The sequence below is a fragment of the Xenopus laevis genome, chromosome 9_10S (genome assembly GCF_017654675.1).
Source record: "Xenopus laevis strain J_2021 chromosome 9_10S, Xenopus_laevis_v10.1, whole genome shotgun sequence".
In the NCBI taxonomy this organism is placed as follows: domain Eukaryota; kingdom Metazoa; phylum Chordata; class Amphibia; order Anura; family Pipidae; genus Xenopus; species Xenopus laevis.
The window spans coordinates 54,514,495-54,585,852 of NC_054388.1; the positions used below are offsets into that span (position 1 = coordinate 54,514,495).

At 41.1% G+C, this 71,358-nt stretch overlaps 1 protein-coding gene across 1 annotated transcript; it reads right to left on the bottom strand.

Annotated features, from left to right (window-relative positions):
- Positions 1 to 8,161: 8,161 nt before the first annotated feature.
- On the bottom strand, positions 8,162 to 40,869 carry wnt10a.S (Wnt family member 10A S homeolog). The gene is made up of 4 exons (XM_018238750.2): positions 39,868 to 40,869; positions 29,666 to 29,928; positions 20,956 to 21,329; positions 8,162 to 9,402 (listed from the first exon to the last, which is right to left on the bottom strand). Exons 1-4 carry the CDS (start codon positions 39,930 to 39,932, stop codon positions 8,935 to 8,937), a joined length of 1,170 nt encoding a protein of 389 aa, XP_018094239.1. The 5' UTR covers positions 39,933 to 40,869; the 3' UTR covers positions 8,162 to 8,934.
- Between the last annotated feature and the right edge of the window lie 30,489 nt (positions 40,870 to 71,358).

A 71,358-nucleotide genomic window follows, 5' to 3' on the forward strand; every position in this document is an offset into this window, starting at 1 on the left:
CCTAGTACTGTTAGTACAATGGTTATACAACACCCAGTTCTCCATGGTCAGAAGCAACATTTTCATAGTGGTAATCCTGTTTCCAGCTCATTGTCAGGCACATACCATGTATAACGTACTGTAACTATACACCCCAGTATTCTCTGGCTAACATAAATGCGTAATCAGATTTTTTAAATGATTTTCTGTCTAATCGCAGTGAGTTTGGAAATAGAACTGGGTCAATTCAGAGCACGTTTTTCAGGGGCCCAAAAAAGTTTTAAATGTAAAAGCAGGGAAATGCATTATAAATAGGTGGGACCACAAAAAAACTGTGTAAAAGGTTTCACTTTATTTGTTGGCACAAGTGCTCAACGGTTAACTGTTTAATGCTGAAGTGCATTAAATATGCTGATAGAGGTACAAATATATTTTTGCATTGGGTGCTGCAAGTTGCTCTATATAAATACTAGGGGCAAGAGTGATAAAGCTTTAATTTCTTCTTCTTGCCTTAGACACTTTCTTGCCCTAATATATTCATCTTGCCCTAGTATCTTCATTTTACCCTAGTATCTAAATCTTGCTCTTCCCTTACCATTTTCATCTATTATCTATTATACCACCCACAACAGCTGCTCTCCAGAACCCCACTCTGTATGTGCCCCCTGTAAAGACAACTCTGCCCCTAAGCCAGGACATTTATATTGCTTGTGCTGGTGCAAATGACATAAATGCCACACACGCAGCAGCAGCACACTGCACACAAGCCCTGCAATTAACCTCAGGGCCTTGACTCTTCTTGCCAGTTGAGCATTTCTTTGAACCACAATACCTGTCTAACAAGGGATTCTGGTGAGTGAATGTTAGAAACTACAAAGGTCTCTTCTTCAAAAGGATAAAATGTGCATTTATCTTTAGTGTCAGGGCTGAGGCATTTGTCCTGGGCCTCCATCCTCAGATAGGTCATTTTGGCTACAAAATGCCCTTGGCAAAAGCTTAAATTATTACTAGGTGCATTTTTTAATTTCTTTTTATTTCGTATTTTGAGAGTTATTTCGTATGCTGAGAGTTGTAATACAACAGCTGAAGGGGAACATGTTGGAACTTTATAAGGCCCAACTAATCTCTGAGAAGATGAGCTATTATCGAAAGTACAGTAAGGGAAGTGTGTAGAACGTCATGTTCATTGGTGGAGGAACCCAAAATAGTCTTTGAAGGTGGTTTTATATATATATATTTTGTATATATATATATATATATATATATATATATTATATATATATATATATATATATATATATATATATATATATATATATATATATATATATATACATATATACATTATATGTAGTAGGACTATTTCACCTGTGTCTTACAAAACCACCTAACAACCAAAGGGTCACAGGTTGGGTAATACCAATATAAAGTGTTACTTGACTTTATTCACCTGCTATCCCAAACAGGGGTGCTCTGCCAATGAGGTGAGCTGAGACACCTCAGACGACAGTGCCCCCCCCTGGTTGCCAGGGGTGGCAAAAATGCAGAAGCTGAAGTCAGAATCTGGGCTGACCTCTGTCTGTGTGTCAGATTCAAATCAATGGAGCTGGGGCACTGAGCAGATCAGCTTCTATCAGCCTGCAAAAATACACAGACTGACAACAGCTAGAGTCAACAACCTCTGTGCCCATAGCCAAAGGGCACAGGTCCTCCCCAATAAATACAGCAAAACCTGCATTCAACAGTACTGTATTCATGAGGGCAGGTTGGGGCGAGGCACATAGGTATCCCCTGTCTCCTTTTCTTAATTTTGCATGAGGAATGAAAAAATTGCAATAGATTTTCCCTGCCATTTATTTTGTGTTGCATTTTTTAGATACAATGTGATTTTCTTACCGCACACCCAATCTCACTGATCCTGCAGAGGTGGTGCGTTCTTCCGTCGACCCGGCAAGGTCCCCTAGCAACGTGAATGTTGATAAAAGGATCCGCACACACTTCTTTCTTTGTGTGCGGATCCTTTTATCAACATTCGCATTTTTTAGATACTCTGCCCCCTCATTTGCTAGATTTTATTCGCAAGTTAGCTTGGGATGGGTGTTGGAATTCGGGAAGAAGGGGTGGAAGATACCGATAATACCAGTAAGTGAGTCAGCATGGTGGCAAGCATGCCTGGGAGCTGCCTCTCTCTGAGGGGATACTGGAGTGTGTATGTTTGTGTCTATGCATGTGTGTGTGTCTGTGTATTAGCTGCTTAGCTCTGAGATACATTGCTGGCCTTGTCCAAACATGATTTCAGCCTTCAGTTAAATCCTATGATATCACATATTGCCAATTCCACAGTAAATCCTAGCGGGGCTGAGATCAAGTTTTATTTTTATAGTGATCTCATGAAAGCAGAAACAGTTGCAGATACAAGCGAAAGAGGAGAGAAAGTTATTAAATCTCCCCTGAGTAATAAAGGTAATCTGCCCATCTATCTGCCTGCCAAGCCCAAATCAGAAGGCTGGAAATGGTTCTATGTGTGATTAAATGTCCTATATATAATTTATCTATCATCTATGTATCATCAATCTATGTTTGTCTATGTTTTGGTTATTGGTCTGTTTGCTTCTTTTGTAAATACATATGCTATTAATCTATTAATTTCTCAGTCTATAGAGTAATTACATATAGAGACAGGGAATACACAGCGCATGTTTATATTATATTACCATGAATTTGGGGGCTAGAATGAAGACTTTATCATGACTGTGGGCTCTGCTGGGTAAATATCTCAATGAGATAATGAAGTTGTCAGGTTATCATTGCTTTTGCAGTCCTGTAATTTGTGTCTTCAGTAGGTACCCATTAACAGAAGTGCCCAGTCGAGAGCTGCTACCCAAGCACTCACAGTGCTTTGTGATTGATAAACCAAAACTGTGATCCATCAATTTGTGTAAATTATGCGCAATCCAACCAACCAGTCCCTAGGCCTGGGTGCAGTTAGCCATGGGCATAACAACGACCCAGGGTACTGTAGATCATTGGCAGTCATCTTTTTCCTCTTCTGTATTCTTTTCTCTGGGCCAGGGCAGACAGGAGAGAAAAAGCTGGCTTTTTTTAAGTTTGAGTTTTCACTTTACTGCGCATGTGCAGGCAGCTTTGGACTTTGACTGTGACATGAAGGAACCCCCCTCACAATCTCTAGGACGCCCTTTTTGATATACTCACCACTGTCCCCCCTCAACCCCAGGAGCATGCACTGCTCTACATAACTTCGGGCCTGGGTTGGCAGGGGACCTTGAGGGCCGGAGCCTACTGGCCCAGTCCAAACCCTGTGCGCCTGGTGACAGTGGACTTCTGCAGCAATACCCCTAGTCTGGTGCAAACAGGAGCACCGGCGTGGGGTATCAGGTAAGCAATTTTAATAATTGGGGGGGGCCTAAAATTATGAGTCCCCCCCACTGATTCTACCTTTAGTTAACCATTCATAACACATTTTGGGTAGTTTTAAACCGATATATATAGGATAGTTTTTTATTCATTTTTTCATTATGCAAAAAGCAGTTCCCTTTAAAACATCTCCACCTGCTTCACTAGATATACCTTAGTAAAGAGTAAGTGAACTACAGTATTGCCATATATTACTGCTCCCATCGGCTAGTGTTGTACTGCATCTGGGCATTTGGCATGGCTGACCAGTTTACAAATTTTGACCAATGGGTGGTGCTAATTCCTCATTCTCTTATCCTCATGCTCACTGGAATAAAACATGCGTTTTTTATAAATGTTGTGCTTGCTTTAAAAGGTAAATCCCGCATTTGTCTCCATGCGTTATACATCAACTTAATGTCAGTAACAACTAAACACATTTGTGCCAAAAGCAAGGTTTCATAATGTAAATTAGAACAGTTTTATTTTGTCTGTAAAAAAAGGTATGGTGGCTTTTCTATGAAATGTATTTCCTGTTCCTAATGTGACTGTCTGAACTTCCTTTCTGGCAAGAAATGGCAGTCCTGATTTGCTTTATGGTAGGAGTTCTACATTCTTATAGGACCATATTAATTGTCTTGTAAAAAAAATTACAGGATCAGTTACCCTTTATCTGTAAGATTCATTTACATTGACACTGCTACCCTGTGACTCTGCTATGAGAATGGAAAATATAAGCTCAGATGAGGCACAGCAAACATAACCATGTAACTTTACTGACACTAGGAAATCTCAATATCTAAAGTGACATGAAATTGCACAGTGCTATTAAATCCTGTTCATAGACTACATGGGATTAGAACAGTAGATAAGAGAAGTCAGCATTTATACAGTGCAGGAACAAAATAAGGTTCATATTTTTAAGGGCACATTGCAAAACCTAGGTGTCTATTTCCTTGCCTCTATGCCATTGTAATGTTATAGGGACAACTGCATCTGCTTGCCAGCACTGTAAATGGGATGGGAGTTAATTAATTAAGCATCCCCACCCTAGCTTTCTCATCATTTAAATGCATAAACCAGGAGAGTATAATCTAATGCTCTCTCTCCCACTCCCAGTGAAATAAAGATTCCTTTAAGGACAATGTATTAAATATACTTTTAATTACTATTCACAAAAGTAAATAACTTACATTAGAATTACACACAAAATCCAAATATACATTTTTCAAAGTCATGTTTTGTATTTGTTTTTTTTTTAAATTGCTTCTCCCTTTTTCAATGCACGCGAGGGAGATTAAATATACTAAACATGTCTGTTTAACAGTCGGCTTCTGCTGTATTGTCAATAGTCAAAACCACCAGAATAAAAAGGTATAGACAGATACTGCTTTCAGTATGCATTACACGTGTACAGTATATTGGATTATTGGATATTAATGTATATTGGAAAACCTTAACTGAATTAGAAATTCTTTTATTATGTAGCATTTCATTTTTGGGTTGACATCGGCCACTACAGGGTTGTTATACACCCAATTTCAAGCACTGCTAACAGCACACAAAATAGAAATAAGGTGTGCCTACTTGCTTCTGACACGCGTACTTGCATTCAAGATATGGTTAAGTGTGCTAACAAATTAGTGTACAGGAATGTGGCTTTTGTGAGTTCCCCAAACATTTAACAGTGTAGGAAACACCAGTCTGTTCATGTCCTTTACATGCTACAAAACTTGCAGTTGTATGTGGAGACAATGATTACTTTAACTCTCGATACATCCCATTTTGCAAAGACTTGTGTGGGACTGCAGGGCATTTTGTTTGGAAAGAAGGTGGTTACTTTCAGGTCCATTGTATTGTACGCACAACTGACAGAGAATGGATCATGCTAAAAATATGACTGTTTTTTCATGGGGGAAATGTTGTGTATTGGTCATCATGAAACAATTTGCTTCTGCTTTTTATAATTAACAGGCGTCTTAAGAATGCAGCCAGACTGAGTATGGTTTTAAAGGACAAATAAAGCATCATCCATTTGTGAGTGGCCATATATATTAGGCACCCCCATGAATATATTTGTGAAAACTCACTAGCCCAGTGTACTCTCCTTTTGAATGCTGCACCGGCATCATCCAGTGTAGTTGTTTGTAAAGCTTACATGCACAGGATAATATTTTTGCAAGTAGGGACGTGTATAGTATAATGAAAGTCTGCTGCAAGGGATCACAAATTAGTAAATTTGGTTGGTGTAATTAACAATGAACAGTAGCACTGGCCTTGTGTCCAGGATTAGACACTGTATACACTGGGGACATTTCGGAGTTTCCTTGTCTTTTAATTGATGAACCCTGGCTGAAAGGCTGGGGGGGGTGTTGGTAAATGCAGAGGTAGAGCATGAGAGCAGAAGTTGTAGGGATGAAAAGATATGGAGAGTAGGTATATAAGCAGACCATAAGGTCAACTGGAGACAGTAGGACAGTAAGGCCCAAAGAGCTGGAGGTTTACTTCAGCAGTAACACAAGGCTCATAGGGTTCACACTCCTACTTCATATAAAGTCAGTTTAGCCACGTTAAACAGTCCAGAGCCATAGCACCCCATCTCTCTGAATTTGTTTAAGCTCTGCTACTGGTGGGTGTTACAGTTTGCTACAGTTTGCAATTGTAATTATTTTTTATCTTTTGTGTGTGTATTATTTGTTAATTGGTTTACATTTTGAGTTGTGCCAAATTGCTAATCTTCCCTTACAATCAGGCAGCAGTTATGAAGAAAAAATAGAATATGTATAGAAGAGAGCCTGAAAGTAAAGACAGCAGGGTATGGTTGATTATTCAAAAACTATTTAAAAAATAAAAATAGAAAAAGCCAATTTAAAAATTGGCTCAATTTTGGAATGCTCTACATAATATTGAACAACCCTTAGCTGAAGCCTGGGACAATACTGTTGGAATTGCAGTTCAGTCTAACTATGTTCTATTAATATGGGCAATTCAGTCATGTAGTTTGGCACTCACTGATGAAATATAATTAAATATATAATTTACAAAACATATTCTTAAGTTTCTGTGATAGAAAATCATGGAGGTTCTTTGCTATCTGAATGATGCTAGGAAACACCTTGCCCCATGGATCTGTACAAATTATTCTTTAATTGTTTGGCTACACTGGGACTAAAACACAGACATCCAATAAGGTGGTGTGGAATCACAAGTGCAGTCATTTCAGTCTATCTCATTCTACTTTTTAGGGCAGAGACACACGGGTGACTAATCTCCCCAAACTGCATTCACCTCCGGCGACTTCGGAAAACTAAACGCTCAGAGTGGCATTCTGCTGACGATTTACATTCTAGCCAGCGGGAAGACAGTTCGGGAAGATTAGTCGGCCCGAAGAAGAGGAGATTTGTCGCCAGGCTACTAATCTGCCCATGTGTCTCTGGCCAGCGACAAATCTCCTCTTCTGCAGGCAACTAATCTCCCCGTACTGCCTTCCCGCCAGCTAGAATACGAATCGCCGACGGGATGGCTTCAGTTTCCAAAGTCGCCCAAAGTGGCCTCATGAGGCAGTACGGGGAGATTAGTCGCCCGCAGAAGAGGAGATTTGTCGCTGGGCTATACATTTATTGTTATTACTACTTTTTAATACTCCTCTTTCTATTCAGGCCCTCTCCTATTCATATTCCATTTTCTCATTAAAATAAATGCATGGTTGCTAGGGTACCTAGCAACCAGATTGCTGAAACTGCAAACTGGAGAGCTACTTTATAAAAAGATAACTTAAAGACCACAAATAATTAAAAAATGAAAACTAATTGCAAATTTTCTCAGAATATTACTCTCTACATTATACTGAAAGTTAATTTAAAGTGAACAACCTCTTTAAGATTGCCATAGATGCAATGATGCAGTCGGTTTGTATGATTTTCGAATCATGTGTGGAGTGTCCCAACATTTTACATGCCAGAGCGATTGGTCATTGATTGGACAGTTGAAAAGATTTATGTTGGCTACCAAGAAGATCTCTGTTTGTATTGTTTATCTGATTATGTCAGTGGGTGACTGTCACTATTATTTGTCGGCCATAACTTTTGTATGATTGCTGTATGTCATTGAATGGCCAGAACATCATCTGATTTGTTGTTTTTCCTATTTTATTTAATCTGAATGTTTAGTAGTAGATTGGCATTCTTAAACAACAGATTATTCTTTGTGTAAAGTTTAAAATCTGCATGTCTATTGCAAGCTTAACCCAAACCTCTTTTAAACACTTGTAAAGGAATCCTAATTCTGGGAAACTGCAGTTCAACAACAGATGGTAAACCTCAGGTTGAACATATCTAGCTGGCCAAACACTGAACCTGTCTAAGACTGAGTTGTTGGTTTATTGCCCCATGTAGGGGAGCAACCAAGGGCCTGCCTAACTGAATATCTGGCAAAGCATTGACAGGTTGGAAAAGCCTGTCAGTCGAAGACTGCCCATTAATGCAGTCCTCTACAAACAGGTCTGCAGAGTTGAAATCTGGCCAGTAAAAATTATGCTTGATAACAAATAGGGAAAATATCTAGGAAGACATATTTTCTGGTCAGAAAAGGTAGCAACCCTAGTCTTCATGATCTGTTTTTTGGCCCAAACAGGTTAAATGCTCCTGGGTAGGGATGGGCGAATTTTTTTGCCTTGCTTCACTGCGGAGATGACACCCATAGACTTGTATGGCGTCTTGTGTAAAAAAAAAAAGAGACGCGCGTCAAAATTTTTTTGACACCCATTGACTTTAATGGGCATCAGCATCATTTCGCTGGCGGCGAATTTTTGGAGAAACGAAACGGGTCAAATTCACCCAAGCCTATTCCTGGGTCAACTGTAGGCAGGGGAGATATAATAAATTTTCCGGGTTATAATAACTGGAAATGCGTCTCTTCAAGTTACCAGGAGTGCATGTGGGGTCAAATAAGTTATCAGGAGCTGCTGTGGGGTCAAATATTTTCTAGTTCCACTGTTTGGGTCACCCATATTTAAAACAGGACATGTGGTGGCCAATTAAGATAAAGATACCTCACTTAATACCTGGATCAGCCTAATATTGCCCACCTCAAGTTGAGCATATTAGTGAAAGATCTGCTTGTTTGGTGACCTTGCCAAATAAGCAGATTTTTACATGTATGGGCAGCTATAGACAGATGTAAGTGATCCTCTGACTGGTTGCTATGGGTAACAAAGCTATAATGTTCAGTTTTGCTGTCAGTAACAGGCCTTCTGTGGAGTTCCTTATACACATAAAGTATATGTCTTGATGCTTTCTTTCCTCATGTTTTATACAGTATGTAGTGTCTAATCCAACATTTGCTTTTTATTTCACACTTTTTCTAATAACCACAATTCAGGTTAGCAGCTAAAAGTTTGGACATCCGGTATGGGGAGATACCATTTTCCAGCAGTCCCTTTCATAGTTTGCCCAGTGCACTGCCACCGCAGAGTTATAGGCAGAGCCAAGGTGAGTGGCAGGAAAGTTGCAATGACGTAGCACAGGTTAAGCCTCTATATTTCTATTTGCAGACGCTAACCCACTCGGTGATGCGACACTCCTCACAAACCACATAGCAGCACCAGTGGAATTTACAGTTGCACCTCTCGCTGCGCGTCTGCCGTAGTATATTGTGCCCCCGCCCACAGCACAGACTCTCACAGTTGTCCAAGCCAGGGCTTGTTTTGTTGCATATCCTTCCCTGGGTCCCCTCTGAGTCCAAATTTAGTTGTTGCTCGCAGAAGTCCGGTGACTTCTCAAAGTATACCAAGTCGTTGATACTGGCTCTCCTGCGGAAAGGGACCGGAACCTGCTCCAGCTGCCCAGTGTTTCTGTTGTGAGGCTTTATTAGTGTAGCCCCATAAAACCTGTCCTTTAGCAGCGAGCCAATTACGTGGAACTCAGGGGTCACCTGCCAACAAGTCTTCAGCTGGCAGCTCCCAGATGTACCGTGGCACTTGCACTTTCTCTTCATATTGTCTGTGACAACCTGGCAAGGAGAGAATGGAATAAGTGGTCAGTTCATCTGTACAAATCCTCCTGGGAAATAAAACGTTGATCAGATCAAAGGGTGATGCAATGGCAGACTGGGTCACCCCTCCTCAGAATCTTAGACATAGGTCCCTCAGCTATTTTCCCAACATTCTCTCTTTATACTTGTTACAGTCATTCAAAACAGAAAAACCTTCCATTTCCTGCTTAGTTTCCCTCAGGGGCAGAACACCCTTTAAAGAGTTGACTTTTAGTATGTTATAGAATGTCCAATTCTAAGCAACTTTTCTATCTATAGTCTTTTCATTATTTGTCTTTTTCTACTGACTCCAGCTTTCAAAAAGAGGGGGGTGGGTCACTGATACCATCTAAAAACCAAATGATCTGTAAGGCTACAAATGTACTGTTATTGCTAGTTTTTATTGTTTACCTTTCGATTCAGGCCTCTCCTGTTCATATTGCAGTCTCTTATTCAAATCAGTGCATGGTTGCTAGGGTGGTTTGGACCTTAGCAACCAAATTGCTTAAATAGCAAACTGGAGAGCTGCTGAAAAAAAAGCTAAATAACTCAACCACAAATAATAAAAAATGAAAACCAATTGCAAATTGACTTAGGATATCACTCTCTACATCATGCTAAACATTAATTTAAAGGTGGACAACCCCTTTAAGATGTAATGGGCAATGTACTTCTGAGGGTTCATTGCACTGTTTCTGAAGCTGCAAAAATGAATATTTAGAACTGCATGGTCAAGGCCAGATTCAATAGCCGGGCGGTCACACACGCGCGTCCCACCGCTGCATGGTCCTAGCGCAGAATAGGTACTGCGCGCAAACTCTCCTTTGCGCACGTGTTAGCACACTGGAAAGCACCAGAGCACTGGGGAACTTTGAGTCTCCCCAGTGCTCCAAGGATGCGGCTGGGCACCATGCCGCCCCTAAAATGTTGCCGCCCTAGGCCCGGGCCTTTGTGGCCTCTCCATAAATCCAGGCCTGTGCATGGTTGGCCAGGGTTGGCCTCTGATGTCCCACTTATATTGGTTAAGGGTAAGAAAGTAGAACTATGGAAGTGATATGGTATTTAGGTCAAATGGGTGGATAGGCTATATGGTTGTTAACCTGTCTGTCTGTGTTTTGGCAGTGTGCACAGTTGGAAGCGTACACAGGTGTGCCATACATCAACTGGGGAAACAAAATCTCCCATTGTGATATTAATATGGTAGAAACAAAGACAAGTAGCACTGCACTTGTCTGGTATCTACTGTAGGAGCGACAGCTGAGGGAGCCAGTGTTCTTAAGATAAGGGGAGAAACTTTTATTCCCAGCCAGTCTGTGCATAGTAGGAGTTTTTCCAAACCAAGTATCTGTCATCTGACATTTGTGCATGAGAGAGGCTTTGGAATTTATGGGAAGAAGCTGCAAGCGAATTGAGATAAAAAGCCAAAACTTCTGTTACAGTGTGCAGCCTAACAAGACATATGTGCTCCCAAGGTGAGGGTGGAGGTCAGAGGTAGGTCGAACAGTCAGAGGGTCAGAGGTCACCAGGAGCTATGCATTAAACAGGTAGCTTTGGGGCTGGATTAATCAAGTGGCTGCCAAGTTTTCCATAACCATAAAATTTAATTGACAAGAAATATTCTGGCTGGGGAATGAAATACTTAACTGTAACCTCCTACATTCCTGGAGGGATTTCCTGCAATGGACCTTGACCATTTGATAATAAGTCACTATTATGGCCAATTTTACAAAGGAATGTTTTGGCTTGCAGAGAAAACACCCCAATGAAAAAATAAAATGATGTTTTGGATGTACCCAAACATGCTGACACCTTCAGCATGTGCATATTGGCTTTTACTTATAAAAGAGCATGTGGTTCCTAAACTGCGGGGCTGTCTCCCCCCATGGAGATTTGGAGATGTAGCAGGGTAGGCACAGCTTGATTGCCAATGAGGGTAAGATTTTAGAGAAGTGTCCCCTAGGCACAGTAGATACAAAGCCAGTCCCTGACATGATACTGGGTAGGCAAAATGTTTTACCCCCATACAATAATTCATAAGGCAACTGGAGTCCTCAGCCATCGCTAGTAGGTGTATGGCTAGTTTAAGTGTACATTTAAAGGAATTAGCAAGAAAAAAAATATTCTGTGATTACTACCAGTTTTGCAGCTTATCCAGAAAACTTCACTTCATCCCAATATATGTATGAAATTATTTTTGCTTCATACTGTACTTAATACTGTAATCAATCATCCGGAGTGACTACAGCTCCCAATATATTTTACCCCTATGTACAGTGTGGTTGTTCAAATGTGTTTAGACCACCTCCTGAGAATTCATAATTTTGCTATTAATTTGCAAATTGGCTAATTGCCTAAACAATACAGATTGGAGTCTGAAAAATGATGTTTCTCTCATTAATTCTGTTTAATGAAAAGCTATGATGATTAAAAGAAATTAAGGTCCATTCCTTATGTTTGTTTTCTAAAAGCTTCATATGTTAATTATGAATAAGTATTATTCATTATGTTGTATTTCCTAAATCTGTTTTAAAGTGGTACTGACACAAAAAACGACTTTTTAAAATATGAATGTACATTAAAAGTTACCTATAGGTCATGCTGGTTATTTTCTGCTGAGAGGTTTGTGTTTGTAATTGTTAGTTCCTAAACCTTCTTTAAGAAACACTTAAACATTCATCTGAGTGCTAATTGTTATTCTGTGTTGTATACAATCTATTTCTATTGTAAACATTTGCATTCATTTAAAATTTCATCGAATAAATGTTACCAATGAAAGAGAAACTGCAAGTGATGCAAATAAAGGAAACGTCTGGCAGTCCTGTGAATCTGTGCAAGTAATGGTGCTGTCAAGTATCAGTCATTCAAATGAATGGAAAGCAGTAGGGTGGCTTTCAGTGCTTTCCGAGTGGCTAAAATATACCAGCTGAGAATTAACCCTCATGTTCCATCAACCTTAGGCACGAAAATACAGTGACCGTGTTGGGTATTTTTAACTTGGTACAAAGAACCTATTTTAACAGAGATTGTCCATGTGTCATGCATTTTGAATGTTTCATATGGTACTATTATGGGATAATCTACTTTGTGGCCAGTAGCTGTTCAAACATTGAGGATGTTTTATGTCCCCTGATAAAAAGGCTAAGAACATCTGTCAAATAAGAAACTCACCAGTTAGTCTTGCAGTTGCAGTACAACTTCGGGTGCAGATTTTGGGGTACAACTTAGTTTGTTGCTTAAGGCGTTATTTTGTTACAGTTAAAAATGTTCTGCATGTTCTGCTTAGAACAGGTTAGGCACTCTATAGTCATCCATAAAATACTTAATATGTTTGCAAACACACATTTATAAAGCACCATCATATTTCGCAAGTCAATGTTGTTGTTCTTCACGTATCCCTTTAGGATTTAGTTTGCCCTCTTCTGGCTCACAATAAAGAAATGATAGCAAATAGAAATGTACAAATGTAAACATTTGTATGAGATCTGTTGTAATATTTGAATCTCATTGAAAGGGATAAAATCACAACATATATTCTCACAACTGAGAAGCTCCTGTATGCATAATTGCATCCAGAATTCATAAATCCATTGCTAAATCACAAATATCTCCACTGGCTGAAACATACCTCAAAACATTTTGGAAATAAAAAGAGGGACAAAAAAGTTGGCGTGCCAACATTTTAGACCATGCCCATTTTTTTGGCCACACCCCCTAATTACCATGTTCATTTTACATTTGGCAGGTTATGAAAGTTTGAACACATTTCTGTGTTTTTTTTCCAGTTATTACAGTTTTGCTAATTAAGGTGAATTGCCCTTTAAGCTGTGAGTCACCGTTTCCCCAAAAGACCTGTTATCTTATATTGTTACAATTACTTATTTGCTTATCTGAAATTGTTACAAAAGTTTCCAAATGCACCTGGAGGCTGTTCTGGGCTCTCTGCCAAAAGCCAATTAAGTTAGAAACATTGTTTCTTTTTCTGGCTGTTCAGTGCAGAGAAAAACTGGACTTTCCAGTACAAACAAGTGACTGCAGGTTGAGCTGTCAAAAGAGGGACTGTCCCTCTAAAAATGGGACAGTTGGGAGGTATGGCTGAAATAGCCTCTACATGTGTAACTTCAACAGGAATACATCTCCTGTTATATTGAGTCATTTATTCTGCTGTTTACAGCATCAAAGCAGATTGTTTACTTTTTTCCCAACCAGTTTGTGTAACATGGCAAAACCTTGTCATGGGCTGGTATTTGGGATAGACTTTAACAATCCCACTTTCCACTCTATCTCACTATTGTATGTTTAGCTAACAATATCTTGCCCATGTTAAATGCTAGCTCCTAGATTTCCCCTGGAATACAGCTGTATGGCTGGCCACAATAGGCAGAATGCCAAAAAAAAAAAATATTCATTGACCTGATCTAAACTGAATTTCTACATTTTTTAGAGGGGGGCATAGATTAAATTGGCCTTATCTGAAGCCAATATTTCTATCTCGTTTCTAGGGTCAGTTAATGAATAGTAGTTTGGATAAACACAGCCTGAAAATGAGCCCCTACACTTTAATCAGCATTTTTCTTGATGCCGACATAGTGGTTGGTGTCTCAATGGAAATGAGCAATAAAAAACATTACATAGTTACATAGTTAAATTGGGTTAAAGAAAGACAAAGTCCATCAAGTTCAAGCCCTCCAAATGAAAACCCAGCATCCATACACACACCCCTCCCTACTTTCACTTAAATTTTATATACCCATACCTATACTAACTATAGAGTTAAGTATCACAATAGCCTTTGATTTTCTGTCTGTCCAAAAAATCATCCAAGCCATTCTTAAAGGCATTAATAGAACCAGCCATCACAACATCACCCAGCAGTGCATTCCACAACCTCACTGTAAAGAACACCTACGTTGATTCAAATGAAAGTTATTTTCTTCTAGTCTGAATGGGTGGCCTCTGGTGCTGTGATTCTCTTTATTGGTAAAAAGGTTCCCTGCTATTTGTCTATAATGTCCTCTAATGTACTTGTAAAGTGTAATCATATCCCCTCGCAAGTGCCTTTTTTTCCAGAGAAAACAACTACAACCTTGACAGTCTACCCTCATAATTTAAGTCTTCCAACCCTCCAACCAATTTAGTTGCACGTCTCTGCACTCTCTCCATTTATATCCCTCTTAAGGACTGGAGTCCAAAACTGTATCTACATTGAACCTCATTTTCCAGTTTGCTGTCCAGTTTCCCAATTTAGACAAATCACTCTGCAAAGTGGCAGCATCCTGCATGGAACCTATAGTTCTGCACAATTTAGTATCATCTGCAAAAATAGAAACAGTACTTTCAATGCCCACCTCCAGGTCATTAATAAACAAGTTGAAAAGCAAGGGACCTAGTACAGGTACTCCACTAACAACACTGGTCCAATTTGGAAATGTTCCATTTACCACCACTCTTTGTAGTCTATCCTTTAGCCAGTTCTCTATCCAGGTACAAAGTCTAAGTAAATCACATCCACTGCCATCCCAGAATTGAGGTCCCTGCTTACCTTCTCATAAAAATAAATTAAGTTAGTCTGGCAAGATCTATTATGCATAAAACCATGCTGGCACAAACTCATAGTATTATGATTTGCTATGAAGTCCAGTATCTTATACTTTATAAACCCTTCGAAAAGCTTTCCTACTACTGACGTCAGACTAACTGGCCTATAGTTTTGAGGCTGAGAACGGAATCATTTTTTGAATAGAGGCACCACATTAGCAATTCGCCAGTCTCTCTGCACTATTCCAGACCTCCATGCATCTTGAAAAATGAAGTAAAGAGGTTTGGCAATCACAGAGCTAAGCTCGCTAAATACCCTGGGATGAATACCATCTGGCACCGGACCTTTGTTAATCTTAACATGTTCTAGTCTCTTTTGAATGTGTGAACCATCTATCATTAGTTGTATTACTAGAATTGGGACTATTAAGAAGGAACTGGTTCCTCATTTGTGTAGACAGGTGAAAAATATGAGTTCAGAATCTGACCCCCCTCTGATAGTAAAGGTCCCACCCCTTCCTGCTTCATTTTTTTACTATTAACATATTTAAAACATAATTTTTTAATTGCTTGCTGCTATATCCTTTTTCATATCAATTTTAGCTTGCCTTATAGCTTCTTTGCATGATTTACTGGCCTCTTTCCCCCATATGTAATAAAAGGAGCTAAGTTTGCCTTGTAGCAGTAACCCATACCAACCAATAAGATGCTTGCTTTTAAAAAGGTGACTACTTGATTCTACCTGCTGATTGGTTACTATGGTTTACTGCTCCTGGGCAAACTTAGTGCCTTTTATTACATTACCCCTTTTGTCCCTTATAAATGATTCGGCTGTCCCAGCTAACTTGAAAGCTTTAAAAGCACGTCTTTTCTTACCCACCTCAACACCAACGTTTCTATTGAACCAAAAAGGTTTTGCTTTGCAACGACGTTCCTTGCTTACAAGTGGAATATACTGACAAGTATATTTATTTAGCAGCATTTTAAAGACTTCCCATTTTTGTTCTATGTTTAACCCTGTGAAAAGCATTTCCCACTTAATATGATGCAGAGATGCCCTTATACTGTCAAAGTTTGCACGTCTGAAATTTTGTGTTTTAGTTACTCCCTTATAGGATTCCTTCTGCAACAGAATCTCAAAGGAGACCATGTTATGATCACTATTCCCTATATGCTCACCCACACAAATATTAGAAATTAGTTAAATATTAGAGATGAGTTAACGATACAATTTTCACAAACAATCTTCTATCCAGTAATAACTCCATAAAAGCTTCTATGTTGTTGTTTAGGATACTGAGCCTACCAACCATGTAGCAGTTTAATACATTGTCATGGTCTAAGATTTAAGATCATGTAAACATTAATGGTGGTAACACACCAAAAAAACAAATGGTTGGTGGTCACGCAAGGGATATCACTTAAATGTGAAAAAAAAGTCATACCCTTAAATATATCATAATCATACCCTTAAATACATATTCAGCCCCCTCCCCTGTGGATCACACAGCCCCCCCCAGCACATGATTAGACACCCTGGGCCCCTAACAACAATTTCCAAATGCTAACAAAGCCCCAGAACAAACCCTACACACAGGGAGTATAGGGCAGGCAGAGTATGGCATACACAGGGAGCATAGGGCAGACAGAGTAGCGTACGCAAATGGGAGCATAGGGTAGGCAGAGTTGGGCACACACATGGGGGTATAGGGAAGGCAAAAAAGAGTAGGAGACAAGGAAATCTATTCAGACTCTAAGATGAATATCTCTACTGTGCTAAGTACACTGACACAATTCTGGTGCCCCTTCAGAAGTTGGCTTTATGGATGTTAACAATAGAGGCATTACAGGTGTGAACAACGCAGGGGGAATTACAGGTGTGAACAATGCAGGAGTTACTGTCTGAATTTAAGGTGTAAACAATACAGGAGCCAGTTTATCTCCGTACTGATACTAATACCTATTAAAGCTGACACAAGGTAAATAGTCACAGCAGGCAGACTTTCATGCGGGGGCCACACAAGGGGGGGGGGCCTTGGACCAGATGTGGCCCGTGGGTAACCATTTGGACAGCCCTGGTCTAAGTCATTTATTTAGGTGACTTTTCACATTAAAAGGGCACTATCATCTGGAACATAATTGTATATATGATTTAATTCTATGATAGGGCGCCTATGATAGGAAATTATAGCTGCACTCCGATTTGAAGGAATCAATAGAATTTGCCTAAAAATTGCTTTTGTTGCCCACACTGGTATGTATGCACATAATAAATGGGAGCAAGTCTCCCAACGTTATATGCACCTTTTCACTGTTGGTGGTGTAGATATCAGGATTTTAGATTTAAGCCTTAAGTGGTTATTATCAAAGAACAAAGATTATAGAACACAACACTAGTTACAGAATTGCTGTGTTGTAGAAGAAGCACAAGGTTAAAGGCCATTCTGTTATTAGAATGTAGAATGTTTGCACAGAACAAGGAATACATCTGTTGTCTCATGTCACAAGTATAGTGCAAGGACAAGAAAGACACATCGTCTCAGAAACTACAGCATAGATACCATTCCGGACACTCTGCTGACACAGTAGTTACACCTTATTTGGCTATTGTACTGAGACTGTGAGTCTGTCCCTAAGATGGAAATAGTGACACAGTTATGCTAAAACAAGAATGATGATTGGATGCCACTGGATCAGCCCATGGAAGAAGAAATGGTTAAATAGTCACCTGTTGTATTGCTTATTGTTCCCCCAACGTCCTCACGAGCTTTCAGGGCATGTGAGCTATTATTTAATACTCTGTATTGTAATACTCTGTATTAATGTATACCTCAAATAAAGCTGTCTGGTTAATTTCCTGAGAGAATCTGTTTGGTTCAAGTCAGGCCCAGGGGGAACTTCGGGGCCAGGCTCGATTTGAGTAAGTATTTATTTAAATCCAAGAGGGACTTACTCATCGTGGCTGAGAATCTTATATCCCTGGAGGACTATAGGAGCATAAATCCGACAGGTGGCATAGCGCTAACTGCAATTGTTTGGGCAAAATTGTTTTGTTTGCCCCAACTGGAGCTCAAGCTTTATCAGCCTGCACCGCTGACCATAGAAACAGTTTTCCTATGATTAGCAAAAAAAAGCCTAGGCACTTTTTCGTTTGATCAGAGGAAATATCGTTCTTTTTCAATACAGACATTTGAAGCTGAATCATCATATATACAAGTAGAAACAACAGAATTCTACCTGTATCTGATGATTCAGCAGTAAACCCTCGGTGATCAAAATTTGCCAACTTGGCCGACTGACGAGCCAGTTAGCATGCATGCACCAAATATTGTGCAAATTTCAATTATGATTGCCACAAGTACTCTCAGGAATCCAGATTTAGTGCGGGAAAATTTGAAGGGAGACTATTTCTATGGTTAAGCTGGGTTGCTGCGAGTACTAAGCTTTACTTGTGCCAATTGTAATGTTATTTAATGAAAATACTTTTTCAGAAGTTTTGTTTGCCATGGTAGTGAAGAGTTTACTGCAATCGACAAAGCTTCCAGTGTGCCATCACCCTTGTTGCTTCAATAGAAGCTTTGATGTTGAGGTGGGTAAGAAAAGACGTGCTTTTAAGGCTTTCAAGTTAGCTGGGACAGCCGAATCATTTATAAGGTACAAGGAGGCCAATAAATCATGCAAAGAAGCTATAAGGCAAGCTAAAATTGATATAGAAAAGGATATTGCAGCAAGCAGTAAAAAAAAATCCAAAATAATTTTTTAAATATGTTAAAGGACCAGTAACATAAAAAAAATGTTTAAAAATTCGTTAGTGCACAACGAAAAATAAACACCAAGACAAATTAAACTTTTAAATAGCAAAGCCTTTATTAAGAAATAACTTACAGAAAATCCACTTCCTGTCTTGTTCAGAAATGGCGAAAAGGCAACCATCCATTCTGCAGTGATCGATTTCTACTCCCTGGCTATCCACAGACAGGCATCCTCCTCCTGGGATCCAGCAGCAGCAGTGTCACAGGCTCTCCTCTCCTTCACTCCTTCGCCCAGCAACCAATCTCCTCGAACTACCTTCCTACTGGCTAGAATGTAAATGGCAGGCGGGATAGCACTCGGATCGCTTCGGCTTTCCGAAGTTGCCAGATGTTTTTTTGTTTTTTTTGTTTCTGTTTAACCATTCAACCAGTCTCTGCAGCAAAGCAGTCAGAGCAATGGATGAAGAAACAGCAGTCCCTGAACATCCACCAGGGCTTGTGCAGTGACAAGGTCCTGGGCCAAAGTTATTTATATAAATAAGAACTATCCAGCCTACAGTCCTTAAATCTTTCATTTATGCATTTCAATGAAACAGGTACAGTACAGTCATCATGAAATTGCCTGTTTCTCCATATCCCCGAAAGCACAGAGGCAAGGAAGGATTTATTTTGTGCTTTCTTTCAGGAATTCGCCGTATTCGTACATTCTAGGCCAATTATTTTATGGCCATTTTGGGGGAGATCTTAGAAACGGAAATCCATATTGAGATCCATTCCTTTTGTGAGATCTCTTGTCCCACATCTCTTTCCTAGTTCATTATATATTTCCAGGAGTATCCGATTTTTGAGATAGCAGTAGTTTATATAAAAGTGAAAGAGTCCCCTTGAGTTTACCTGCTTGTTGGCAACTAGTTTCTAATAGGGAAGGGGGATCATTCCTGAATGAAGGGTTTATTGCTTTAGTAAAGTGATGCAATTGGGTGTATCTAAAGATTTCTCCTTCTGGCATGTCTTGTACAAAATGTCCATAATGTTTTGCATGGATTTGATACGGGTGGTGAGAAGGAGGTTCTTGAAACAGAGAATATGATTCTCTTTCCACCACTTAAAGGCTGAAGTGGCTAGTCCAGGAGGGAAGAGAGGGTTATTATGTATGACCCATCAGGTCTCTGTGTGGGCAGGGTTGGACTGGCTCGGCAGGACACCGGGAAAAAACACGGTGGGCCCCCAACCCCCATGGGCCCCCGCCGGGCCAGACCGCCTCTCCCGTTATTCGGGTGGAAAAAAATTTTTTTTTTCATTGCCGGGCAGCGCATCTGTTTGGGCATGTGCAATGAGCGTTTTCTTCATGCTCGGCACATCACACTAGGGGAGCCTGTGTGTGGGTTAAGTGCCACTGCATGGTTTGAGAAAGTCGTTTCGCCTTATAATAGGGGGCATTGCCTGATCAGATAAATGTCTTCACCTTGCTTTGGAGGCGTCTTTATTGTTAATTGCAATTGGTATGGTGTGGAATTTATATAATAACCTGGAAAGTAATGTCATTTTGGTTGCGTAGATTTTCCCAAACCATGAGATGGAGTACCTTGACCATTCTTCCAGGTCTTTATGTGTGGGTGTGATGTTAACCCCTAGGTTACACCTACGTTGCACAAAGGAACGCCTCCAATGGAGTGGGAAGTTGAGTTGGAGACATTTTACTGTGTGTTTGGGGATATTTATAGGCATGGCTTGGGATTTTGGGATGTTAACCTCTAGCCAGGATACTTGGAAGAATTTTTCTAGGAGTTCATATAGCTTGAGCAGTGATATTTGAGGTCTTGTGAAGGTAAGGCAGATAGAAAATCCAATTTTTAAAGGCCTATGCTCTTAAAGGACTAAAAGTGTTGTGGTTTGTTTATCAAGATCAACTCTTTCACAACTCTTTATAGTAGGGTAAAGGAAACCAAAACCAACAACAGGCCAGCAGCTCAATCAACCTCATTGGGAAATAAAAGTTCCTTTGTGACACCCTGAACAAATATCTAATGAAAATTTAGTTTTAGGTGTCCATTCTTGCTTGAACGGCTTCCAGTGAAATCGCATATCACACCAGTCATTCAGCTCAGTCATTAACCTGCCTGCCCTTAAGAGAAAGATACCCTTGTTATGCTGAGTGAAACCTCTTCTCCTCCAGTACAAGTTACAAAAGGCCATTGACTGAGAAAGAACAGTAAAAGCCAGTATATAGGCAAAGTGCACTTACCTGCCTTCCCACTCTGTTGTTATGAAGCCTCATGCGGGCATGAATGTCCCTGAACAACTCCCGAGAGTCCAAGAATTCTTTGGAAAAACGTTCTCCATATTCCACATCGGGACTGCACCCTCCCCATTCCCAGGAATCTTGGGGCCCTGGCGGATCGGCAGGCATGTGCTCCATTACGCCATGTACCATGCCCTTCCCACGGTTCATAGCTTCAAGCTGCAGCCTGTGCAGCTTCACTCTGAAGGCCTCCTCATCTCCTCGCCTCTTTTCATCACAGCCACATGACTTCAACTTGCCCATGGAACAGGCATTTGAAACAGCATGCACCACACCTGCTGCAGCTATAGCATAAGCGTAGGCGCTCTCCCGAAAACCTGGTAAAGAAGAGGAATTATTGAGTTGTATTCCATTTCATTCTTATACATATGAGTGGAAGATGCCATATTAATTACCTCAGCAGAACAGCATATCTCCCAACAATTGAAGAAACAAAAAGAGGACTAAAAACCTGTCTTGTGCACATTTTTTGGCCACACCCCCTAATTACCATGTCCATTTTACCAAATTTGGCAGGTAATGAGAGTTTGAACACTGGGCTTTTTAGTGCAATGTTTTATGTGTTAATGCAGTGCTGTCCAACTTCTATGGTACCGAGGGCCAAAATTTTTCTAATCTACATGGTGGAGGGCCGATAACGGAAGACAGTGTTAGCCACTCCCTGTTTTAGACCACACCCACTTTAAACCACACCCATGTTACTGCAAGACCATGTCCACATTAATAGCACACCAAAAAACCAAATGGTTGGTGCTCACTGCAGGGATCAGAGCCAGAACTAGGGGTAGGCAGAGTAGGCGGCTGTCTAGGGCGCCATCATTGAGGGGTGCATTTTAATAATTTGTTTCAGTAATCATGGTCACCCAGTTGGGTGGAATCCATCACCTTCCCACTCTTGCCGGCAAGTAATAGCTCCTTCTGTGCCGTGCAGCGTGACGTGCGTACATGCGTCAATGACGTCACTGATGTGATTGGGTGTCAGAGAGAGGCAGAGAGCTGGCGGGCCTGCTTGGCGTGGTTCGCTCTCGCTGCTCTCAGCCTTGCACAGTTGCACTGAACTGAAGATATTCTTTCTATTACTGTGAAAGTGTGAAGCTTCCTGCTGGCACAGCCAGGTACAGATTTGGGGGCCATGTGTTTGCTGTTGCTGCTGGGCTGGGCGCTGGCACAGGCACATAAAAACTTGGGGGTAATATGATGTGATCAGATTTATTTTTGGCTGCTGCTGACACAGGTAAAGATTGGGGGCAATATGATGGCTGCAGGAGGGCTGTATGATGGATGGCTGCTGAGCTTGCTGGTACAGGTATAGGGAGCAGTAATATAAATGAAAAAATGTTGTACATTTTCTTGCTCCTTTATTTAAAAACCATCCTGGTAAGGAGGGAAATGGTAATGCAGGACAGGGGGCACTGATTGAAGCTCTTGCCTAGGGTGCCAAACTACCTTGTGCCTGCCCTGGCAAGGATGTCACTCATATGTGAAAAAAGCTAAATCATATTAAGACATACCCATAAATCCATATACCTACTCCTTCCCTGTGTATAATACAATACCCCAGCATATGATTAGGGGCCCCTAACAATAATTTTCAAATGCTAACAAACCCCCAGAACAAATACCAAAGTATGACACAGGGAGGGAAGACAGAACAGAGCAGGAGACAGGAATCAGGACCAGTCTAATATGTACTACATACAGTGACACAGTGCTGGTGCCCCATTAGCATTATGAATAAGGTGTGAACAGGTGAACAATGTGGGCAGTTTCAGTCTGGGTCTCAGGTAGAACAGTACAGGGCTTTAGGATATAAACAATAGAGGAGTCACAAGTGTGAACAATACAGGGGGATCACAGGTGTGAACAATACACGGCATTACAGTGTGAATTTGAGGTTTAAACAATGCAGGGGCCAGTCAATCTCTGTAGTGATACATTTTAAAGTTTACATATGGTAAACAGACACAGCAGGCAGACTTTGATGTGGAGGGCCATATAAGGGGGCCGCCAGTTGGACAGCCCTGTGTTAATGTGTTTAACCATTTTGCTAATGAAAGTGAATTGCCCTTTAAAATGGTAGTCTCAGTCAAAAGAAATCTGTTTATCTTAAATTGTTACTAGTGTTTCTTTGCTTATCTTAAATTGTTACAAAAGTATCCCAATTGCAGCTGCTGGCTGTTCTAGTCTCTCTGCCAAAAAAGGCTTTTATGTTAATTAAGTTTCAGAAACTTTGTATCGTTTTCTCGAGCTAGTGCAGGTGATCAAAAAGTCTGGACATTTCAGGTGGAAACACGGGACTGTGGGCTAAACTGTAAAAATCTGGACTGTCCCGCAGAAAACGGGATAGTTGAAAAGTATGGATAGGCATAAGCAAACTCTTCTCTGGCAATTATGGAATTGGAATATTGTGAATGTCATTGCTATATATGGAGAGTGCCTTAGGATAATAGGAACTATTGCTTTGCTTGCTTAAGATGGGGGCCAGTCATCTAGTTGTCTCTAAGTATGCTTTTAGACAGGTCATCAGGTATATGGCAGCAGAGCTGGACTGGCAGTAAAATGCATCCCGAGCAAAAAAAATCAAAGCAGCCCAAATGTAAAAACTCAATGGTTACATATTGTGTTAAAACTTGTATATTAGTGTCCACTTAGTAGGTTTATTCACCCTATATGCATGAAGACAAAAATGATCCTCAAAATACTTAAAATAATAAAAATAGCAGTACTGATATATAGCAGGTGCCTATATAAATCAATCAACAACTTGAAAATTAATGTAAAGGTCCAAATAGCTGTTATGGGGGACCACTCTGGTGCAGTTTAGCATCTGTTAGTAAATAAGCCCCAAGGTGCTAGAGACAATTTCAATAATAAGGTCTGCCAATAAATCCATGAATTATACACCATACAGATACATTCATTTAAAAAAATTGCTGCCAGGGCCCCCATTTTAAAGATTAAAGAGGCAGAAGAAGCAAACAAAAAATAAATAAATAAATATAGACAAATTGCAATGTTGCTAGAAAGTTAACTGTTTAAAAAAATTATTTAAACAACAGATAAAAAAAGCAATACATAAAGTTGGTAAAAATAGATAGGTCATTCTATAACAAACTAAAAGTTAACTTAAAAAACAGATTTTGAGCTGTTGGTTACCTGCCTACATTTTTTTTGGTTCTCTTATTTTCTGTGCATTCTGTGCGTTTCCTTTCATCTCTCTCTCTATTTCCCTTTGTGTTCCCTCATTAACCTATACCTTGTTTATCCCCAATATCTTTCATCCATTTTTCTTTGCAACTATGCAACACACTGTTGTTTATACAGTGCAACTGAACAGTAAGGTTCAAAATTCAATATTATGCAAACTGTCCATTTGTGCTGCACGCACTGCACCGTGTAAGAGAAGCTTACTTAACTTTCTGTAGCCAGAGTATTTTATTTACTGAGTTAGCAAACAGAAAGGTTAAAAGTTAGAGTTAGAGTTTAAGCCGCCCATTTCATCTGTAAATACAGCGGCCCCCAGGCATTTGCCCAAATGCACAGATTGCCAGTCCGGGCTTGTATGGCAGCTTCCACAATAAAGACTGTTCTGTGCACACGATAGCTTAAACCTTCATTCTGTACTGTCTAATGGGCAATATGGCAGCTCTCCCACATATGTATAAATGTGTACACAATAAACTATACTAGTGTCCTGTACACATCATGGAAGGTAAACAATAATTTCACATCATATACAGTATATATATTCAGTGAAAGCTCTTTTTAATTGTAGAAACAGAACCGTAAGGACATTTTTTGTCTCATTACTTAGTAGTGGATGCTGGGAGTGGTGCACAAGAGCTGTGAATCTGACATCTCCTGGTTAGTACAGAACAATGCCAGACTGTACAGAATATTTTAACCTTTAAAGACCCATCACATGCTGTAACTAGATGGCATCATTATTCCAGTCACTGCCATACTGCTATACTGGGGGACTGTCATCAGGAATTCCATGATGTTTCCTGGAAAAGCTGCATGGTCTGGAAACTGCCATTGTAACAGATATGCTGTATAGTATTCCACCCTGTGTATAATGACCGGTCATTACACAAAGGGAGTAATGACGGAGATTGCTTGCAAATGCTGTTATATGTGTTTAATTCTGCTTTGAAAAGGGACATATAACTTTTATAGCTGTATTCCACTTTTCAGGATCCTCTGGCATAGAATGCCTATATTTCCAGAGGTGTGAGTGTATGTGTGTGTGTGTGTATATATATATATATATATATATATATATATATATCACACAATCAGATCCCAGGGTGTTTTGGAGATGTACCGTGTAAGAATAACCCCTGGAATAATGTAGTCAAACTGGGAGACAAGAAAGCACAGACTTCCATTGGATACATTTTGTTGCCCTCTGATTTGTGCCTGAGGTTATAAGCAGCCCACTGACTTAGGTTATTGGTCCTCACACTAATGGTCTCATTTGATTATGAGAATATAAGGATTTGTTCGTGTTTCCACTGCTGCCATTGGTTTAGAATGAGTTCTTTACATTAATGCTCAGTATCGACTCACTGTTTGCCTTCCTCATGCCTCCAAAATATACTGGCCCCAACATGTCTCCCATAGAAGCCACCGCCTCTATTTCCTTACTGTGCTTCCCCCCTTTACCACCCCTCCTCTGTGTTTTGCAGTTAAACTAGAAATTAACCTGCCCTTCACTTAAAAGCAGGCACAAGGTACAGTCATTCACATATCCCAACTTGTTTGTAATTCTTCTAAGCGATTTGACAAAATCTCGTTTGTGAAAAAAAAGATTGCATGTAAAGTAAGGAAAACTGAGAGAAGTAACTACATTGGTATCTCCTGTATTCCTTGGTTGTCCATCTAATCTCTTTATCCCTTAGCCATATTCATATGTGAAGTGCTAGTACACTGTGGTTCTACTAGTTACAAAGGGCCTTTGGTAGAATATAATTAGGACTGACAAAGTATGCCAGGGTCAACATTTTAACATATACATATGAAACAAAGAATAATGTAGGCTGAGTTATATGGGGAATTCTGAGCAGCAGCGGCAGCGGGAATTCACCAGCACACAGGTAATACAAGCAGGATATACCTTGCTAGAAGTTTATTGCAGCATGCAACGTTTCGGGGTTACCCCCTTTATCAAGAATTCTGAGCAGCACACATGTATTATAAGGAATAATGTACCTCTATAGTAAATGATAAGGATGGGGTTCCTCTGAACATATGTACATTTTCTGTGTTTTAGCTGACTACACACAGCAAAGCATGTTAATTGATCATCTGTGTCAAAATTGTCTGACCATTGCTATGTGTGTGGGTGCCTAGGGCAACGGTTTTGATTGACAGTTGTACAATGATACCAAGATGGTAATAGTTTATTGGAACAGAAATCAAGACAGGTGATGGTGGTGCACTGGAGTGGTGGTGCAAACTAATTAGCCATTTCACCATTCTAAGGTATTTACATTATACAGTAAGGCTAGCGTCAGAAGATGTTTTGTGTGCCGCTTTCATCTTATTGACAGGTGGATAGGTTAATTTTGATTGCAGTTTTTCATCACCGCAGGGTCGCAGCAGTTATAATGCCCCATGGGCCATAGGGAGAATGGTAATTTCCTTTCTTCCTACCCTGCTATTTGTCAAGATTAGGAGCAGCGTATGTGTGTTAAAAATTCACCAGACATACAGTAAAATGAATCAAAAGCCACACTCATGGCAAATTATGTCACACCTGCATTTCTTAATATGCATTTCCCAGCAACCCCAGTGGTGCATGAGGAGTAAAATAGCTGCAGGACAGGCATCATAATTGTAATGGCAGTGTCTGCTATAGGATAACCAGCAGATTATTACCTTATATTCATGTGGTCCCACAATCTATAAAAATATCCGACCCACAAATAATTTATAGCAAGGTGCACGCATGACTGGACTGACGGCAAAAAGTGGAAAAAGAGAATGAAATATTAAGAAGGTCTTGTCACTTCAGGTTATGGCTGATGACCCCAGACATGCACATTGTGCCAATTTGTGGCACAGAGACGCAGGGCACATCTTTTCCTCTTGAGACCACAAAAGCCATTAGCCTGAGAAACACAATCATCTGGCTCTGTGTTAGCAAGCTGGTAAAGCCAAACAGTGCCCTAGTTAACACCTCTGGAATCCCCTCTGACTCCCTTTTCTTTTCTTTATTTTTACACTTTTACTGGTCAGAACTGGATTAGAACTCCACAAAGCTCATAACCAGCATACATTTACACTGTGCATAAAGTTGGTCCCCAGGTCTACTCCTATCTTGCTTTATATCAGTGACACTAGGATTTACACGATTTACATTTAGGATTAGTTCATCTCATCAGACCAATGCAGAATCTAGTATCTAGTCTAATATATTGTAGATGTCTTTGTCAGATATAGAGTGGAAGAGATAAGAAAGCTGGGCTATGGTAGAGCAAACAAAATCACTGAACTTTTTAAATTTGTATATTTTTGTGAAATCTGAGCTTCTTCCGTGCATATTTAAGGAACGGTAACCCCAAAAATGAAACTGTTTAAAACAGAATAAAAATATAATGCACTGTTTGTGTTGCACTGGAAAAACTGGTGTGCTTGCTTCAGAAATACAACTGTAGTTGCTATATTAAAGCTGCTGTGTAGCCATGGGGGCAGCCATTTAAAATCTGAAAAAGGAGAAAAGGCACAGGATAAAAAGCAAATAACAGATACGCACTGTAGTATACAATAGGATTATTCAGAATGTATCTGTTATGTATTGTGCATCCTGTACTTAAATGGCTGCCCACATGGCTAGCAGCCCACATGGCTAGTCTGTTCCTTTAAAGCTTATATTAAGAGATTAAGAAAAATGAGTAATTATTTGCTGATGGGATTCATTAAAACCAGATGTGGTGACAGCACCCAGTAAAATTAATTGTTTAATTGCAAATCTTTTATTTTTATAGGATGCCTGTTGTTCCCGAAGGCAGTAACGTCACCCTCCATGGACACAGAGTGAAAAGTGAAGAGTGAAGTGAGAGGCTGCCATAGTTCTTTAGAGTGAAATTCCTCTCTCTAACTCTCCATTCATTTCTATGGGATTTTGAAAAGCGTATCAGTCAAAAGGATGAACTTTCACGTTCACACATTGATAAATACTCTTTTATAGATCCCATAGAAATGAATGGAGAGTTGCAGAATTTCACTCTAGAGGACTGTGGCAACCTCTAACTTCACTCTTTGATAAATATACCCCAGATTGTCTATGCATTTAACAGAATTGTTATTGCTCTTGGCAGAATTGTATTATAGGGGCATCTGCCAGGGACCCTGCACTTTGTGTGTCCCCATAGAACAAAGTGTTGCCTAAGCAGCAGTTCTTCAGTCAACAGGTGAAGGTCAATGTGGATCACATACACGGTTAAATAGTTCTAGCCCCTTGCCTTTTGAATTCTAAGGAAGGATTAGAAGAAGGAAATGACCAGCCAGTGGCTCTTGGGATCTGCCTAGACTTCTGGGAGTCAGCAAACTTTTGCAGGCCTGGAAATTGCTGGATAGCACCTTGTAAAATAAATGTAATTTACAGTTAAGAAAAAATTGACTTGTCTTTAAATCACAGACTTGGCAGGAAGAGTGCAGATGTTGGCCTAGTTTTGGGATGTGATTTATGATTTGGGAGGACACCCAGGAAATAACACCTTTTGGTGCTGGCATCTGTTTAGGAGCAGATTTCATCAGGCATTCCAAGCACATTTGGAAAATTCTCTTAAAATATTTCTGCTCTGTGCAGTAAATCAGGAATCTGCAGAGTTATTCTCACCAGCCAATTGTCTAACGATTACTATTACACAGGTGATGCTGAGTGTTAGGTGGTGAGCAAAACAGAAATCACTAACTGTAGGAAACCAGATTAGGGAGGTTCTGGGACGAGGGGGGCTTTCCCTTTTTGATTCTTATTGCTTAAACTTATATTCAGAGCCTCTCCTATTCATCCTCCAGTTAATCCACTGCCTGGTTGTTAGGGTAAACTGAATCCTAACGACCTTATAGCTGCTAAAATTCCAAACGAGCTGCAAAATGCTAAATAATTTAAAAAGAAAAAAAAACACACAAAAATAAAGACCAGTTCTCTCAGAATAAGGGTTGTCATCTGTCATGTTTCAAACAGGTTGTCTGGGTTAAAACTGCCTTGATTTCAGAAGTCTAAAATTTGGAAAGGATTCTGCACTAATTGCAGCTAGCAAGTCACTGACTGTGGTCCTAAAAAATAAATGTTAAAAGGGGCAATCCCTTTAGGCTTTATGGGACAAAATCAGCTGGCAGATTTCAGCCCTACTGCAGGCTTCCTCTATATTCTGCAATGAATTGGCTAGTCGTGAACTTCTATAGACTTCTATGGATTACTGCTTAAATTGCAGAGACTCACTTTAATTTTTGCCAAAACCAGCCTAGTCTATTGGCACCGAGCCGATTCAATGCAGAAGAAAGGAGGCTACTTGATGAAATCAGATGAAATCAGGATTTTGGATATCTGATTTCGGCCCCCATGTGGCCCTAGTCTTTAAGGTCACCTTTTTTGGAATAGCAACTGTTTCTGTACTATAATGTCTGCCCCAGTGCCACTCACCTCGGCTGAAAACTGCGCTGTCATATGGTATCTTATTCTTTGTCTCTAGGCTGGAGCAATTCCACCGATGATCTTGGAACTGATATTGGCACTCATGGATAGCAATCTGAATTCCCTGAATGGCAGAAGCTGCCACATCTGGGTGGCGCATGCAGACTTCCATCTGGCGACGGGTGAGGCCTGGCATAGTCAGGCACACGGTATTGGCATTTAGGACTGGCTCTGAAGGAATTTTCAGCCCTAGAATTTCATTTGTCAGAGACCTAAAGAGGAGAAACATGAGTTACTTGCAGGAAACAGAAGCAAGGTACAACAATCATACAGTCTGAAAGAGTTTGTTTCTGTAACTGCAGGGCAAAGGGACAGTATTTTGCAGGACCCCAATTTTAAGATGGACATCCGTCTATTGGACAAGGTCACCAAATGAGCAGATCTTATTACTTAATTTGGGCAACATGGTGGTTCCATGGTAGCACTGTTTTCATGTGCAGAGATGAGGCTATATGTTCAGTTTCACCCAGGGTACTGTCCACAAGGTCTGTTAGGGTGTCCTCTGAGTAATTCATTTTCCTCCCACCTTCAATGACATATGCTTTTATTACTTGCCTCTTGATAAGGCATGTGTGTGTAGGTATCAAATATAAATACAGGTATGAGACCTGTTATCCAGAAAGCTCGGGTGTTTTCCAAATAAGGGATCCATAATTTGGATCACCATACTAAAGGTGGCGATAAAAACTACAGACAGACTGAGTCGGCAGCTTATTGGCATGTGTATGGGGCCCCGACAGGCTTCCCAGATTGATCTCGTCATAAAAAATCCTGTCAGATCTTGGACCGCATCTGTTCGTTGATGCGGTCCCGTGATCAATCGCCTGTATTCCTTTCATTATGATCCAATCGTTGGCCCTAGGGACCTCAAGATGGGGCATATCGGGGAGAGATCCCTTTTTGTGAAATCGCCAAACAAGCGGTTCTTTGTGTATGGCCACCTTAAGTCTGCTAAAAATCATATCAACATTAAATAAAGTCAGTAGGATTGCTTTGCATCCAGTAAATTATATTTAAGTTAGGATAAAGTACAAGGTAGTGTTCTATTATCACAGACAAAAAGAAATGTAATTTTCAAAAATGTGAATTACTTTTTCAAAATGTAGCCTTTGGGAGATGGCCTTCTCATAATTCAGAGCTTTCTGGATACTGGGTTTCCGGATAATGTGTGTGTATATTTATATAATGTATATATCTAATTGATTTATAATCTCTGTAAAGTGCTGAAAATTATGCTGCACTTTATAAATGAAGAAGAGGAATTGGGACACATCTGGGATTATTGGCGTCTTTAGACAATGGGATTTTCCACCCTGCCCAGTCAATATTTGTTTGACACACTCTATCAGAAAGTTGTCAATATTGGGCAGATATAAGAGCCAGAGCAGTTAAATTGACAGCAGCTGTCTACTTATGTTTTGCTACCTCTGGGGTATAGACAAATGCATGTTTAACAAAAAGACTATTTAAAATCTCCATATATATATATGCATTATATATTTTGACACCTTCAGCATGCTTTGCAATAAACTCTTATTCAAACAGCCATCTGTAAGGGCCCTAAGGCAGGAGAAGTTGTGCTTTAATGTATGTTAGACCTTATAAGAAAGATATGACTGAAAACATCATTCATTCCATTGGGCTCCTAGTAGTCGTAACTGTGCTGATTCAGTTCTATCACTTGACACATACAAATAGAATGACTTTGATGATTGGGACATTTATTAAGAATATACAGGCAGGTGGAAACCCGTTTATGATTGTGGTGTACACATAAATATGTTGCTTCTTGGAAAATAAAGTCCTCCTTAAATACAAATCTAAATATTAAAAATGTCTGTCCTGAGATAAACTGAATTCAGATATCCTGAAACCATATTTGTGTTAAGGGATGACATATAAACGCTAGGAATAAAGATAATTATTGGTTGATAATGCTCAAAGTAACTAATCTGTACTGTTATATGGATATGGTGCATCAAGATATGCCCCGAATGTAAGAGCTGATAGTAAGATGGCACACTTTTGTGTTAAGGCAACAATTTCATGTTTGCCCCCAATTTGGACTGTATTATAAGCTGTATACTTGCAGTGTACGTTTGATGTCAGTGCTGAACCGCTCAGGTAACAAGGCTTATGGAATGTTTCCAAATAAGCATCAATTATTCTGCACTGCCTGACACTGTCTGACATTTTACAGAGATATTTTGGGGCTTTTATCTACAAAAAGCCCTTAGGTGCTTTGCACTTACAGTCATGTTTTGCACCATTAAAATAAAGATATGTCTCTCCCAACGTTGTTATTGCATAGCAGGCAGTGTTTACAGTGCTGGACAACATAGGAGCTGATACATGTGTTATTATACAGAGATACCATGGACCCCTCACTAACCTTTTGTGTAATAGCAGGGGTATCCAGCCTCTGGAGTGTTAACAGTGGCTGAACTACAACTACCACTTTTTATTTATGATAGTTGTGGCCATTGTGGAACAGATGCTGGCAGACGGAAAAATCCAGTATATCGGCAATACAGCATATTAGTCTAAAGGTTTTGCAAATGGGGTACCCAAACATTTTTTAATTAGGATCATAAATAAAATTGTCTTTTATCTATCTACTGCACCACTCAATCTTGTGAGTAGTGTAAAACTTCAATATATATTAGGTTGAGTGCTCTGCCAATTGATAAAAACTGGACCCAAACATGTTGTATGGTGCAGTCATGTCTAATCAAGCCTCCAACCCTTTGTCAAGTTATGGGAAACATGTTGTCTATATCTTCTGCTGGTACGTGGGCATTGCTGTGAAACTTAGTTTCAGTGTTACTAAATGATTACCTACAAGTGATTGGAAATAGGCTGTCTGTGCAGAAGGACTTTTCTGTGGTTCTCCCTGAGAGGGCAGCGACAGTCAATTGGTTTAAATTGATTTGAACACATTCTCATTACCAATAGGTATGTGTGTATTACTTATATTACAGAGCAATGTTATTTGTTAGCCAAACTGTCCCTAAGGGTAGTGGCACAATGGGAGATTTGTAGCCCATGTTTAAATTTGTGCTACTGTGGGTGGCTAATCTCCCCAAAATGCTTTTCCACTGGAAATAAGGTAGAACATATGCAGTGCTTTTTTTCTCCAAAGATGACTGGTGAGTAAACTTTGAGTGACTTCAGCATGTTTTCCCATCTTGTTCACACCTCGGATTCAGGCTGTAAAAGTCCTGCATTATTCACACTTGTATTCCCATGTATTTTTCTCACCTGTAAGATTGACTGTACGAGCTTCACTGCCATTGTGTCACTGTACATAGTACAGTATAAACTGTTCATCTTAGAGTGGTACTGATATACTACAAGATAGCAGGGCCCTAAGCCATCCCCAGCCTAATAGTGCTACTTACTCCTTCTGTATTTCAGTGTGCTTTTGTGTAAGTCATTAATGAGGGATAAGAAGCACCGTCAGGGTCGGACTGGGGGGCCCGGCCCTCTGGGACTGCTGTCCAGGGCCCCCCTCCGGACCCCATACTGCATCAAAGTGTGCGCCGCCCACTGGGCGCAATGGGCACTGCGCCGCAAGTTGTTTTTTTTTAGGGCCAGTAGATCGGGAGAGAGGGTCTGAGCCAGGTTTTCCCAGTGTTCCGCCGGCCCAGTCTGACCCTGAGCACTGGTAGGACCAGTTTACGGACAGAATGGTTGTAAAAGAACATTGCTGTGGTTATCAGGCAATAATGCATTTGCATGCATATTTGAGTTATTAAGTGACTGAAGTGTTTTAGCAGAGACAATTCTCAGTATTGTCTATGGCGGGTATTTTCCTGCGTTTAGTAGCTACAACAAAACAGTGAGCAACAAACAGCACTGTGTGTCATTGCCCTAAGGCAACAGAAAGAAGCATTGTAGCTGTAATTGAGTCAGTGATTTGCTATGTCATAAAATAGATATAAATAGTAACCTATTAAAAAAAACATTTAAACGGTGATTAGTTCTTTTGATGTCACTTGTGTCACATGGGTTATTGAAACTTGCATATTATAAGAAATCTATTTAGTATTGTTAAGAGGCCTCTAGAGATCTCATATTAACTCATGTAATCTGAAAATGTTGCATGATAAAATGAATTCTGTAATTACTGCAACCCGAAATATTGTTCTAGCCAGACATAGGGAGGAAAATAAAGCAGACCCTACAACTGTGTAGGGGCTCAGTGGGACATTGATTGATAAATGTTTAAAAACCATTTATTACACAAAATATATTAAAACTACTTAAATGATTTTGCTATGGGGCCCAGTGACTCTGGTTATAGCCCTTGTAATAGATTTTTATTAAAATATTTTTTATGCATATATATTCTCAAGTTTTTGACAAGTACACTTCTCTATTGTATAACTTACTAGAGTGCAGTTTACCTGGAGCTGTAACAGAGAGAATGCTCTGGACTATGGCTGGACTTATACTCTTTTATTAAACAATATTTCAAATTCCTTTCTTTGAAATGTATCTTCCTCCTGAATCACAACTTCTGCTAACATCCCTGCACTGATGTGGCAGCTCAGGGGTTAATTATATGCAGAAGGTGTCTCTGTGTATAAGGTATCACCTTATACACTATACTATATGTGTATTGGATCACTGACAGGGCACTATACTGAGAGCAACAAGTTTTTTTGAGTTTTGTGCTGGGCTGCAGTCACCTATCCTGCAGGAGGAAAGGGTTTGTAAGGGAAGTGTTAAAGTGCACTTTGGCTATATTTACTTTTATATTTTTAGGGTTTTTATCACCTTTAAAAAATAGGGAGTGCAAGGTTATTGTGAAATTTTGAAATTTTAAGTCCATATTAAAGGTGGGGGTCTGCAACGTTTTTTCCCCATGTTGTGGATGGTCTTCCAGTGCAGAGCAAGATGGCAACTTCCGTCGACACATTGTTTTATTGTATTCATGGGCTTGAGATCAAAGAGAGGCCATAGCCCATCAGATGAAAGAAGAGTCCAGCCAAAAATAGCCGGGGATCCCTGTGTTTCCTGATCAAAGCCCAATCCATGATGCGCCTCCTCCGCTCAATTTATTACTGACATGCTTTATTTACGTTAGGTTTTTCTGCAGCCTCTCTGCATGGGGCCATGAGTTCACCTTTCTAATTACCATTCCCTACATTTACTCATGAAGGGGTTGAAGTGTGGCTTTCGTGTGGGTGATGAAAGGAGAGGGAGTGGACTGGAAATCAGGTGCTTCTCTTTGAAGTGGGCAAGGGCTTGATGCCTAGCACTCTTTCTGGGTGACCTTTTTGTTAACCAATTTATAAGTCCAAATGCCCAAACTCAAAAAATCTGAGGGTTTTTTTTTAACAATAAAATCCATATTTCTAGTGGAAAAAAACTCAAATTGTTTGGGATTTATTAAACCCTGTTGCTGCAAAAAGTCTGAAAATCTAGCATCTCAGACCTGCCGAGGTTGTATATAAGTTAATTGGAGAGCTCCCTATCCTATTAGGAAGTTTCCATGGTCTACCCTGGAATTAGCCCAAAAATCCAACTATTTCTAACTTTTTCAGGCAAAAATCCAAAAAAATCTTGCTTTTTGGGAAAAATTACGAAAAAAATGTACAATAAGATTTTTCATACGATTTATTACCGATTCATTCGTGATTTTTTTAATAACAATGTCAAATCATGGATTCTAGTATTTAATTCAAATACTCTCTCTCTATCTAATATTTATGCATAGGGCTGGGAGGTATAGCAAGCAATGAGACTTCACAATTGTAAGTAACTAATTTATACCAAGGAGAATGTATATCCCAAAAACTAGTCTAATGGGTATCCCTTTAGCTGAATTACAGTTTTTAGAGCCTATATTGGTGCCGTCCATGCACTGAGATACATACTGTGGGTCATTCTAGTTCATAGGCTTCTTGGCATGGAATGGGAATTCTGGGATACACCTTTCTGCAATTACATGAGCAATAAATAATGCCAAAGGGTAGGGCAGAGGCAATAATTAGGGGCCAGTCAGACTGGAGAGCAGAGGGGGCATTACCCTTAGGGGTCAGTGGGATTTTAATGAGAAAGGGTTATGGGTTAATCAGGTCAGTGCAGTAAAATCTACATCTGCTACAAGCCCCTCACAGCATGAAGGGCGTCTCCAGGAGGCTCTGCAGTGGAATACTCGGCAAGGAAAACTATAAACCAACTTTAAGCTGGCCATATTTGTACTGATATTATTATACAAAAGAAAGTTTTGCACAATTTTAAGTAAGTGTATGTCAGCCCACCGATCTAGCTTGATACACATGTACTTTGGATATTTGTCAGATCTGGGATTAGATATATTTAAAAACCTAATCTGCTGATGCATACTATTAGATTCATAGATTGTTCAGTGTATTGTGAATTGGCAGATAAGGAAATGAAGACAAATGAAGCTCCTCTTCACTTCCTACCTTTCCAATCATTTGGAGTTGGACTGTTGACCTGAGCAAACAGAACAATATATAGGTGGCTGTACTGGTTATGGCCCATTGTACAGTATACATTTGTTTGGTCAAATTCTGTGTGGTGTCTGCACATCTATGGCTTTTAGGCTAGTGCCACACGAGGGATGAAATCTGCTGTGTCTGCTCAGGCACGAACATACTCCATTGATTTTGACGAAGAAACTCAAGACTGCATTTTTGCACCAAAATCAGTCGAGTGTGTTTGTGCTGTAGCCGACACAATGAGTAGGAGGCAACTGCCCATGTAGGGGTTGATTTTCCACCTGTGTAATTCAGCAAGCCAATTTCAGCCCCGTGTGGCGCTGGCCATAGACATGCAGATTTTAAACTTAACACGACGAACAATCAGTCGTTTCAGTCTGCCTATCTACTACTAACCATTCAGGTTAACTAAAATAGGAAAAACAACAAATCAGACAATGTTCTGGCTATTGATTGACAGACAGCAATCGTGCAAAAGTTATGTCTGACAAATGGTTATGACAGTATCCCACTGATATTGTTTCTGAATACATTCAGAGATCATATCAGTAGCCAATATCAACTAAACGACCGATTGTCATGGGACTAAAATGTCGAGACACTCCACATACGATACGAAAATTGTACGAACCTTCGTTTCATATGACTGCATCTTTGCATCTATGGCCAGTTTAGGGTGCTGCCACGCAATGAGATTATTCCTTAGAGGCAATTTAGGGCTCTGGAAAAACAAAGCTCTGCATATCTTTCCACATCGGCTATTTACATTATTGCCAGAGGGAAAGCATTTGCAGATAAGTTGCCAACAGAAGCGAAGATTTATTGTGGACAATTTATCTTGTGTGCCAGGACCTACAGTGTAAAATTTACCCTCTCAGGCTCTGCATGTGGGATTGTGTCTGTTGACTCCAAAATGAACATGCTAGTATTTGTTATGTGCACCAGACCAAATAATGCACCAATGGATATAACATGCATGGTAACAGTAAGTTTAGGTTAAAAAAAATGTTTTTAAAGTTCAACCCTTATGTAGATGATACCTTTCTGGCACTGAGGGCTGCATACCTCCTGCTCTGAAAATATCTGTTATAATTTTTTTCCCCTAAAGTGGTCACTTTGATGTTTACAACATGGGTGAAGAATCTGGGCTTCTTGTTGTTTTGTGGCTAAGGGAAATGGACTGAGTTTTCCTGGAGTTTCTGTTACGAGGTTGTAAGATTTTGCTCTTGGTATTCTATAAATCCCCATGTTACCAAGCTTTACAAAAAAGCTGAGTCCTATATAACTAACACACTCTCTGCTTTGCTGAGATCTCACTTCAAGTCTTAACTACTATCTATATTCTCAGCAAGAAGTTAGAAAAGTAAGGGAAAAGGTGCCAATTAGAAAGACAACAAAGCTTGTGTCCCTAACGTTAGAAGCAGGTATATCCTACCTATGGCCCACCAGGTGTTGCTGAAATACATCTCCCAATAACCTCAAAGAGTCTTTGGGAGTTGCATTTCAACAAAAGTTGGAGGGCTGCAGGGTGGACATAGGGTATTAAATGAAGATTGAAAACACAGAAGCAAATCTAACTCCCACTCTTCTCAGAATCGTTGCAGCTCTGCATATAAAGTGGTAGTTGCTGTGATGTTATTCATGGCCATTAAAAAATAACATAAGCCCAATCAGTGCCACAGTCAGCTCTTTGACATATGCCATATATTGGCATGCTGGGAGCTGTGGTTTAGACACTGAAGAATCATGGGTTTCCCTGACCTGGTTTAATAGGACTAGAGTTTGAAAGATGACTAAAAAATAATACCTCTTGCAAGTGGTCCATCAAACTACTATTCCCAGCATCGCCTTCCATCTATAAATTCTTGTGTATTTTCCATAGGGTTTTAATTGGCAGCACATCTTTGACACCCCTAGTATACACTATGGTAATTTTTTACTTCTAATTCTGCAGACATTTTCTTAAAATGTTATTTGCAAGAGGACGTACAGTACTTCACTTTTTTCCCCTTAAAGTCTAATTAGTAAAAACAATCTAGAAGATAAAGCACCTGTGTGCCATAGAAAGGTGAATAGTGCTAGTAGCCCTGCCCAATAACACAGTTGCATCTCTTAAGATACCAAGCTGACAGATTTATTGCCCTTCCTAATTGACATGTTTCCCTGTGTGACTGGATTTTCTGCATTACATCTGACCCAGGTTGCTTTGAAACTCCCATTGTTTTATTCTGGATAGTTTTTTGGGGAGTTCTATTGGATGGGGTTTCTGAAACCAATAATCAGCATCCACTGGTCACCATACAGGTTTTAGACAGGTGTATGCACAGCAAGTGTACATTTTTGTGCAAGGTTATGATCTTGTTCACAAACTGGCCAGATTGTTTTGGGGGAATATATTGGGTGTACTAGTACTACTGTCCTACATCATATAGGTAGAAGAACATTGAAGTCTATAGGGCTGTTCACACCAGAGAAGCTCTGATAAAGTTGCAGCCTCTTCAGCTTTCAGCCACAGTGATTATTATACCCCATAAACCTGAATGGGGGAAAGATCTGTGCTGTGCATCAAAGCCCAGTTCTGTACCACTTTGTTGAGTGTGCTCATCACCCTTATATACTGTGCTGTCCAATGTGTTGCCACTTTCTAGCAATAATAATTATATAAACCGACACGCTTGTATCTTTGTGATTCAGTTCTATACAATTTTCCTGCTGCAACAAATGCTGGTGTGAACAAGCCCTAAGGTGCAAAGTACAGTGGTTTAACTCTTTAAGGGGTGTAATTCAAGAGACGATACTTGATGTACTTAAACCTTTTTTGCAGTTATGGGGTAGGAGTTTAAACATCATTTGCTGATAACTGAAACAGTGAAGGGGGTTAATTATTGCAAACACAGTTATATAAAGTAAGGTTTTTTTACTAGTATTTTTTTTATTTAAAGAATTAAATAGTTGTGATGGGGAGAATATAACCCCCTGTGATAAAAATATGAATGCCAGGGACCTGTATTTATATACTGACTAGTAACAAAAATGACAGAACTTGTTCAACAATACAGTAGCCAGTGGTACTGGCAAAAGATGGCTAGGGCAGCCATTGGGTGGGTAGAATTATATGGGGGTCTCCTTATTCTCAGGGCCCTTAAAATAAATATTTCATATTCTTAGTATTCTTTAACTTACACAGGGGTCCCTCATCATTTTCTGCTTGTACTTGGCCCAGAAGAGTATAACCAGAAAACCATATTAGCGCAGTAATTGTTCAACATGCCTGGCAGGAGTCTGCAAATATCCAATCCAACTGTTGTTGCATTGCAAGTCTCAGATCTCCCTAAATTCAAAGCTAACAGCTGGGGGGGGGGTTTACATTGGGCATATATGAAATAACCAATCTTTAAAAAGAAAACATGCATACAATGTACAAAATATGTAAAATGTACAACAGCAGGATGCACATTCCACACCTACACATTCCAGCAACCTTTGGCTGTCACAGGGTGCTGAAAGTTGTAGTTTATCACCATGTGTAGAGCCACAAGTTGCACATACTTACATATATTCTGATCCTGAAACCCAGACTTATGTCTAAGCTACTAGTGTTAGAGATAGCCAAGGATACTGGGTGATGTAGTTTGGATGTACAGGTGTTGCACAGTACACACATGGCCATATTACCTTCGTATGACGAGCAGCAGCCCCACCAACGTGACAATGACTTGGGTTAGTAGCCACCTTGCCATGTTGCCTTCTGCAGATGATCTGGGGGTTTCCTTTAGCCCTCTCTCTGCTGGTGTTTGGCCTCATTGATGCATGACCCAAGGGCACTGGGGATCATCTTTCTTTAGCTGGCAGGAGTGAATTTGCCCACAGCAAGCAGCAAATTCAGGACTTTACTTGACAGTGGTCAGAGAAGGACATTGAACAAGGGTATCTCATTGCTTCCAAACCTCTTTGAGCTTAATGGTATGCTCTGATGACCCTTAGCTCTACCCCTGAACTGCTCTGTTCACTCTCTTTTACTCCTGCCCTCCCTTTTTAAGCCCTGTGAAATAGATTACCCTCTCAGTGTAACCCTATTGGTGTTCTGCTTTTTTTGTCATAGCCTTTGCTATACCCATTGTCTCAGGGGTGCCCTTGCTCTATGTGCTTGTTCTGGATTACCCTTCTCTAGGTGTTGCTTTCTGGCATGTCCCCTTTCATTGGTGGTACTTGCTGGGGTTCCCCTTCTCACTATGATGCCGCTCTATGGGATGCCCTTTCTCTAAGATGCATTATTCTGTGATGCCCCTCCTTTATGATGTCTCTTCTTTGGGTGTTTCTCTGTAGTATTCCCTTTACACTCAGTGCTCCTCTCTTGCATTACCCTTGTCAGTGTGCTTCTCAATGGTACTCTCTAGTGTATTCTTCTCTGCTGTGCCCTCTGCCTTTGTGCTCCTTTCTGCCTGTCCAAGTCCACGTTGTTCTGTGCTCCTTTCAGTGTTTCCTATGCATCACAAAAAGTTGTCAATAAGTTGATGAAAAGTATTCACTGCTGGGATAGTGGCGGTGTCCTTCAGACAAGCAGTCACAGCTCTGTTCTCTCCTGCTTTGTGTTCTGTGTGATCCTCCTACTTGCACTTCAACTGCTTCTCTCCTCCTCTTTAAATTACCCTCTCCTCTCACTGTCATACACACCCCTGCCTCCTCCTCTAGTCAGAAGCTTCAGCCCAGGGTCCTCACTGTCACGTTTCAGAGAGGAGCCCTCTGGGAGATGTGTGTCATATTCAGTGAGAAAGCCTTTATTTGACTCAAGCCTCTGAAAGTAGCTATCTGGGGGCTTTGATAGTAATGTTCTATGTTAGATATATTCAGAGAGGGATATCTGCAGTGTTCTCATTTGCCAGTCTTTCTGGCAATTAGGCAGGTGTTTGTTAACTGCAGGTATTCAGTTGGTTGTGGAGGAACAGATACAACTTTTTTTAATTAGCTGGGCAAGATCTGTGATAGTAGGTAAGGTAGGGAGAGATGGTATCTATTGTAGCAGTGGGATAATAGCCTCTGGAATTGGACTGTGTCTGTAGAATAGCTGGTATAGTAGGGAGAGATGGTGCCTATAGTAGCAGTGGGGATAACAGCTTCTGGGAAGGGAAAGCGAATGTGGGATAGCAGGTATAGTAGGGAGAGACGGTGCCTATAGTAGCCGTGGGATAATAGCCTCTGGGAAGGAACTGTGGATGTGGGATAACAGGTATAGTCAATTGAGTTGGTACCTATAGTAGCTTCTGGGAAGGGAAAGCGAATGTGGGATAGCAGGTATAGTAAGGAGAGTTGGTGCCTATAGTAGCAGTGGGGATAATAACCTCTGGGAAGGAACTGTGGCTGTGGGATAACAGGTATAGTCAATAGAGTTGGTACCTATAGTAGCAGTGGGGATAATAACCTCTGGGAAGCGACTGTGGGTTAGCAGGTTTAGTAGGGAGAGATGGTACCTATAGTAGCTGTGGGGATAATAGCTCCTGGGAATGGACAGTGGATGTTGGATAGCAGTATAATAGGGAGAGATGGTGCCTATAGTAGCAGTGGGATAATAGCCTCTGGGAAGGGACTATGGCTGGGAAATAGCAGGCAGGGCCGCCATTAGAATTCATGGGGCCCGTACAGCAAAATTTTCAGGGCCCCCTGGGCCCCACCCCCCTAACCCCCAAGCCCCACCCCCCTAACCCCCAAGCCCCACCCCAGATCTTGCTCCTACTCGATACCACAGTTAAAAGACCACACAGACATCAGCGCTAAAAAAGGAAACCCCCCACACACACATACAAGTTATAAAAAGCTATTGATGGTCAGGGCCCCCTTATAAATTAAAAAAAAAACAAAATGGTGGCAAAATTTATGACCAGGGCCCCCCTAAGAGTTTTTTTTAAAAAACATTGGCGCCAGGGCCTCCCATAAAAGTTTATTTAAAAAAACATTGGTGCCAGGGCTACCCTTACAAGTTAAAAAAAATTGGGGCCCTAGAGAATATTTTTTAAAAAAACATTGGTGCCAGAGCCCTCCTTTACAAGTTAGTATAGTAGGGAGATATGGTGCCTATAGTAACAATGGGGATAATAGTCTCTGGAAAGGGACTGTGGATGTGGGATAGCAGGTATAGTAGGGAGAGATGGTGCCTATAGTAGCAGTGGGATCATAGTTTCTCGGAAGGGACTGTGGCTGTGGGATAGCAGGTATAGTAGGGAGAGATGGTGCTTATAGTAGCAGTGGAAAGTTTTAGGAAAGTGGTTTAACGCATTGCCGCATTTTTCAGTGCAGATGTATTAGATTAGCATTTGACTGTGTTGAGCTCTCAAACTAATTTCTGATCTGTGGGGTGTTAGAACTCAGTGGAAGCACTATGCACAAACACCCTTCATCATTTCATCTTTGATGTAAACTGGACGTCGTAAACTATGCTTTTTTTATTGGTGACATTTTTAATTATATTGGTCACCCGATGTTTATATTATGGTATGTGGGTAAATGGCATATTTCTGTGTTTACTCTCTCACTACCAGTCTGAGCAAGTACTCATGTTGTGGTATCCAAGGGGTTCACTGAACAGTAGTTTTGGTTAGAAGTGAGGAAATGAAAGAGAATCATGAGCTGAATGGCTGAGCATAGTGCCTGTGCATCTGTCATGGTTAATTTGATAAGAACTCTCAGATATCCCTACTGAGATGCTGGATCCATTCTCCTTTATTGTGGGTAAATTCTAAAGCCAGGGAAATGCTCTGGATGCCCAAAGAGCAGGGGAAGACCTATTTTGACATAATTGTAGCAGAAAAAGTTATTGTTCAGTAATAACCATTTGGAAAGTGAAAATATCACAGCTTTTTCTGCACCAAAGAACTGTACTAAGAAATGAAAAGGTTACATTACAGGCAAGAGGTCATGACGGATTATTTCTTATCAATGTGTTAGGAAGATGAGCAGACTTAACTCTGTCTGGGGCCCTCCTCAACCAATATCTGGTCAAAAGTCAGGCAGTTGATGCAGTTCTCGTCCCGGGGGGGGGGGGGGAACAGGGGAGGGGGAAGCAGGGAGGGGAGACTACCTAGGGTAGTAGGTGGGGCTTTTCTTTTGGGGGGGGGTTAGATTTCCTTTAAATGGTCACAGAATTCCTCATTGACTTTTACTATCTTTATAATTTACAGTAGGGGGTACGCCCGTATAATACATGAGTAATACCCGGAGTTTTTTGTAAAACTCAGCCTGCAGCCTTGTGACTTTATATGGGCACAAAACTTCTTAGTGACTACTAATATCCTTATAATTTACAGTAGGGGTATATTAATCCTTATAATACATGAGCGATACCCAGAATTACATGTGTATGCCTTTATATGCTAACCATACACTGGCCATTTCCAGTATTATGTTTTACAAAAGAGGTTTTATGCCCTGTATTATAAATAGACATAAAAGTACAATGACAACATTGAGTTACACATTTCCCAGGATCTTAAGATAATTTTTAATATTTAGAATTAGGTTATCTCTGGCAGTACATTTTGAATGAATAAACACAATTAATTCACTAAGCACCAGTTATAAGGATATCATTACAGGATATTCATGGCTCTTGTGTGTGCGTATATATATATACAGTATATTTGTGTGTGTATATAAATATATTTACATAAAAAATTTGAATTCCTTATATCCACACAGACTCAATAAAGATTATAATCTGTATCTATTTTTGTAATTATGAAGATTTTATTATGTTGCTATGTACATATACCATGGATACACTGATGTATTGGTACAATGTTATAAGTAATTGGTTGTTTAGCTCTACACGTCTGTATTGAAAACAAATAATCTTTTCCTGCAACACTGGTCATTGTAACATCTATGGCAACCTTAAATGTAGTCTCTCATCAGTTTTGCACAGAAATAGGATAATAACATAACTCCCAACTGTCCCGCTTTTCGTGGGACAGTCAGGATTTTGACAGCTCAACCCGCAGTCCCGGGTTTGCTACTGAAATGTCCTGGGTTTGTTACTGAAATGTCCCAGGTTTGTTACTGAAATGTCCTGGGTTTGTTACTAAAATATCCCAACTTTCTCTTTGATCTCCTGCACTGAACAGTCAGAAAAAGATACAAAGTTTCTAACTTAACTGGCTTTTGGCAGAGAGCCCAGAATCGATGCTTAGATACTTTTATAACAATGTAAGGTAAGCAGGTCTCTTAGACTTACAGCTTAAAGGGCAATTAACCTTCATCAGCAAAACTTTAATAACCACAGAAATTTGTTTAAACTTTCACGACCTGCCAAATTTTATAAAATGGAAATGGTAATTTTACCACAAAATTGGGTGTGGTCAAAAAAATTTGCAGCGCTACACCCGGAAAATCTTTTTGTTACTCTTTCTATTTCCAAAATGTTGGGAGATATGTAAAAATGTTTGTGATATAATGTGACATCACAGAAAGGAAGCATTTGAGGAGGTGTCTTTGAGGAAAGACAATACCAGGAGTTATAAAGATACCTGGGATACCGTCTCTTTATGTTCAGGCCCAGATTTCCACTTGGGCCGCCCCTAGTGCAAAGGGTCCCCCATGAATGTGCCCCCCCCCTCGCGAGTGCATGTGCAGCCACCCTCTGTAGCACTGGGGATTAGGCACCCAGCAGCGCATCCCCCAGTCCTTCTGGTAATACTGAATTGTGGCATGCCACCCTTATAATATTGCTGCCCTAGGCCCGGGCCTTTGTGGCAAGGCCACAAATCGGGGCCTGTTTATGTTGTGAGCATTGTTCTTAAGCCCAGCTACGATATGTTTAGGAACAAAAACAAAAATACCTTTAAGAAAATGGAGTTCCGTTGGAATCTGCCTACATAACAATAATCAATCAATGTTCAGCTCCCTCTCTACAGATACTGTAGGTGTCAAATGGCTTAACTGGAAGCTCCACAACAAAATCAGTTTAGTGCCCCCTAAAGTTTGGTAATAAGACATTTATCATAAACATATATTGAAGCTATTTATTAGTCAGTGCCCCACCGGGGCCACTGTACCTCTTGGGCCCCCCTTTAGTTATGGGATCTGATTTATCTATTGTTAAGCCAATGGCATTCCTTGAGCTCCTCAGGAATAATACTGTTTGTGCTGGGCAAAGAAATACTAAAGTTAAACTGAACCAGAGCAACTGGAAAATATTTATGACATAAGGTTTCTAGGTCGGACACTGATTGGGGCTCCCACCACTGGATTTTTTCCCCCTCCATTATTTTTAGCCGTTTAACAACCACAAACATCCATAAACACTTATTAAATCATTTGCATTTTCCACCCCATGTGTTTTTTGCCAGTGCATTTAGCAACATTTTATCATTCTGTCGAAACTAAAATTCTATTCAAGGCTAAAATCCTTCAAAACACAAGCCCTGGGCTAACCCAGTGATTAACAGGGCATTCCCATTCCATATTAATATTTACTCGTATTCTGCTGCACCTGCTGGTTTATACTGTTACTGATCTTGCCCCACTGTGACACTGAACGGAAAGGGGTTATAAACCTTAAATGTGAGACTATATGAATTAAAACCAGATTTCTAACAGGTGTATCCCTAGGCCACTAACCCCCCCCAACCCGCCCACAAGCCCCCCTCAAAAAGACCCACTGCTCATCTTCCTTACAACTCCCCCTATTGCTGACACTGGGGACAGGCGGGAGGGTTCAGATGCGGTGATGGCAGGGCCTGATTAAAACAACATTGAAAATGTACTGAATTACTGCTTAAATACCACCACTTCTCTGTTTCCTGCTTGTGGGCTGAGCCCCGCCATTTGTTTTGAAAATAAAATTGTGAATAATTCATGATATAGTGTTTGCACAATGATGGCAGCATGCTACACACAGTTTTACAGCACATATTCCTGTATTTCCAATGATTTAAACCTTTCCGGGAACCAAGTCAGAGTGATTTTTGGCCATGCCCCAACCACACCCCTTGCTCCTCGCCTACTGGACATAGGAAAAAATCTTGGAGGGTATGCAGGTCTGTAGTTGATTTAGTTAAGGTGTTTATTTAATTGCTGTTTCCTAAACCAATAATGAACCTTGTTACATAAAGAATTTATTCATTCATTTTTAAATAATTAAGCTACTTTTGTTTATATATTCCGAAAAGGGTTTTTTCAGTGAGAGCTGTGAAGATGTGGAATTCACTGCCTGAATCAGTCGTACCGGCTGATACATTAGATAGCTTTAAGAAGGGGTTGGATGGCTTTTTAGCAAGTTGGGGAAAACAGGGTTATGGAAGATAGCTCATAGTACAAGTTGATCAAAGGACTAGTCCATTTGCCATCTTGGAGACGCTTCTTAAGGGTGTTTTTTGTTTTTGTTTTGCCTTCTTCTGAATCAGCTAGCAGTTAGGCAGGTTATATAGTGACATAAAAGATTGAACTTGATGGATGTGTGCATTTTTTCAACTTAACTTATTATACTTGTTTATACCTACTTTTGCCAGACTGGAATATGCTAATGTACTTCATTTGTAAGGCTATTATCTAGCACAATGGCAAATAATACTGAGATCATACATAAATAATATCTTTAATTCACATTACTCTCTGTTGGTGGCTTGCATGTTTCTGAACAGTCTCTTTAAGGCTAGGTCCACACAGGGCTGAATTCAGCTTGCTGAAATCTGCAGGACTATTTCAACCCCTACCACTGGCAGCAGCGTCCCTCTTCTGTTCTGTGCATTTGGATCCATGGGTTGGCTCTGGCACAAACACACTTGGAGCCGATACAATGTTTCTGGACCCGAAAGAAGAAGGAGACTGCTGCCAGCAGTAGGGACTAAAATCTGCCTGTGGATTTCAGCAGGCTGATTTGTCCCTGTGTGGGCCTATCATTACCCTGTGTGACCCTAGCCTTACCCTGTCTGTTTGGATAACATTAAAGCCATCCACCCAGCTTTTTGCCAGGCTCTGGTCCCACCCCATGACCATGGGAAGAGAACAACAAAGTAACAGTTTGTAAAGAGAATTAGAGCTGTGTTCAAGTGCACATACTGGGGTTTTACCAGTTAAACAATCAAACACACATACTGGGGTTTTACCAGTCAGTCAAACAATCAGTGTGAAACAATGTGATAGAGTGTGAGCTACCTCTAGTGGCCAAAGCTCCTTCAGTCTGAGTTATATACCTGATTAAGTTTAAGGCAGTGGATACCATCTCAGACTCGACCATGATTTTTCCATCAAGGCTATGCCCTTCCCATTGCCTGATCATGGGAAAGATGGAAAGTATTGCAATTACCTTGCTGCTTCCTAGAGGTCAACAATATATTAGGCACAAGTCAAGTTTGGGATTTGTTTACATTTTTTTGTCATGAGGCAATTGGCCTTGAGAGAAGAACAGCCAGTGACTTGAAAATAAAGTTTCTTTTGCATTGATAAGTGAACAAGACGTAGAAAATGCAGGTGTTTTGGGAGCAACGACTCATAAATTACTATTGCTGTTTGCATGTCAAGTAGTCAAGTATGCTTTTAAATGAGCCACTAACAAGATGGGAATCTGTTGGGTAACAAAGAAACTGTGTGTGGTGTCACTGTGAAGACTTGTAATGCACTTAGTGTGAGATGCACAAGAAATACCAAAGAAATTCATTGATGCAGGCTGTTCTTGAGATTATGCCAGGGCTGGTTAACTGGTCATGCCCTAACGGTAGCCCCTAACAGCTAATTTACTCTGCCATCCACACTGCAAATCTAATACCCAATGCTTTTCTCTCTGCTCTCCAGCTGCCCATTATTATTGACTTTGAGTTCCTCAGCTTCCAAGCAATTTAGCAGTGTAGCATACAACTAAGCCAACAATCCAGCACATCAACACCCATATGAGCAATACATCGGCTTCCTTCAAAAGTATATATCCTTCAAGGCAAAGCACCCTCTGGCACTCATTTTGCATCCAGATTATTACCTTACAATCTAAACACCCAGCTTTCTTCTGTTCGAATGACATGACTTTGTACTGCTTCTTCAGTTCAGTGTTTCAGCAATCGCCCACCAGATTATCCAAATGATCTACAGTCTATTGTCCAGTACTGCGTCTCAATTATACAGCTGCTGAAACTCACAGGTCTGTGACCCTGCAATAAAAACACCAGAAAAAACATCCTCAGAGCTTAATCAGTCTAGCAATTGTGCCACCAAACATTCCCAGTTTCCCAGCACACAATCTGTTTGGCAGTTCATTATCCCAGCAATCCATTAGCTTGGCAATCAAACAACCTAATATCCCTGCATCTAACTGACCAAGACACCACTTGCTTTGCAGTTCAGCCTCTGAGTGCTCCATAAAACCACATTAAATATCCGAGCATTGCTGCCGATAAGCACCCAACTGCTAGTGCACACATTGCGTGGCATAACCGGAACTTCTAGCTTTTATTGGCCCCAAAATGCCCGCTCTCCGTTCACTTTGCAATACAGATGCTAAACATTTCAGGTGCTTGTTTATTTCACATTTTATCTCACCATGTTATGTGAACTACATACTGTTGTGGCATAACTTTGAATTTCTATGGGATTTTTTCTGGTTCTGTAACTTAAACTTTAAGGATGTTCTCTACTGTTTGACTCACCAATCATTATGGAGATACAGTAATAGAAACAAGAGCAAACATTGTTTATACGAATAGATGTAAGATCATTCCCTATAGTTCACAATGACCGTTCTGTCAATGCTTCCAATCCATCAGTGAATAAATGCTGAAGCAGGTGCTGTATAGTGAATGCACCCTAGTGGTGCAAGGGACAGCAGGGATTCAGATCATGTGCTCCATGCACTTGCCAGGGTCTGATTGCTGTTAAAATGGAAAAAAGAAGGTGAGGGCAGATAGCATAAGCGTGCAGCTGAGTGATTGAAATGACTGAGATTACCTAATGTTTGCTTAGCCATCAGAGACCTATCTGCTTCTCTTTCCTGAAACTGTTCCGGCATCAGACCCTGAAGATGCTAAAATCTGGCAGCAATTTTATTGTCTGGGAGCTGTGGTGTTTAAAGGTGAGTGGCTCAGCAGAAACCCATGAGTATTATCTTTTAGGTGAACATTTTGCTTGCCAAGTTATTCCACTAACCCCAAAACATTCCTTTACACTCATTCTTAGGAACACTCGATGCTGCTGGATCAGAGTAAGAAGTATGGGCTAAATCAAATGTTTCCTGACGTATGTGGTGCCTCTTGGATTACTCTTTATAGGTCACAGGGGAAAATATAAAAAAATTAAGACTCTTATCTGTATAACAGAACATTCTGTCAGTGGCACAGATCCTATCTGATCCACATTGCAAGCAGTCGTGTGTCAGAGAGCTCTGCAATGTCCGGAACTAGCCCAGGCCCTGCTAGGGCTGGTCGGGCTACCAGACAAAGCGAGGCCCAAGCTTTGGGAAGAATAAACCAACTGTATGGCAAAGTTGGGCCGTGGAAAGAAATATATCAGAACAAGCAAAGGTTTGAGTCAATGCGCTCTGGTTATAAAGCAGCATATCCACATCCTGCTACTGGGCAGCACCAGACCTGATCTAGTAGCTCCAACAGTCCGGCCACTTCTGAGAGTGAAACAGAGTTTGCGAAACCATTGCCTCCACGGCGGCAGCAGCAACGACGAAGTCACAGAGTCAAGAAAAGAAGAAAAATGAACAGAAAAGCTTCAAGGTGAATCTGCCACAAACCAGTACAAGACCTAAGCTACGGTATGAGGATTCGTTTCAAGCCGCCTATGAGATTTCATCTAATCAGGACTTTACAAAGTTGCCTAAAGCAGCAGTGAGACCATCAGAAGATCCAAATGTCCGGCACCGGAACCAAACAGAGGGCAAGAAGGTCTCACGTAAAGCAGCTTGGAGTGGCCCAGAATCTGAAGACAAAATGGAAGTGGCGGCTCAAGAATCTCTTTTGTGTGTGCAGAATGAAGTGGCTGAGAGTGTGGCTGACAGTGTGGCACCTGTCACAGATGGGAATGAGTGTGAGCAGATGGAAGTGAGAGAGAGTCAAGCTGAAGAGGCAGAAGTGAGTGAGAGTGAGGCTGAACAAACAGAAGTGAGAGAGAGTGCGGTTGTGCAGCCTGGACAAGAGAATGCAGCTGAAGTGTCTGTGACTCAGGAGGCAGGGGTAGAGGTGGAGCAAGTTGGTCATATAGCGAGTCAGTCAGACCAGGTACAACAGAGAATGGAGGTAGAATCTATTCAGGTAGGAGTGGTGGATGAAACTGCAAACAGTTTTTGGGGAAAGCGAAGGCTCTTTGCAACCCCAGACGTGTCCCATGATAACCAACCCTTTAAAAATTAAATGGGATGGAGAGAAAGAACAAGTTCCATCTAGAAGGTTTCTTGTCAGAACAATCATACTGGATAGTATGGGTTTCAGGCCTGGGGATTTATCAGCTGTTATAACACAAACTGAAACTGATTTTGATGTCACTTTTAAGCTTCAGGAAGCACTTGAACACTTTTGGCATATCTATAATATGCAAAAAAAGGCAGGTGACCAAAATTGGGAACAATTTGTGGTAATCTCTATGACAAAGCCAGAGACAAAAAACATCACAATTGTAACAAAGAATGATGCCATTCCTCAGGAAGACATTCTTATATGGTTGCACAGGCAATGTAGAGTCCTTAGTTAAGGTTTTTGATGAGGATGGGGTTTGGACAGGAGTCTGGAAAACAGGTTAAGTTAAACATCTCAGGTAACATTCCACAGCACCTTTTTCTTTTTTCATTGGGAAAGAACGAGGTACCTGTTTTTATGTTGGGCAGCCCCTAAGTGCTTTAAATGTGGAGAAAGTAACCATTTGGCCAAGTCATGTGCAGTCCTTGAGGTGTGCCCTATGAAATGCAATTGGTCATGTTGCAGAAGCATGTGTAAAGCATGTGTAAATGTCAGGTGCAATCTCTGTAATCAAATGGGACACGTGCATAGGAGTTGCCCTGAGGCCTTCCATAATATTTCGCTGGGTAGAAGAGCGGGCTAGAGGCTGCTCTAAGATAAGAAATGCTTTGTGGGATCAAACGGAACAGCTGGACAAACGAGCCGTTAGAGATACAGAAAAGCTGCAGGGGGGGAGGAGAGACATAAATTGTAGAAAGAAGTGAAAGGCTTGTGAAGAGAGTCTGCGGGGCGAGAGAGAGAGACATGCTGTGTAAAGGGAACAGAATGGCTGTTTGTCCAGCCGTTCCGTTTGATCCCACGTAGCATTTCTTATCTTAGAGCAGCCTCAAGCCAGCTCTTCTGCCCATCGATTCTGTTCCGCCCAGCATTTCTATCACGGCAGTCTGTCTGCACACACTGCCTTTCCCTCCCTGTAGTCTCTCTCTCTCCCTCCCCTCGGCAGTTCTCGCTCGGATTGTCAATACCTTACCTCCCGGCTTCCTGTTCCTCACTTCCGGTTCTATGGGGAGGAACACGTCGGGGGCGAGCACGCTGTGGGAACTGGTCGCCTTTTTGCGGTTTTACAGAGAGCCATGGAGAAAGGCTATTTTGACATTTTTTGAAAAAAACAGCTAGGTAATTTATATCAATGTATTAGGGTATGGCTATTATTCTAGCATTTGGAATGGAATTTTTAGAATTTTGGTGTTACTGGTCCTTTAAGGAAACCCGACACACTACCCAGGCAGATCATAGAAAGGCAAGAGCTGATTAGCGACATGGGCCTTCCTTTTGGTCTATAGCAGAGGAACCATGTGGAAAACCAATGAGAAAATCAGAAAGTTATTATTTAAACATGCTTATTCAGCAGACTGGTCTGGTTGATATTGCAACCTGTGGTGGCTGGAAGGCGTCACATACCTATAGATGTGCAGAAAGAAGCAGCCGTCTAGATATGGCTTTTGTCAGGGCTGGTGAGGAGTTCACTAATGTGAAGGAAGTTGGGGTAGAGTATAGTGATGGGTGAATTTGCGCTGTTTCGCTTCGCCGGAAAATTTGCAAAATTCGCAAAACGGCGAAAAATTCGCAAAATTCTCATTCCAGACCTTCTTCCGTAAGCTATCTGTACGTAGGGAGGGAAATAGGTATAAGAAGTACCTGACTCTTTTAAAGAAGTTGGAGTCCTCTATTTTGGATGTGGTGGAGGGGTCAAAAATTTCCCAGCTGAAGGCCCAGATCAGAGAATGTCAGTACAGCCGGTGCAAATCTCTTGTGCAGGAAAGGGATTATGGGAGTTTTCACTCGCTGGACCCCTTTTTAAACTGCAAAGAGAATGTTGAGAAAAAACTTGTCACCAGTCTGATCAATCCCAAGGGTGAGTTACAAACATCAAGGGAGGGCATCCTTGGGATAGTGAAAGACTTCTACAGTTCTCTGTTCCGGGCTGAGGCTTTGATAAGGGGAGGACTTCATCCTTCCTGGAGGCAACCCCAGGGCCTGATGTAACTAATTTGGACTTTGAGCCTTTGACAGCTGAGATCACGGAGGATGAAGTCAAAGCTGCCATCGACTGCCTCACTAAAAAGAAGGCTCCAGGACCAGACGGCCTTACAGACGAATTTTATAAGAAATGTAAAGATCAGCTGGCTCCGGTTCTCAAAGAGGTTTTTAGAGGCTGCCTTCATCTATGAGAGAATCTTCCAAAGCATGCAAGGATCCAAAGCATGTTGAGAATTGGAGGCCAATTGCCCTTCTCAACACTGATAGGAAGCTTCTTGCACGGATACTTTTTACTAGATTGAGTTGATTTTCAGGCACTTTATCTCCTGTCCAGTTCTGCACGGTGAAAGGGCGGAACATCTTTGGGGTGATCTTTACTATTAGGGAAGCCTTGGAGCTATGCAAAGTCCAAAATACTGGGTGTTACTTTCTATCTCTGGACCAGGCTAAGGCCTTTGATTGAGAGGATCATGAGAATCTGTGGGCCGTTTTGGCAAAGTATGGCATCCCGGGAACATTCATTAGATGGCTCTCAGCTTTGTACAAAGGGGCAGTAAGCTTTCCATTTATCAATGGGTGGCGCAGTGAAAACTTTGAGGTTGGAGCCGGGGTAAGACAGGGGTGTTCCTTAAGCCCTCTGCTGTATGTTTTTGTGATCGATCCTTTTCTAAGGCGTTTGCAGGTGAGTGGAATTAATGGTCTCTCTGTTCTCCATAGCCAGCCCCTCAGGTTGGTAGCCTATGCGGATGATGTCATGGTAGCAGTCTCTTTTTCGGAAGATGCGAGAGTGCTGTCCGAGACAATCAGAAGTTACTCAGAGGCCTCCGGGTCTCTGGTCTCAAGCTTTCTGGTCATTAGACGAGGAGCCGGCTTTTCCACTCCAGGAATTTTCAACAGCCCAAACTCAGATTAGAATTATGGGAATCAAATTTGGGAAGGGAGATTATGGTAGGCCAAACTGGGAAGAAAAGTTGGATGCTGGAAATGTTAAAGTACAGCATTGGAAGCAGTGGAAGCTGTCCTACAGAGAAAGGGTGAAGCTCGTGAAGACTTACCTGGTCCCTGTCCTTTTGTTTGTTTCCTACGTGTATCCAGAAGCGCTCTGTGCTTGAATCCAAAGCCTTTTCTTCCAGTTAATCTGGGGGAACAGGCTGAATCCATTAAAAAGGGGCATTACTTACCTGCAGAGGAAAGAGGGAGGATTGGGCATGTTATGTCCAGTGGCCTTCTTTGGATCCATTTTCTTGAAGTTTATCTATGGGAGCCTGGGCCAAAGAACTGATTCCCTGTGAGAATGTTTCATCAGGAATTGGGCATTGCCTCTGGTAGGAGATTGGGTGCTTGGGTGTGAAGCAGGTCCGAGTGCACGGGAATTGTCTCCTACTGCATATTCGATTCAGGCTAAAACTTTTGAGAAAGTGGAACATCAGAATTGGGGAACTGAGTTCTGTTACAAGGAGACAAATTTATCAGAGGATCCTATTGAGCTATTTTGTTGTTCCCTTGGCCTTGAAGGACTGTGTGGGGGATGTCCTTTCTCAGAGCCTCCGGTGGCTCAATGACAGAAGGGTGCCCCCAAAGTATTTGGATCTGAACTGGCTTGCTTTTCGGGGAAGACTTTTTGTCCGAGGCAACGTGAGCTTTTTGAACATCACAGAGAGGGAATGCCGTTGGGGTTGTTCCACTAATGAGACCCTTGAACATTTTCTTGTGGATTGTCCTGTGACAAAAGTTTTACAATATCGGCTGGCAGAGGCTCTCAAAGTGTCCCACATCAAACACCTGTCCTATGCCAATGCGGCCTATGGTGTTCTGTCTGTCCCACATCCCCTGGATAGAGGGACAATGTATCTAATAATATCGGTGATGAGGTACCACCTATGGCAGTTCCGCTGCAGAAGGTCCATTAGCCATGAGGATGTTGTTATAGACCAAATAGTGAAGTCTGTGGTGGCTGATTTGGGTTTCCTGAGGGAAAGAGAGGTTAAGCAAAGCTGCCTGAATGCATCCAAATGGAGAGGTGTGAATCTGTGATTTATACTGATGTATTTATGATACTAATGCCTGTGATGTCTGACACTTTTCTCTTTCAAACTGTCAATGTAATACCACCAGCTCATGCTTTTCAGTGGAAAAGTTCTGCAAGCTCTTTGGCTCAGCAATATATATCTCCTTGGTTGGGGGGTGTATGTGGGAAGGGTGGTGCGATGGCCCACTAATAGAAAGCCGAACTTTGGACTTTGTGGCTGGGTTTGTGGTGGTGAAGGTGGTGGGTGGGGAGGGAGGAAAACCTTTTTCATGGACAAAGGGAAAGACTTTGCCAGGGTTGGTTTGGGTATTATGGACAGAGGAAGGACTCCAAGAGGGTTTGGTGGTGGGAGATACTGCTGAGCCAAGCCAAAGATTCATGGACTCTATTTTGCTTATTGGTGGTAAATAGTTTAAAATCAGTTTTGATTTAGCTGAGCTGATGATTATTGTAAATTGATAAGTTTTTACTAAATAAAAAAAAAAATCCTATCTGATCCCCATTGTGAGTGGTGGTATATCAGTGAGCTTTGTGGATGTATGGAGCAAGCCCAGGCCCTGCTAGGGCTGGTTATGCTACCTGCAAAATTAAGGGCAAAGCTTTGGGGCCTAGCCATGTGGCTGAAAATACAAGGCTGAGCCATAGATCATCATCTGTTGGGACCCCTAGAACACCATGATGGAGGTGGAGAAGTTTGTGGCTGAGACCAGGAGACAGAAGCAAAGAAATGCAGCAGCAGCTCGTGCTCAAAAGGTGCAAGCCCACTGAGGTGCCCCTCAGGGAAAGCTGCTAATACTGACCCTCTGGTAAAAGGAAAAGTGAATGGAAAACAAAGATGCAAGTAAAACAAGAGTTTGCTTCTGATGAAAAAATAAACCAACAAAAACACTGTGCCTCTAATTTCCTCTGAGGTTGTAAATGAGCTGCCAGCAGTGAATGTAAATGTGCCTGGGAAGGAAAATGTTTTTGTAACACAAACTGATATTAATGAAAAGAATAAAACAAATGTGCAGAATATTTTAATTATTTGTCAAAATAACCCCAGCAGTGTGTGACTGTGGACTGTGAGCGGCAGACAATCCAGGGCTGTAAGAGAAAACAAGCTGTTTCTCCATTGTCTGAGCTGGATCAGCTGGCCATGTGGGGGAGGAATCAGGTGCAGAAATTGTCTCTCCTGTGTGTGTGTTACTATCACAACCAGCTTGCCAGGAGAGTGGGGCTACAGGTACAGCTGCCATACCATGCACTGATGCACCCACATCTCCAGAAAAAAAATGGAAATCAACTAAAACTTCAAGTGTGAATGAGAGTGGAAGGGTGGTGAGTGGGATAAATGAGGCAATGAAGTGGAATCATCTGTATCTGTTGGGAATGACAAGTGAGTGAGTGAGGCTGTGCTGGAGGAATGAACGGTTAATATGGAGGAGTGCAGGCTGGAGAGGTGGGTGAGGATAGAGAGGATGCCCCTCCAAGATGGTTTATTGTACACGCCATGTTATTAGATGGAATGGATTTTTTCTCCAGATGATTTATCAGCTGTGATTGCACAAACGGAAATAGAATCTTAAAGTTACCTGAGGCCACTAGGTCACTTCTGGTGGACACCAAAACTGGGAGAATTTAGTTGTAATTCCAATGACCAAGCTCATTACTATAATAATGAAAATGATGCAGTTCCCAAGGAGGATATTTTGGTTTGGTTGCAGCCCCAGTGCACGGTTTTGTCTCCATTGGTAAAGACATATGATGAGGATAATGTCTGGGCAGGTGTTTGGCACACACAAGTTAGACTTGAGGTGAAGGGCAATGTACCAAACCATCGGCCTAATTCTTTTTTATAGGGAAGAAAAAATGCTTATGTAGACCAGCCACGGTGATGTGTGGGGCTAAAGATCATCTGGCAAAAGCATGCAATGTATTAACATGTGCACTTTGCTGTGGAGCAAAAGGCAAACAGTTGTTTGATGCAATCTGTTAAAAAGTATGGGAGCAGGAGAAAGCGCAGCAGTTACCAGCATCACAGGATGAAGTTTAAAAAAAGGCAGAGAGTTAGGCAGAAAAATTATCACAGAAAAGGAAAGAGACCAGAGAAGGAAATTAAAGAAAGGGAAGACTAGGTGGCAATTGTAGAAAACACAGAGGAAGATGGCTTGAGGAAAGTTCTAAAAGAAATCTAAAAAGTATGCCCAACAGTTATATTCAGGGGAAGGTGCCTCAGCAATACATTCTTTCTCTATTAGTACTGGGAATAAATTCTCAGTGCTAGGTGATAATTCTGAGATCTGGGATGATAGGGCAGAAAGAGAAGTACAAGAGGAGCTGGAGAGGATGGGGAGAGATGAAGCCAGAGAGAGAGAGTAATCCAAGGGAGTTGGAGCAGCAGGTTTAAATGGCTTCAAAGAAAAGATTTAGGGAATGGGGTGAGCAGCCATTCAGTAAGAAGATTCAAGGGAACTTGCATTGATCAATCCCCCTCTTTTTTTTTTTTTACACAGCTAGTAGTAAGGTCCATTGTGAAACAGATGGACTTACGACAATTATAGGGGTATTACAGAAAGTATGCACCTGCATACCTGTGACTGAACTTCGGTGGGTAAAGAGCTTTTGGAAGGCAGTTTGGAAGATCACACAAGGGCCTTATTGAGCCAGCCACTGCATTCAACTCATTGATGTATAGCAAACTCTACTAAGCTACTACTTTCAGCACCCTGTTGCAACAGGAGATTTTGAATGGAGTTTTGGCTATTATGAGTCAATCTGGAGAGATGAAAATGCCCAAAAATGTTGCTGTTCATGTTTGTTGCTCCAAATATGTCTGAGGTTAGGCCATTCTGCAGTTTCTTGGGGGAGCAGTGGGCTGGACTAGAACACTCTGAATGCAGTTAACATGGGAGGGATGGGGAGTCTGTGACTCATTCAGTGGGTGGGACTAGAACACATTACACGAATTGGGCAGGCAGACTGTTGTCTGGGCTAGCACAATGGGCAAGAAGAATTTCACCGGCACACAGGAATTGTAGTAGCAGGGCAAGCCCTTGCAATTTTATTATGCAGTAGTGCAACGTTTCGGGGTCACGCCCCTTTGTCAAGCATGATGCTTGACAAAGGGGCGTGACCCCGAAACATTGCACTATTGCATAATAAAATTGCAAGGGCTTGCCCTGCTACTACAATTCCTGTGTGCCGGTGAAATTCTTCTTACCCTTGTTGTGAGGCTGCCGATTCCTCTATCACTGGGCACCAGGATAAGAACCTTTGGGAGTGTGTGGTGTGCGGCTTCTCCATATTCTATTGGACTAGCACAATGGGCAGCAGGGGCACTAGGCATGTACCTCTTCTATCTGCCTTCCTCTACTCTGGGCCCTCTGCTGGTCCATGTCCCCCATCATATTATATTTGGTCCTGCGTCTATGTGCACTCACACTTCCCCCTTTACTGCTCACCATCACCATTCAATCAGGACAGTATAAATTGGCCCACTGGTTGTCTAGGGCACTCAGATGGCTAGGCCCAGCTCTACACAGAAGTTTACACAGGAAGGGAAAGGGATTGTGTAACTCCCTCAGTTCTGTTGACTAGTATACTCTGTCTGTCCACACAAGGGATGAACATATAATCTTTAACTCAAGCAGTGGGCTGGACTAGAACACTTTACTGGAGGGGGTGTGTTAGGGTCATTTACTTTTGAGCTGGAGCTGAACACCCCACCTGCTGAAGGAAGAGCAGGAGTAATAATTTAATTATTTAAAAACAGTGGCATTAAGCTACATGGGACAAATGGAAGACAACATAAGATCATAGTATAAGATCTTAGTGAAGTAAGATGTGGTTAACTGGTTTCAACTTTATGTAGATACGTTTTAATCTCTATACCACATGACACTGGTATTTTGAAAGACTTTAACTTCCCAAAACAGCCTATAGTACGGTTACCCTATCAAAAGTACTGTAGGATGTTCCTCTATAAAATAGCAAGAAAGGGACATTTAAAAATCTTGTATCCCCAGCTTCTTTGTGAACACTCTTGTCTGTCCATCTCAGCCCCCTCATATGGGCGTTGGTATATAGCTCACAGAATGTAGATTTTAAATACGCCCAGGCCTCATGCTAAGACTTGGTTTTGGTTCTAATTACACAATCCTTTTAATATCAAAACAACCCATTCTCCAATTCTCACGTCACTTCTTGATCCCAATACAATTCTACGCCATCACTATGTAATTGTTCTGGGATGTGCTCAAGGCATAATACAGAACACAATGTACAGGAGGCCGACCATGTGGATTATATGAATGTGTCAGTATGTAGTTATAGCCTTCCAGATGTTGTAGAACTGCAAGTGTCAAAACACCCAACAGCCTTTAATTATCACTGGGATTTTGGGAGTTGTAGTCCTTAACAAGGACATCCTTTGATATGCAAATGACCATGAAGAGGAAGGGAATTTGCACTACTGTTTAAGCGTGCCCTGAAGTTCCAAACTTTGGAGAACTTGTTCAGACCTGTGGCTACGGTTCACTACTTAACTAAATATCTAACTTTGAAACTATGCATTTTTTCAATGACAATAAATTTCAAATATGTTTTATATAATGATAATATATATAAAGAAAATGATTGTTTAATAGTATTACTGGTAAAAGTGAATAAACCCTTTAACATTTTGTTTTACAACTCTCCACTTTGAAATTGAATGTGTTTTTTAGGGTTCCACCTAGCAACCAGACAGTGGTTTGAAAGACAGAATAGAAAATAAATAGACAGTAACTTTTCCCTTCAGATTACAAGCACATGATACAGACTTAAAGATAAAGGGTTTGGGGTAAACACTGCATTGGTTGGCCCCTGGGACTTTAGGGTCCCTATGAACACAAAATGAGAAGAGATATATAATATACAGCATATAGAAGAACAGAGGCAGTGAGAATAGGAAGCTGCTAGCTTGTCTTTGGGAGGGGGGGCAAATGTTACATGGGGAGCAGGGCCAGAGCTAGGGGTAGGCATGTGCCTAGGGCGCAAAGCTGGGGGGGGGGTCCAGCACATACATTCTCCATTCTTCCTATACCCAGTCTGGTAGGCCTGTGTCACACGTTGCGCGTCCATTCACTAATGCGTGTGCACCAATTCAGTGATGCGAGCAGCCAGGTTGCCTAGGGTGCCTGGCCTGCCGCTGCACTGGAGATTGATTCAGGCCTATTGGTGAATCCAAACACTCCTGCTCCACAGCCAGGCACAATAGGGTTATACAATTCATTTATAAACATATAATAATTACAGCGGTTCAGTTAGTGATTCATTGGCTGCTTATCTGAAGAACAATTAATGCCACTAGTCTCTAAGTCTGATTGCATCGATTTGGCTTTTGCCGTAGAAAAACTCCCCTTGACATGAATGGGAGTTACTGTTTGCTGAAATTGGCTGCACCCTTTCTATTGTGTAACCCCCACCCCCGCCACTGGAGACTTTCTCCCATCCTAAATTACTCTTTATTAAAAATGCTCATATTATGCACAGAACCCACATGCAGTATTTCTGTGCTCATAACATCTTTCCTGGCCATCCTCCGTCAACATGAGAAAACACGAATGGGTTATTTCCATGACCCTTAACCTGGACAGAAGGATAATTAATTAATTAACATCTATAAAGCCCTCCCCGTCCCGGGCCCCAATCAGTCTTTTTCCTTCTGTCCTACCTGGGCAGAGCGTTGGGGGAAGAGATTTTTTTCTTTCCCCATATACTTTTTCTTTTAACACTCACTCGATCTCTTTTGGGATCGGATTACCAGGCACAGTTTTTCTGGAGGACTTCTCTCTGCCTGTAGCCCTAGCCCGTTATGGCAACTGCGTTGCTTGGGCAGGGACCCCTCTGCGGCTGGGGTTTTTTTGTTGCTGTATTCCACAGCTCCGGTTGACGCTAATCACTTCCGCGTGTCGGAACGTATGCGCGATGATGTCATTTTTTCGCGCCAGTTCAGAGGCTTTAAATAAACCTTTAACTAAAGGAGTTTGCCCTTGTGCTTTCCTAGCGTTGGTCACTATGGATGCCGCTGCCTCTAAGAGAGCTGCTCCCAAGGCTACTAAGTGAGTGTTTTGTTTGTTATTTTATTTTTTTTTTTTTTTCCTTACTGCGAAAAGAACTCCTCTTATTCAGTACTCTGCTCTCTTTCTCTTAGTGGTTCTGCCCATTCTGAAGAGCCCAGTAAGAAAAGAGACAGACAGGATTCTGAGAGACGCTGTAAAGCCTGCCATAAGCCTGCCATGAGAGATAAAAGAGTCTGTGAAGACTGTTTTTCTGACTTTATGTCTAGAGAAGTAGAAATTCCCACTAACAGGGACCCACAACCACTGGAATCCCTAGCTGTTCCTTCTACATCAGCTTCTCAGATGCCTGATCAACATTTGCTGCTTAGTTGGATTAAGGATGCAGTTTCTCAGACCCTTAAAGAGACAGTACTCCCTAATTCTCAAACTGCTCTAACCAAGGTTACTGTACAGGAATTTTCTTCAGATGAAGAGGTTTCTTCTCAAGAAGAGGATGAGGATGAGTTATCCTCTGTTTTTGACCAAAAATATTTAAATCCCCTTATCAAAGCTATTAGGCATACTCTGTGTGTTGAAGAACCTGAGCAGCCTTCTACTTCACTTCTCTTCTCTAAAAAGAAGAAACCTGTGTTTCCTATCCATAAGGAAGTAAAGGATTTAATACAACTGGAGTGGAATAAAGTTTACAAGAGAGCTCCTGTGGAAAAAAGAATTGTAAAATTATATCCTTTTACTGATGAGATGCTGGAAATTTGGGATACTCCTCCCTCTGTGGATGCTCCTGTTGCCAGGCTGTCAAAAAAGACTGCATTACCAATTGATGATGTGTCAGCCCTTAAGCATCCCATGGATCGCCGGATTGAATCTGAGCTTAAAAAGAGCTACATGTCCTCAGGAGCAGCATGTAAACCTGCAGTTGCCTTAATTTCAGTTACTAAATCTCTATCCATGTGGGCAGAAAATCTGGAAGTAACAGTCAAAGAAAAGACTCCAAGAGATAAAATTCTGGAGGCTCTAGAAGATCTTAGACTTGCAGCGAACTTCTGCCTTGAAGCTGCCTTGGACCTGACCCGCCTATCAGCACGTTCCATGGCCTTTGGGGTAGCAGCCCGCAGGGCTCTTTGGGTCAGGTCATGGTTTGCGGACACAGCTTCCAAGAACACTTTATGCAAGATGCCCTTCGAAGGCAAGAGGCTGTTCGGGAAGAATTTAGATGATCTCATATCTAAATCAACAGGAGGGAAGAGTACTTTTCTTCCACAAACAAAACGTTTTTTTCGTGACCCTTCCAAGAAGCAATCTGACTCTTTCTTCAAAAGACGAGATGATCCCAGAGCCTATCGCCCTGGAAGAGAATTTAGACCTGCCTCTTGGCGGTCTGGACAAAGTAACTTCTTCAGATCTACCAAGGTTAAAACTCCTAGATCCCCCAAGCAACAACCTAAGCCACAATGATGGTCACTCGGCCCTACCTCCTGTAGGGGCAAGACTTCTCGTCTTCCAGGAGGTTTGGGCAAGAGAGATTCGGGATGCATGGGTTGTCTCTTCTGTTTCAAGAGGTTATCGCCTAGAGTTTTTTTCTCACATACCTTCAGATCATTTCATTGCTACAAATGTGCCTCGCGACAGAGAAAAGGGTCAAATCCTACTTCAGTATGTTCAACAGCTCCTATCAAAACAGGCAATAAGTCCGGTGCCTACTCCAGAAGAAGGAAGAGGGTTTTATTCGCCTCTATTCTTGGTAACAAAATCTACAGGCGATCTAAGGCCAATTCTGGATCTCAGGAATATAAACAAATTTCTGAAACGTCAGACATTCAAAATGGAGACTCTTGTTACCATAAAGAAGTTCATTCACCAGGGAGATTGGCTAGCATCCTTAAATCTGAAGGATGCTTATCTCCACGTTCCCATTGCCAAGGAACATCAAAGATTTCTTCGTTTTTTCATCGCCAACAAGCATTACCAATTTCGTTGGCTCCCCTTCGGGTTGGCCTCCTCTACAAGGACATTCACGAAGATCCTGGTAGTAATAGTAGCAAAGCTGAGAGAAGAGAACATCGAAATCTACCACTATCTGGACGATCTTCTCTTGATTGCCAGAGATCCTTCTACCCTTTTAACTCATCTCAACAGAGACAGAGAGGTTTTGGAAAAGTTTGGCTGGTTAATAAATGAAGCAAAGAGTCAAGTTTCTCCTTCACAAAGAATGATCTACTTAGGGGCCCAAATAGATACTCGTTTGGGACTCCTTTCTCTTCCCCAGGAGAAGATACACCACATCTCCTTCAGAGTGACAAATTTTCTGAAGAGATCAGAAGTCCCAGCCAGAGTTTTCATGAGTCTCCTAGGTCTTCTAACCTCTACGATAGGTCTAGTCAGGTGGGCCAAGTGGAGGATGAGACTGATACAGCTCTCTTTTCTAAGGCAATGGGATCCACTTCTGCAGAACTGGGCTCAGATGATCAAAATTACCAGGAGGTGCAAGCAACATCTATCTTGGTGGCTGATAGCCAGCAACCTTCGAGTGGGATTCTCCCTGAAGGAGCCTACATGGCTAGAAGTTTTCACAGATGCCTCGGGGAAAGGTTGGGGAGCTCATATCTTGAGCTATCATGCTCAAGGTGTCTGGAGTCGGGATCTTTCTCAGATTCCATCCAACATACTAGAGCTCAAGGCCATATATCAAGCCCTTCTTGCATTCAAGGATCTCCTCTCAGGGTCTGCAGTCCGGATCAGGTCAGACAATGCCTCAGCGGTTGCATATATCAGGGGCCAAGGAGGAACTCAGAGTTCGGCCCTGTTCAGGGAGACAAAACCCATAATGGAATGGGCACAGAAGCATTTATTGAACATCACGGCTCTCTACATTCCGGGTCCCCAGAATTTCCAGGCAGATTTCCTGAGCAGGCACTTCCTACCCAAGGGGGAGTGGGGTCTGAATCCCAAGGGTTTTTCATCAGATAACAATGATCTGGGGTTGCCCAGAGATAGATTTGATGGCCACAGAAACAAATGCCAAACTTCCAGTCTTTTTTTCCAGGATTCCCTCTCCATATGCAGCAGCAGTGGATGCATTCTCCCAGAATTGGGAAGGTCTATTTGCCTATGTCTTTCCCCCAATTCCAATGATCCTGCGGGTTCTTCACAAAATATTGTGTTCCCAGATGGAGGTGATTGCCATAGTACCCAACTGGCCCAGGAGGCCTTGGTACCCACTCCTGAAGCGTCTTGCAGTGACAGAACCACTGGATATATCCCACATTCCAGATCTTCTAGTCCAGGGAACATGGGCACATCCCAGATCCACAAGTCTTCAGCCTGATGGCGTGGAGGTTGAAAGGAGGGTTTTAAAGCAGTATGGATGTTCTGAATCAGTAATCAATACACTTATCAAAGCTAGAAAGACAAGTACTCAAGCCAAATACCATAAAATATGGGATTGTTTTTCTTCCTGGGCAGCACAGAGGGACGTCAATCCACTTTCTCCGTCTGTGGCAGAGATCCTGGAATTTCTTGATTGGGGGCTTCAGAAAGGCCTTAGTTTAAGTACCCTCAGGGGTCAAATCTCAGGTTTATCTGCAGTTCTGGAGAAGAAGTGGTCAAGAGAACCCCTGATAGAACGTTTTTTTCAAGCTGTCCTTCGAATACGGCCACCGATCAAGGCTATTTACCCAACGTGGGACCTTCCTCTTGTTTTGAAGTCTCTTTCTATGGGTCCCTTTGAGCCCCTGGAACAAATTTCTGTATGGCTTTTAACTCTCAAGGTTTTTTCCTGGTGGCACTTACCTCAGCCAGGCGAATCAGCGAGCTTCATGCCCTTTCTAGTGATCCTCCCTATTTGGCGTTTCATGAGAAGAAAGTTGTTTTGAGGCCTGTTCTGGAGTTCTTACCTAAAGTTATCTCAAAATTTCATATTAATGAGCCAATTGTTTTACCTTCCTTAGACTCTCCTGATGGAGCTCAAATGGATCTCTTTAATTTGGATGTTAAGAGAGCTCTGGAGATCTACATTAGAAGGACCATAGATTTCAGAAAATCTAGAAGATTGTTTATCATTCCAGCCGGGAAGAGAAAAGGTGAAGCAGCAGCTAAACCTACTCTGAGTTCATGGGTTGTAAAAACCATATTGAGAGCTTACAAGGAACAGGGCAAACCACCGCCTATGGGAGTTAAGGCTCACTCTACTCGCAGTATTTCGGCCTCTTGGGCAGCAGAGGCGGGAGTTTCGACAGAGACCATCTGTAGGGCTGCAACTTGGGCTACCCCCAATACATTCATTAGACACTATCAGGGGAATGTAATAAAAGTCGCAAAGAGCAAAACATTTCGCACCAATAAGACTAAAAATCCACATCTCACAATGTAATATTGTTCCTTAAACGGTTATTGCATTGCGAATTTTAATTGCGCACTGCGAATTTTAATTGAGCATTGCGAATTTTAATTGCGCACTCATAAGAAGTGCTTGAAGGTGTCGTAATCTTTTGGAGCAAACATAACGACTTTTTCAGTAAGAAGTTTTATTACATTGACTGCGCATTGGCGCAAACTATAAAATTCGCAAATGGTCTTTCACTGTCGGAAGTGGTCGCTAAACAGTTTCCGGGCTCGCAAAAGCTATATTAAATTCGCACAAAGCAAAATTTGTTCGCGCAAAGGCATAACTTTTCGCATTGCGAATAATTTTTCCGTTAGCGATTTTTATTACATTCCCCTATATAAGTTGGATGTGATTTCTTCTTCTCAAGCCCAGTTCGGGCATTCAGTTATTAGTTCTGCTCCTTGAATTAAAGTTTTTTTGTTCAGCATATTTGCCCAGCCCTTATTTTATTATATTGCTTGGGTATTTACCCATTCGTGTTTTCTCATGTTGACGGAGGATGGCCAGGAAAGGAGAAAATTCCTACCATACTTACCGAAATTTTCTTTTCCTGGTCATCCTCCGCGTCAACATGCCCTCCTTTCAGGCTTAATAAAAGACTGATTGGGGCCCGGGACGGGGAGGGCTTTATAGATGTTAATTAATTAATTATCCTTCTGTCCAGGTTAAGGGTCATGGAAATAGCCCATTCGTGTTTTCTCATGTTGACACGGAGGATGACCAGGAAAAGAAAATTTCGGTAAGTATGGTAGGAATTTTCTCTTATCTATATCACTACACAAGGTTCTGGAAACTGGCTGACTTTGGGTAAATCCCATGCCCCAGGTTCAGTCTGAGAATCACAGCCCTGGAACAATTGCTTTACAAATTTATCATGGCTCTGGTATTTTAATAGAAATTCCACCAGAAAGGAAATATGCTTGCCCAGAGTAAGAATTTTAATGAAAATTCCATTATCAAGGAAATATATTTGCCTAAAGTTGCTAAATGTCACCTGTGCTGGAATAAATAGGATATATGTGTTTTACTAATTTTATATAAACCGACAGTCCTGAGAAAATCGCTCAGCTATAACCAGGGCACAGATTAAACATTGACCACAGAATCTATAAAATACAAGTGCACTGCTCCCTCTAGTGGTAAGTGAGGGAAAGGGTGGTTCACCTTTACAGTAACTTTTAGTATGTTATAGAATGGTCAATTCTACGCAACTATTAAATTTGGTTTCATTATTTATTTTTTTATAGTTTTATAGTTATTTGCCTTTTTCTTCTGGCTCTTTGCCTCTTTCAAATGGGCATTGCTGATCCCCTTTTAAAAAACAAATGCTCTGTAAGGCTACACATGTATTGTTATTGCTACTTGGTATTCCTCATCTTTCTATTCAGCCCCTCTCCTATTCATATTCCAGTCTCCTATTTAAATCAATGGATGGTTGCTAGGGGAAATGACACCCTAGCAACCAGATAGCTAAAATTGCAAATTGAAGAGCTTCTGAATAAAAAGATAAATAAGTCAAAAACCTTAAATAATAAAAAATGAAAACCAATCACAAATTGTCTCAGAATATCACTCTCTATATCATATTAAAAGTTCATTCAAAGGTGAACAACCCCTTTAAGGGCTTTGGCACACTAGTACATTAGTTGCCTGGGATAAATCTCCTCATCTGCAGGCAACTGATCTCTTGCAAATGCTTTCGTAAATAACGTAAATCACCATTGGGAAAACATGTGTTTCACTTGGCCGGAAGTTACCTCACAAAAAAGAGAATACCAAGCAACTAATCTCCTAGTGTGCCCAGGTTTGGACTGCTGTCCAGGGCCCCCCCACTCCCCTACTCCGACACATGCATGATGACGCTGATGGCGCTGCACCACCGAGTGAGTGTGTCACCAGCTTTATTAGGCTCAGTTTCTAAAGGAGCCTATAAGAAGCAAGTGGTAACTAGAAAATTTGCTTGCAACCCACTTTTTTTTTATCCCATAATGCAGTGCTTTCTCCCAGACTATAGCTTCATAGTGAACCTTTGTAAAATTGCTTGATGATGTATCATCGTTGATGTGAATCACTGGGGTTGCAGACTGTGTTTTTGCCTGTTGGACCCCTAGTCCAATGTCTTGTACCTCTACCCCCTGCTCCTTCTGGCCCACAATGCAGAAGACAGGTGCTCACTTTTGAGCTGATGGGTCACTGGGAATCCACCCTAATCTGGTCTGCTCTTTGATAGTGGTAGTTCAACCATAGCTGGAGGGAGGCATGTTGAACAACCAAGTTTCAAAGCTGACTTTATAAGGGCTCCAAGCTGCATGGGGACATTTACTGGGAAGGGACTGTGCCTTTGTGATAGCAGGTATAGTAAGGAGAGATGGTGCTTATAGCAGCAGTGGGACAGTAGCCTCTCGGAAGGGACTGTGGCTGTGGAATCGCAGGTATAGTAAGGGAGAAATGGTGTCTATAGTAGTGGGAAAATAGCCTCTGGGAAGGGAGTGTGACTATGGGATAGCAGGTATAGTAGGGAGAGATGGTGCCTGTAGTAGCTGATGAATAATAACTTCTGGGAAGGTATAGTAGGAAGAAATGGTGCATATAATAGCAGTGGGCACAATAGCCACACTACTGAGCTGGTGGCAGTAATACGTGTTGACCATAACCAACCAGATGTTCTGTTTTTGTTTGTATAACATTTAGCACGCACTGACAGAAAAAAACAGCCCTACATATAACAAAACCTAAAAAAGGTCTCTTTTCTCCAGGCCTTAATACCAAATAAAATTGACCGGGCGAACTTTACTCTTGTTGCTCAGTCCTTTGTACCAGGGAAATGTTACTGGGATAGTGCCAAGCTCTGGGGAATTTATTGATATTTAATGTGACTCAGAATGAACTTTCTTTGTGCCTTACTGTATGTCCCTGATTGTAATGCAGATTGAACTGATCCGTAGAGATTTATGTTTGTCTTCCCTTTATATAAAATTCTGTTTATGGCGGAGATAAAAATTTGTTTTAAAAGGATTAACCCCTCTGATGCCAATCTGTTTGGGGCAAAAAAAATAAAAATGACCTTGGAATTTGGTAACTCTCCACCAAAACTTTTACAGTGGGATGCTTTCTCTACTATACCGTCAATTTAGTGGCACAATGTATGGCTGTAAACATTTGTGCCCCACATCATGTGCCCCACAATATAATTGTATTTTCTCCAGTGGGCCGATGATTTCACCTTTCAATATATGGCAAAATGCAGTGGTAGGGTTTTGCTAATAGGTCTGCTCTGATATATATTTACAATAGAAGTTAGGAGACCCTTGCGTCACATAAAAGATGGAGTATGGGAAGGGTTACAAATTAATTAGAACATCTTTATATGCATATGAATTTGGTCAAAAGGTGGCACTCTAACACAACATATACTGTATATGTATATACAGTTGTGTTTAGAATAACAGCAGTGCAACATCACTGCTTTTGGTAGAAATTCTATTTTTACATGGCAAATGGTTTTCTAGTAGGCGTAGTAGAGTAATAGAAAACCAACAGACCCAACAGTCATGCATGCTGCTGATTCTGTGTAATTGAATCATTGAGACTTGTTCCAAATAATAGCAGTGTGGAGTTCAATTAGTGATGTAATTTTTTCTGTGAAAAAACAGGTGTCAATTACGGCCCTTTTTTAAGGAATGAAGGCAGCAAATGTTGTGTATGCTGGTTATAGTGTATTTCTCTCAAAATCTGTTTAAAATGGGTCAAAAATAACAGCGTACTTTGATTAAAAAGTTGATTGGAGAAGGGAAACCATATAAAGAAGTGCAAAAAATTATAGGCTGCTCAGCTAAAATGATCTCAAATACTTTAAAATAGCAACCAAAACCTGAAAGACGTGGACGAAATAAAAAAAAAACTACTATTCAAAACAATAGAAGAATAACCAAAAAGGCAAAGACTCAGTCCATGATCAGCTCCAGGATGATCAAAGATGATCAAAGAATGTGTAAAGTTACCTGTGAGTGCTGTTACAATTAGAAGATGCCTATGTGAAGCCAAGCTATCGACAAGAAGCTCCTGAAAAGTCCCATTGTTGAAAAAAAGTGCTGAAGAGATTATAACTTACCGAAGAACACATTGACTGGCCTAAAGAGAAATTGCACAACATTTTGTGGACTGATGAAAGCAAGATTGTTCTTTTTGGGTCTAGGGGTTTGTCAGATGACAATTCAAGTCACAGTACAGTGTGAAGACACCAAGCATGGTGAAGACACCAATCATGGTGGCACAAGCATCATGATATGGGGATGTTTCTCATACTATTTATCACATACCAGGGATCATGGATCAGTTTCAATATATCAAAATACTTGAAGAGGTCCTTGGGTGTTTCAACAAGACAATGACCCCAAACAGACCAGTAAATGAGCAACATCTTGGTTCCAGACAGGGCCACTCCAGCCATGAGGCAAGGTGAGAACTTGCCTCAGACAGCAGCGAGCGGCCAGCTACAAGGGGCAGCAAAAAGATGAATTTCCGGGTTTTAAATCGGAAATATAACTCCGTTTGTGCACAGAGCGCAATTGCTCTCAATGCACTAACTGTTCTAAATTGATACATTTAGTTGATACATTTGTTATCTTTGTTCTTGCTGAGCAGAATTGAATTTCATTAAAGGCAGCCGTTAGAATTGAAACAAACAGTTGCTAATATTCCGCTGACACTGCTGAGAAAAGTATCAACTAAGTGTATCAATTAAATGTAGTAAATTGTAAGTTCAGAATGCTCCTGGATCACTGAGCTTCCAGACTGAAACACTAGAGACAGGAACATTAAACGTCAATTTTGGGAAAACAGTAAAAAATAAACGATGGAAAGCAATTGAAAAAGGCCTTTTTTTACTGCAAGCAAACTGGAAACAACTCAACTTAAAAAGTGTTTGGAAGGTGAACAACCCCTTTAAGAACTACAATGAGATATTTGATATCTTGCACACTATGGGCTTGACACACCCAACGTAGACACTGAGGTTTTGGTAATCTTGTAAAGTGACACAGAACACTGTGGCATGTATCACCTTAAATAACTTTATTAGTAAAAAATAAAATAATATCTGACATACATGCACATTTTCTTTCCCCACACTGGGTAAATCTGTACTGATCGGGAAAAGTCTTTGGTACTCAAAGATGAGAGATGCCAATCCCAGTGTTGCAGTCAGTTTCCCTGGCCAAAAGCCCCACAAAAACAAGCAATTTTTCAATCAGGAGTAAAAGTTGCTCTTCAAGGAATATGTGTTAAATTAAAGGATCTGTAATCCCTCAAAACAAATTAATGTAATAGTGCTCCGAATGTACATCTACATCTTTTATGTTTTTTATGTGATCTTTTACTGCACTGATCAGTTCTAAGGCCCCAGACAAACGTGAATTTTCACCACATTTTCACTGCGGATTTAAAAAAATATCCGGCTACTGCATAAATACGCTCATTGGTTTCAAGCTTAGGCAATGGCACATGCCGCTAGCGTATTTACGCAGCGGTCAGCTTTTTTAAAATTCACATGTGTGTCCATGCCCAAAGCAGAGAAAAATCTTTTCTCACTAAAGGTTCATACAGATGGACATTTCGCCCTGCATTCCCCTGTGGTCAGATTTCTTGCACTCCTCTATGGTGGAACGCCCATTTGTATGAACGCTAACCTAATATTCTTCCATCTGAGTCCAGGCAGCCAAAATGAACAGCAGGTGCTGCAGTTGTATAAGCAATTTAAAAATGTGAATATTTAGAAAATTACCAAAAAATGTAATAGGAAAAGTGTTCAGAAGGACACTCTGAGCAAATTTGCATTTATTTATTTTAAGGGTATACATTTCCTTTAACAACACTCAGCTTCTGTGAACTGCAATGCCCAGCTCTTGCTAGCCACTGGTTGATTAAAACTAATTGAAAAATAGCTTAATAGTGGTAACTTGCAAGTTTGTATTCAATCCAATAACTTTATGCAAACTGACCGCTGGTTTCTCCTGTGATATTATAATGGTTATTAGGATTATTCAAGCAGCAGAGAAGTTGAACCATCAGGAGTGGACTGGCTTTATCTCTATACATGTATAATAATCCTTTGTCCTATTTTTCACAGTTAAGGCACACATACAAAAAGTGAATTACAAAAGCTTTAAAATATTAACTATATATATATATATAGAGAGAGAGAGAGATCTGCAGACCATCTCTAGAAACCAGCTATACAGCATATAATATTGTGCCAGGATAAAGGAGTCTTGGTTTGGCCTTAGCAGGACTGAT

Bases quoted from the DNA above. Each gene is read 5' to 3' on its own strand.
- wnt10a.S (XM_018238750.2), bottom strand. From the start codon at position 39,932: ATGGCAAGGTGGCTACTAACCCAAGTCATTGTCACGTTGGTGGGGCTG. The intron at 29,929-39,867 runs GTAATATGGCCA...TCTCCTCTTTAG, and splicing joins CTGCTGCTCGTCATACGAAG to GTCTCTGACAAATGAAATTC. The intron at 9,403-20,955 runs GTAAGTGCACTT...TCTCCTTGCCAG, and splicing joins ACAACAGAGTGGGAAGGCAG to GTTGTCACAGACAATATGAA.